This window comes from Aegilops tauschii, chromosome 7 (genome assembly GCF_002575655.3).
Source record: "Aegilops tauschii subsp. strangulata cultivar AL8/78 chromosome 7, Aet v6.0, whole genome shotgun sequence".
NCBI lineage: Eukaryota > Viridiplantae > Streptophyta > Magnoliopsida > Poales > Poaceae > Aegilops > Aegilops tauschii.
Window position 1 is genome coordinate 521844468 of NC_053041.3, and position 71651 is coordinate 521916118.

General features: G+C 45.5%; 4 protein-coding genes and 1 pseudogene across 4 annotated transcripts; 1 reads left to right on the forward strand and 4 right to left on the reverse strand.

Annotated features, from left to right (window-relative positions):
• The first annotated feature begins 21518 nt into the window (after positions 1-21518).
• On the forward strand, positions 21519-23775 carry LOC109774912 (uncharacterized). Its single transcript, XM_045231841.1, has 5 exons — positions 21519-21816; positions 21920-22299; positions 22384-22625; positions 22787-22819; positions 22923-23775. The coding sequence occupies exons 2-5, from the start codon at positions 22092-22094 to the stop codon at positions 23010-23012; spliced, it is 573 nt and encodes a 190-aa protein (XP_045087776.1). The 5' UTR covers positions 21519-21816; positions 21920-22091; the 3' UTR covers positions 23013-23775.
• A 346-nt stretch (positions 23776-24121) lies between these two features.
• LOC109774911 (uncharacterized methyltransferase At2g41040, chloroplastic) lies at positions 24122-27315 on the reverse strand. The gene is made up of 7 exons (XM_020333672.4): positions 27013-27315; positions 26296-26402; positions 25980-26202; positions 25587-25780; positions 25174-25285; positions 24703-24819; positions 24122-24608 (listed from the first exon to the last, which is right to left on the reverse strand). The coding sequence occupies exons 1-7, from the start codon at positions 27163-27165 to the stop codon at positions 24471-24473; spliced, it is 1044 nt and encodes a 347-aa protein (XP_020189261.1). The 5' UTR covers positions 27166-27315; the 3' UTR covers positions 24122-24470.
• A 761-nt stretch (positions 27316-28076) lies between these two features.
• LOC109774915 (uncharacterized) lies at positions 28077-28687 on the reverse strand (annotated as a pseudogene).
• A 4234-nt stretch (positions 28688-32921) lies between these two features.
• Positions 32922-37598, reverse strand: LOC109774913 (uncharacterized). Its single transcript, XM_040396089.2, has 3 exons — positions 37487-37598; positions 34351-35541; positions 32922-33281 (listed from the first exon to the last, which is right to left on the reverse strand). The coding sequence occupies exons 1-2, from the start codon at positions 37596-37598 to the stop codon at positions 34355-34357; spliced, it is 1299 nt and encodes a 432-aa protein (XP_040252023.1). The 3' UTR covers positions 32922-33281; positions 34351-34354.
• A 213-nt stretch (positions 37599-37811) lies between these two features.
• On the reverse strand, positions 37812-43205 carry LOC109774916 (uncharacterized). The gene is made up of 2 exons (XM_020333675.4): positions 41868-43205; positions 37812-38113 (listed from the first exon to the last, which is right to left on the reverse strand). Exon 1 carries the CDS (start codon positions 43054-43056, stop codon positions 41872-41874), a length of 1185 nt encoding a protein of 394 aa, XP_020189264.1. The 5' UTR covers positions 43057-43205; the 3' UTR covers positions 37812-38113; positions 41868-41871.
• Positions 43206-71651: the final 28446 nt, after the last annotated feature.

The window sequence follows — 71651 nt, forward strand, 5'->3', positions numbered from 1 at the left end:
GCGAAATGATGATACCATGCCAAGTTCCAACATTTTCAGAGTTCATTTTTTGTGATTTTCAATTTCACCTTCATTTAGCTCCCAAAACAAATCGGTAAATGACTGAAAAACAGCAAATGATGTCAGAACGTGTTGGAAATTGATGACATCGCTTTGAAAGATGCATACTGAACGCAAAAATAGGCTGGAGTTCAAATAAGTTTAAAAAACATTGAAGTGACCGTGTAACAGATGAGTTCTCGTCCGAAACCCTGATACTCCGAAAGAGATTGTCCAGTTTGTACACGAGGTGCGTCCAGTTTTCGCCATGACCCTCTCTATTCATTTGCACATGCTATGCGGGCGAAATGATGATACCATGCCAAGTTCCAACATTTTCAGAGTTCATTTTGTATTGATTTTCAATTTCACCGTCATTTAGCTCCCTAAACAAATCGGTAAATGACTGAAAAACAGCAAATGATGTCAGAACGTGTTGGAAATTGATGATGTCGCTTTGAAAGATGCATACTGAACGCAAAAATAGGCTGGAGTTCAAATTAGTTTAAAAAACATTGAAGTGCCTGTGTAACAGATGAGTTATCGTCCGAAACCCTGATACTCCGAAAGAGATTGTCCAGTTTGTACACGAGGTGCGTCCAGTTTTCGCCGTGACCCTCTCTACTCTTTTGCACATGCTACGCGGGCGAAATGATGATACCATGCCAAGTTCCAACATTTTCAGAGTTCATTTGGTAGTGATTTTCGATTTCACCGTCATTTAGCTCTCTAAACAAATCGGTAAATGACTGAAAAACAGCAAATGATGTCAGAACGTGTTGGAAATTGATGACGTCGCTTTGAATGATGCATACTGAACGCAAAAATAGGCTGGAGTTCAAATAAGTTTAAAAAACATTGAAGTGCCCGTGGAACAGATGAGTTCTCCTCCGAAACCCTGATACTCCGAAAGAGATCATCCAGTTTGTACACGAGGTGCGTCCAGTTTTCGCCGTGACCCTCTCTACTCTTTTGCACATGCTATGCGGGCGAAATGATGATACCATGCGAAGTTCCAACATTTTCAGAGTTCATTTGGTACAGATTTTCAATTTCACCGTCATTTAGCTCCCTAAACAAATCGGTAAATGACTGAAAAACAGCAAATGATGTCAGAACGTGTTGGCAATTGATGACGTCGCTTTGAAAGATGCATACTGAACGCAAAAATAGGCTGGAGTTCAAATAATTTTAAAAAACATTGAAGTGCCCGTGTAACAGATGAGTTCTCGTCCGAAACCCTGAGACTCCGAAAGAGATTGTCCGGTTTGTACACGAGGTGCGTCCAGTTTTCGCCGTGACCCTCTCTACTCTTTTGCACATGCTATGTGAGCGAAATGATGATACCATGCCAAGTTCCAACATTTTCATAGTTCATTTTGTACTGATTTTCAATTTCACCGTCATTTAGCTCTCTAAACAAATCGGTAAATGACTTAAAAACAGCAAATAATGTCAGAACGTGTTGGAAATTGATGACGTCGCTTTGAATGATGAGTTCTCGTCCGAAACCCTGATACTCCGAAAGAGATTGTCCAGTTTGTGCACGAGGTGCGTCCAGTTTTCGCCGTGACCCTCTCTATTCTTTTGCACATGCTATGCGGGCGAAATGATGATACCATGCCAAGTTCCAACATTTTCAGAGTTCATTTTGTATTGATTTTCAATTTCACCGTCATTTAGCTCCCTAAACAAATCGGTAAATGACTGAAAAACAGCAAATGATGTCAGAACGTGTTGGAAATTTATGATGTCGCTTTGAAAGATGCATACTGAACGCAAAAATAGACTGGAGTTCAAATAAGTTTAAAAAACATTGAAGTGACCGTGTAACAGATGAGTTCTCGTCCGAAACCCTGATACTCCGAAAGAGATTGTCCAGTTTGTACACGAGTTGCGTCCAGTTTTCGCCGTGACCCTCTCTACTCTTTTGCACATGCTATGTGGGCGAAATGATGATACCATGCCAAGTTCCAACATTTTCAGAGTTCATTTTGTAGTGATTTTCAATTTCACCGTCATTTAGCTCTTTAAACAAATCGGTAAATGACTGAAAAACAGCAAATGATGTCAGAACGTGTTGGAAATTGATGACGTCGCTTTGAATGATGCATACTGAATGCAAAAATAGGCTGGAGTTCAAATAAGTTTAAAAAACATTGAAGTGCCCGTGTAACAGATGAGTTCTCGTCCGAAACCCTGATACTCCGAAAGAGATTGTCCAGTTTGTACACGAGGTGCGTCCAGTTTTCGCCGTGACCCTCTCTACTCTTTTGCACATGCTATGCGGGCGAAATGATGATATCATGCCAAGTTCCAACATTTTCAGAGTTCATTTTGTAGTGATTTTCAATTTCACCATCATTTAGCTCCCTAAACAAATCGGTAAATGACTGAAAAACAGCAAATGATGTCAGAACGTGTTTGAAATTGATGACGTCGCTTTGAATGATGCATATTGAACGCAAAAATATGCTGGAGTTAAAATAAGTCTAAAAAAACATTGAAGTGCCCGTGTAACAGATGAGTTCTCCTCCGAAACCGTGATATTCCGAAAGAGATTGTCCGGTTTGTACACGAGGTGCGTCCAGTTTTGTCCGTGGCCCTCTCTACTCTTTTGCACATGCTATGCGGGCGAAATGATGATACCATGCCAAGTTCCAACATTTTCAGAGTTCATTTTGTAGTGATTTTCAATTTCACCGTCATTTAGCTCTCTAAACAAATCGGTAAATGACTGAAAAACAGCAAATGATGCCAAAACGTGTTGGAAATTGATGACGTCTCTTTGAATGATGCATACTGAACGCAAAAATAGGCTGGAGTTCAAATAAGTTTAAAAACATTGAAGTGCCCGTGGAACAGATGAGTTCTCGTCCGAAACCCTGATACTCCGAAAGAGATTGTCCAGTTTGTACACGAGGTGCGTCCAGTTTTCGCCGTGACCCTCTCTACTCTTTTGCACATGCTATGCGGGCGAAATGTTTACCATGCCAACTTCCAATATTTTCAGAGTTCATTTTTTGTGATTTTCAATTTCACCGTCATTTAGCTCCCTAAACAAATCGGTAAATGACTGAAAAACAGCAAATGATGTCAGAACGTGTTGGAAATTGATGACGTCACTTTGAATGATGCATACTGAATGCAAAAATAGGCTGGAGTTCAAATAAGTTTAAAAAACATTTAAGTCCCGTGTAACAGATGAGTTCTCGTCCGAAACCCTGATACTCCGAAAGAGATTGTCCAGTTTGTACACGAGTTAAGTCCAGTTTTCGCCGTGACCCTCTCTACACTTTTGCACATGCTATGTGGGCGAAATGATGATACCATGCCAAGTTCCAACATTTTCAGAGTTCATTTGGTAGTGATTTTCGATTTCACCGTCATTTAGCTCTCTAAACAAATCGGTAAATGACTGAAAAACAGCAAATGATGTCAGAACGTGTTGGAAATTGATGACGTCGCTTTGAATGATGCATACTGAACGCAAAAATAGGCTGGAGTTCAAATAAGTTTAAAAAACATTGAAGTGCCCGTGTAACAGATGAGTTCTCCTCTGAAACCCTGATACTCCGAAAGAGATCATCCAGTTTGTACACGAGGTGCGTCCAGTTTTCGCCATGACCCTCTCTACTCTTTTGCACATGCTATGCGGGCGAAATGATGATACCATGCCATGTTCCAACATTTTCAGAGTTCATTTGGTAGTGATTTTCAATTTCACCGTCATTTAGCTCCCTAAACAAATCGGTAAATGACTGAAAAACAGCAAATGATGTCAGAACGTGTTGGAAATTGATGACGTCACTTTGAATGATGCATACTGAATGCAAAAATAGGCTGGAGTTCAAATAAGTTTAAAAAACCTTGAAGTGCCCGTGTAACAGATGAGTTCTCGTCCGAAACCCTGATATTCCGAAAGAGATTGTCCGGTTTGTACACGAGGTGCGTCCAGTTTTGTCCGTGACCCTCTCTACTCTTTTGCACATGCTACGCGGGCGAAATGATTACCATGCCAAGTTCCAATATTTTCAGAGTTCATTTTGTAGTGATTTTCAATTTCACCGTCATTTAGCTCCCTAAACAAATCGGTAAATGACTGAAAAACAGCAAATGATGTCAGCACGTGTTGGAAATTGATGATGTCGCTTTGAAAGATGCATACTGAACGCAAAAATAGGCTGGAGTTCAAATAAGTTTAAAAAATATTGAAGTGCCCGTGTAACAGATGAGTTCTCGTCGAAACACTGATACTCCGAAAGAGATTGTCCAGTTTGTACACGAGGTGCGTCTAGTTTTCGCCGTGACCCTCTCTACTCTTTTGCACATGCTATGTGGGAGAAATGATGATACCGTGCCAAGTTCCAACATTTTCAGAGTTCATTTGGTAGTGATTTTCGATTTCACCGTCATTTAGCTCTCTAAACAAATCGGTAAATGACTGAAAAACAGCAAATGATGTCAGAACGTGTTGGAAATTGATGACGTCGCTTTGAATGATGCATACTGAACGCAAAAATAGGCTGGAGTTCAAATAAGTTTAAAAAACATTGAAGTGCCCGTGTAACAGATGAGTTCTCGTCCGAAACCCTGATACTCCGAAAGAGATTGTCCAGTTTGTACACGAGGTGCGTCCAGTTTTCGCCGTGGCCCTCTCTACTCTTTTGCACATGCTATGCGGGCGAAATGATGATACCATGCCAAGTTCCAACATTTTCAGAGTTCATTTTGTAGTGATTTTCAATTTCACCGTCATTTAGCTCTCTAAACAAATCGATAAATGACTGAAAAACAGCAAATGATGTCAGAACGTGTTGGAAATTGATGACGTCGCTTTGAATGATGCATACTGAACACAAAAATAGGATGGAGTTCAAATAAGTTTAAAAAACATTGAAGTGCCCGTGTAACAGATGAGTTCTCGTCCGAAACCCTGAGACTCCGAAAGAGATTGTCCAGTTTGTACACGAGGTGCGTCCAGTTTTCGCCGTGACCCTCTCTACTCTTTTGCACATGCTATGTGAGCGAAATGATGATACCATGCCAAGTTCCAACATTTTCATAGTTCATTTTGTAGTGATTTTCAATTTCACCGTCATTTAGCTCTCTAAACAAATCGATAAATGACTGAAAAACAGCAAATGATGTCAGAACGTGTTGGAAATTGATGACGTCGCTTTGAATGATGCATACTGAACGCAAAAATAGGTTGGAGTTCAAATAAGTTTAAAAAACATTGAAGTGCCCGTGGAACAGATGAGTTCTCGTCCGAAACCCTGATACTCCGAAAGAGATTGTCCAGTTTGTACACGAGGTGCGTCCAGTTTTCGCCGTGACCCTCTGTACTCTTTTGCACATGCTATGCAGGCTAAATGATGATACCATGCGAAGTTCCAACATTTTCAGAGTTCATTTGGTAGTGATTTTCAATTTCACCGTCATTTAGCTCCCTAAACAAATCGGTAAGTGACCGAAAAACAGCAAATGATGTCAGAACGTGTTGGAAATTGATGACGTCGCTTTGAAAGATGCATACTGAACGCAAAAATAGGCTGGAGTTCAAATAAGTTTAAAAAACATTGGAGTGCCCGTGTAACAGATGAGTTCTCGTCCGAAACCCTGATACTCCGAAAGAGATTGTCCAGTTTGTACACGAGTTGCGTCCAGTTTTCGCCGTGGCCCTCTCTACTCTTTTGCACATGCTATGCGGGCGAAATGATGATACCATGCCAAGTTCCAACATTTTCAGAGTTCATTTGGTAGTGATTTTCAATTTCACCGTCATTTAGCTCCCTAAACAAATCGGTAAATGACCGAAAAACAGCAAATGATGTCAGAACGTGTTGGAAATTGATGACGTCGTTTTGAAAGATGCATACTGAACGCAAAAATAGGCTGGAGTTCAAATAAGTTTAAAAAACATTGAAGTGCCCGTGTAACAGATGAGTTCTCGTCCGAAACCCTGATACTCCGAAAGAGATTGTCCAGTTTGTACACGAGGTGCGTCCAGTTTTCGCCGTGGCCCTCTCTACTCTTTTGCACATGCTATGTGGGCGAAATGATGATACCATGCCAAGTTCCAACATTTTCAGAGTTCATTTTGTAGTGATTTTCAATTTCACCGTCATTTAGCTCTCTAAACAAATCGATAAATGACTGAAAAACAGCAAATGATGTCAGAACGTGTTGGAAATTGATGACGTCGCTTTGAATGATGCATACTGAACGCAAAAATAGGATGGAGTTCAAATAAGTTTAAAAAACATTGAAGTGCCCGTGTAACAGATGAGTTCTCGTCCGAAACCCTGAGACTCCGAAAGGGATTGTCCAGTTTGTACACGAGGTGCGTCCAGTTTTCGCCGTGACCCTCTCTACTCTTTTGCACATGCTATGTGAGCGAAATGATGATACCATGCCAAGTTCCAACATTTTCATAGTTCATTTTGTAGTGATTTTCAATTTCACCGTCATTTAGCTCTCTAAACAAATCGGTAAATGACTGAAAAACAGCAAATGATGTCAGAACGTGTTGGAAATTGATGACGTCGCTTTGAATGATGCATACTGAACGCAAAAATAGGCTGGAGTTCAAATAAGTTTAAAAACATTGAAGTGCCCGTGGAACAGATGAGTTCTCGTCCGAAACCCTGATACTCCGAAAGAGATTGTCCAGTTTGTACACGAGGTGCGTCCAGTTTTCGCCGTGACCCTCTCTACTCTTTTGCACATGCTATGCGGGCGAAATGTTTACCATGCCAACTTCCAATATTTTCAGAGTTCATTTTGTTGTGATTTTCAATTTCACCGTCATTTAACTCCCTAAACAAATCGGTAAATGACTGAAAAACAGCAAATGATGTCAGAACGTGTTGGAAATTGATGACGTCACTTTGAATGATGCATACTGAATGCAAAAATAGGCTGGAGTTCAAATAAGTTTAAAAAACATTTAAGTCCCGTGTAACAGATGAGTTCTCGTCCGAAACCCTGATACTCCGAAAGAGATTGTCCAGTTTGTACACGAGTTGCGTCCAGTTTTCGCCGTGGCCCTCTCTACTCTTTTGCACATGCTATGCGGGCGAAATGATGATACCATGCCAAGTTCCAACATTTTCAGAGTTCATTTGGTAGTGATTTTCAATTTCACCGTCATTTAGCTCCCTAAACAAATCGGTAAATGACCGAGAAACAGCAAATGATGTCAGAACGTGTTGGAAATTGATGACGTCGTTTTGAAAGATGCATACTGAACGCAAAAATAGGCTGGAGTTCAAATAAGTTTAAAAAACATTGAAGTGCCCGTGTAACAGATGAGTTCTCGTCCGAAACCCTGATACTCCGAAAGAGATTGTCCAGTTTGTACACGAGGTGCGTCCAGTTTTCGCCGTGGCCCTCTCTACTCTTTTGCACATGCTATGTGGGCGAAATGATGATACCATGCCAAGTTCCAACATTTTCAGAGTTCATTTTGTAGTGATTTTCAATTTCACCGTCATTTAGCTCTCTAAACAAATCGATAAATGACTGAAAAACAGCAAATGATGTCAGAACGTGTTGGAAATTGATGACGTCGCTTTGAATGATGCATACTGAACGCAAAAATAGGATGGAGTTCAAATAAGTTTAAAAAACATTGAAGTGCCCGTGTAACAGATGAGTTCTCGTCCGAAACCCTGAGACTCCGAAAGGGATTGTCCAGTTTGTACACGAGGTGCGTCCAGTTTTCGCCGTGACCCTCTCTACTCTTTTGCACATGCTATGTGAGCGAAATGATGATACCATGCCAAGTTCCAACATTTTCATAGTTCATTTTGTAGTGATTTTCAATTTCACCGTCATTTAGCTCTCTAAACAAATCGGTAAATGACTGAAAAACAGCAAATGATGTCAGAACGTGTTGGAAATTGATGACGTCGCTTTGAATGATGCATACTGAACGCAAAAATAGGCTGGAGTTCAAATAAGTTTAAAAACATTGAAGTGCCCGTGGAACAGATGAGTTCTCGTCCAAAACCCTGATACTCCGAAAGAGATTGTCCAGTTTGTACACGAGGTGCGTCCAGTTTTCGCCGTGACCCTCTCTACTCTTTTGCACATGCTATGCGGGCGAAATGTTTACCATGCCAACTTCCAATATTTTCAGAGTTCATTTTGTTGTGATTTTCAATTTCACCGTCATTTAGCTCCCTAAACAAATCGGTAAATGACTGAAAAACAGCAAATGATGTCAGAACGTGTTGGAAATTGATGACGTCACTTTGAATGATGCATACTGAATGCAAAAATAGGCTGGAGTTCAAATAAGTTTAAAAAACATTTAAGTCCCGTGTAACAGATGAGTTCTCGTCCGAAACCCTGATACTCCGAAAGAGATTGTCCAGTTTGTACACGAGTTAAGTCCAGTTTTCGCCGTGACCCTCTCTACACTTTTGCACATGCTATGTGGGCGAAATGATGATACCATGCCAAGTTCCAACATTTTCAGAGTTTATTTGGTAGTGATTTTCGATTTCACCGTCATTTAGCTCTCTAAACAAATCGGTAAATGACTGAAAAACAGCAAATGATGTCAGAACGTGTTGGAAATTGATGACGTCGCTTTGAATGATGCATACTGAATGCAAAAATAGGCTGGAGTTCAAATAAGTTTAAAAAACCTTGAAGTGCCCGTGTAACAGATGAGTTCTCGTCCGAAACCCTGATATTCCGAAAGAGATTGTCCGGTTTGTACACGAGGTGCGTCCAGTTTTGTCCGTGACCCTCTCTACTCTTTTGCACATGCTACGCGGGCGAAATGATTACCATGCCAAGTTCCAATATTTTCAGAGTTCATTTTGTAGTGATTTTCAATTTCACCGTCATTTAGCTCCCTAAACAAATCGGTAAATGACTGAAAAACAGCAAATGATGTCAGCACGTGTTGGAAATTGATGATGTCGCTTTGAAAGATGCATACTGAACGCAAAAATAGGCTGGAGTTCAAATAAGTATAAAAAATATTGAAGTGCCCGTGTAACAGATGAGTTCTCGTCGAAACACTGATACTCCGAAAGAGATTGTCCAGTTTGTACACGAGGTGCGTCTAGTTTTCGCCGTGACCCTCTCTACTCTTTTGCACATGCTATGTGGGAGAAATGATGATACCGTGCCAAGTTCCAACATTTTCAGAGTTCATTTGGTAGTGATTTTCAATTTCACCGTCATTTAGCTCTCTAAACAAATCGGTAAGTGACTGAAAAACAGAAAATGATGTCAGAACGTGTTGGAAATTGATGACGTCGCTTTGAATGATGCATACTGAACGGAAAAATAGGCTGGAGTTCAAATAAGTTTAAAAAACATTGGAGTGCCCGTGTAACAGATGAGTTCTCGTCCGAAACCCTGATACTCCGAAAGAGATTGTCCAGTTTGTACACGAGGTGCGTCCAGTTTTTGCCGTGACCCTCTCTACTCTTCTGCGCATGCTATGCGGGCGAAATGATGATACCATGCCAAGTTCCCACATTTTCAGTGTTCATTTTTTGTGATTTTCAATTTCACCGTCATTTAGCTCCCTAAACAAATCGGTAAATGACTCAAAAACAGCAAATGATGTCAGAACGTGTTGGAAATTGATGACATCGCTTTGAAAGATGCATACTGAACGCAAAAATAGGCTGGAGTTCAAATAAGTTTAAAAAACATTGAAGTGCCCGTGTAACAGATGAGTTCTCGTCCGAAACCCTAATACTCCGAAAGAGATTGTCCAGTTTGTACACGAGTTGCGTCCAGTTTTCGCCGTGACCCTCTCTACTCTTTTGCACATGCTATGTGGGCGAAATGATGATACCATGCCAAGTTCCAACATTTTCAGAGTTCATTTGGTAGTGATTTTCGATTTCACCGTCATTTAGCTCTCTAAACAAATCGGTAAATGACTGAAAAACAGCAAATGATGTCAGAACATGTTGGAAATTGATGACGTCGCTTTGAATGATGCATACTGAACGCAAAAATAGGCTGGAGTTCAAATAAGTTTAAAAAACATTGAAGTGCCCGTGTAACAGATGAGTTCTCCTCCGAAACCCTGATACTCCGAAAGTGATCATCCAGTTTGTACACGAGGTGCGTCCAGTTTTCGCCGTGACCCTCTCTACTCTTTTGCACATGCTATGTGGGCGAAATGATGATACCATGCCAAGTTCCAACATTTTCAGAGTTCATTTGGTAGTGATTTTCAATTTCACCATCATTTAGCTCCCTAAACAAATCGGTAAATGACTGAAAAACAGCAAATGATGTCAGAACGTGTTGGCAATTGATGACGTCGCTTTGAATGATGCATACTGAATGCAAAAATAGGCTGGAGTTCAAATAAGTTTAAAAAACATTGAAGTGCCCGTGTAACAGATGAGTTCTCGTCCGAAACCCTGAGACTCCGAAAGAGATTGTCCGGTTTGTACACGAGGTGCGTCCAGTTTTCGCCGTGACCCTCTCTACTCTTTTGCACATGCTATGTGAGCGAAATGATGATACCATGCCAAGTTCCAACATTTTCATAGTTCATTTTGTAGTGATTTTCAATTTCACCGTCATTTAGCTCTCTAAACAAATCGGTAAATGACTTAAAAACAACAAATGATGTCAGAACGTGTTGGAAATTGATGACGTCGCTTTGAATGATGAGTTCTCGTCCGAAACCCTGATACTCCGAAAGAGATTGTCCAGTTTGTGCACGAGGTGCGTCCAGTTTTCGCCGTGACCCTCTCTATTCTTTTGCACATGCTATGCGGGCGAAATGATGATACCATGCCAAGTTCCAACATTTTCAGAGTTCATTTTGTATTGATTTTCAATTTCACCGTCATTTAGCTCCCTAAACAAATCGGTAAATGACTGAAAAACAGCAAATGATGTCAGAACGTGTTGGAAATTTATGATGTCGCTTTGAAAGATGCATACTGAACGCAAAAATAGACTGGAGTTCAAATAAGTTTAAAAAACATTGAAGTGACCGTGTAACAGATGAGTTCTCGTCCGAAACCCTGATACTCCGAAAGAGATTGTCCAGTTTGTACACGAGGTGCGTCCAGTTTTCGCCGTGACCCTCTCTACTCTTTTGCACATGCTATGTGGGCGAAATGATGATACCATGCCAAGTTCCAACATTTTCAGAGTTCATTTTGTAGTGATTTTCAATTTCACCGTCATTTAGCTCTTTAAACAAATCGGTAAATGACTGAAAAACAGCAAATGATGTCAGAACGTGTTGGAAATTGATGACGTCGCTTTGAATGATGCATACTGAATGCAAAAATAGGCTGGAGTTCAAATAAGTTTAAAAAACATTGAAGTGCCCGTGTAACAGATGAGTTCTCGTCCGAAACCCTGATACTCCGAAAGAGATTGTCCAGTTTGTACACGAGGTGCGTCCAGTTTTCGCCGTGACCCTCTCTACTCTTTTGCACATGCTATGCGGGCGAAATGATGATACCATGCCAGGTTCCAACATTTTCAGAGTACATTTTGTATTGATTTTCAATTTCACCATCATTTAGCTCCCTAAACAAATCGGTAAATGACTGAAAAACAGCAAATGATGTCAGAACGTGTTGGAAATTGATGACGTCGCTTTGAATGATGAGTTCTCGTCCGAAACCCTGATACTCCGAAAGAGATTGTCCAGTTTGTGCACGAGGTGCGTCCAGTTTTCGCCGTGACCCTCTCTATTCTTTTGCACATGCTATGCGGGCGAAATGATGATACCATGCCAAGTTCCAACATTTTCAGAGTTCATTTTGTATTGATTTTCAATTTCACCGTCATTTAGCTCCCTAAACAAATCGGTAAATGACTGAAAAACAGCAAATGATGTCAGAACGTGTTGGAAATTGATGATGTCGCTTTGAAAGATGCATACTGAACGCAAAAATAGACTGGAGTTCAAATAAGTTTAAAAAACATTGAAGTGACCGTGTAACAGATGAGTTCTCGTCCGAAACCCTGATACTCCGAAAGAGATTGTCCAGTTTGTACACGAGGTGCGTCCAGTTTTCGCCGTGACCCTCTCTACTCTTTTGCACATGCTATGTGGGCGAAATGATGATACCATGCCAAGTTCCAACATTTTCAGAGTTCATTTTGTAGTGATTTTCAATTTCACCGTCATTTAGCTCTTTAAACAAATCGGTAAATGACTGAAAAACAGCAAATGATGTCAGAACGTGTTGGAAATTGATGACGTCGCTTTGAATGATGCATACTGAATGCAAAAATAGGCTGGAGTTCAAATAAGTTTAAAAAACATTGAAGTGCCCGTGTAACAGATGAGTTCTCGTCCGAAACCCTGATACTCCGAAAGAGATTGTCCAGTTTGTACACGAGGTGCGTCTAGTTTTTCGCCGTGACCCTCTCTACTCTTTTGCACATGCTATGCGGGCGAAATGATGATATCATGCCAAGTTCCAACATTTTCAGAGTTCATTTTGTAGTGATTTTCAATTTCACCATCATTTAGCTCCCTAAACAAATCGGTAAATGACTGAAAAACAGCAAATGATGTCAGAACGTGTTTGAAATTGATGACGTCGCTTTGAATGATGCATATTGAACGCAAAAATAGGCTGGAGTTAAAATAAGTCTAAAAAAACATTGAAGTGCCCGTGTAACAGATGAGTTCTCCTCCGAAACCGTGATATTCCGAAAGAGATTGTCCGGTTTGTACACGAGGTGCGTCCAGTTTTGTCCGTGGCCCTCTCTACTCTTTTGCACATGCTATGCGGGCGAAATGATGATACCATGCCAACTTCCAACATTTTCAGAGTTCATTTTGTAGTGATTTTCAATTTCACCGTCATTTAGCTCTCTAAACAAATCGGTAAATGACTGAAAAACAGCAAATGATGCCAAAACGTGTTGGAAATTGATGACGTCTCTTTGAATGATGCATACTGAACACAAAAATAGGCTGGAGTTCAAATAAGTTTAAAAAACATTGAAGTGCCCGTGGAACAGATGAGTTCTCGTCCGAAACCCTGATACTCCGAAAAAGATTGTCCAGTTTGTACACGAGGTGCGTCCAGTTTTTGCCGTGACCCTCTCTACTCTTTTGCACATGCTATGCGGGCGAAATGATGATACCATGCCAAGTTCCAACATTTTCAGAGTTCATTTTGTAGTGATTTTCAATTTCACCGTCATTTAGCACTCTAAACAAATTGGTAAATGACTGAAAAACAGCAAATGATGTCAGAACATGTTGGAAATTGATGACGTCGCTTTGAATGATGCATACTGAACGCAAAAATAGGCTGGAGTTCAAATAAATTTAAAAAACATTGAAGTGCCCGTGTAACAGATGAGTTCTCGTCCGAAACCCTGATACTCCGAAAGAGATTGTCCAGTTTGTACACGAGGTGCGTCCAGTTTTCGCCGTGACCCTCTCTACTCTTTTGCACATGCTATGCGGGCGAAATGATGATACCATGCCAGGTTCCAACATTTTCAGAGTTCATTTTGTATTGATTTTCAATTTCACCATCATTTAGCTCCCTAAACAAATCGGTAAATGACTGAAAAACAGCAAATGATGTCAGAACGTGTTGGAAATTGATGACGTCGCTTTGAATGATGAGTTCTCGTCCGAAACCCTGATACTCCGAAAGAGATTGTCCAGTTTGTGCACGAGGTGCGTCCAGTTTTCGCCGTGACCCTCTCTATTCTTTTGCACATGCTATGCGGGCGAAATGATGATACCATGCCAAGTTCCAACATTTTCAGAGTTCATTTTGTATTGATTTTCAATTTCACCGTCATTTAGCTCCCTAAACAAATCGGTAAATGACTGAAAAACAGCACATGATGTCAGAACGTGTTGGAAATTGATGATGTCGCTTTGAAAGATGCATACTGAACGCAAAAATAGACTGGAGTTCAAATAAGTTTAAAAAACATTGAAGTGCCTGTGTAACAGATGAGTTCTCGTCCGAAACCCTGATACTCCGAAAGAGATTGTCCAGTTTGTACACGAGGTGCGTCCAGTTTTCGCCGTGACCCTCTCTACTCTTTTGCACATGCTATGTGGGCGAAATGATGATACCATGCCAAGTTCCAACATTTTCAGAGTTCATTTTTTGTGATTTTCAATTTCACCGTCATTTAGCTCTCTAAACAAATCGGTAAATGACTGAAAAACAGCAAATGATGTCAGAACGTGTTGGAAATTGATGACGTCGCTTCGAATGATGCATACTGAATGCAAAAATAGGCTGGAGTTCAAATAAGTTTAAAAAACATTGAAGTGCCCGTGTAACAGATGAGTTCTCGTCCGAAACCCTGATATTCCGAAAAAGATTGTCCAGTTTGTACACGAGGTGCGTCCAGTTTTTGCCGTGACCCTCTCTACTCTTCTGCGCATGCTATGCGGGCGAAATGATGATACCATGCCAAGTCCCAACATTTTCAGAGTTCATTTTTTGTGATTTTCAATTTCACCGTCATTTAGCTCCCTAAACAAATCGGTAAATGACTGAAAAACAGCAAATGATGTCAGAACGTGTTGGAAATTGATGACGTCACTTTGAATGATGCATACTGAATGCAAAAATAGGCTGGAGTTCAAATAAGTTTAAAAAACATTTAAGTCCCGTGTAACAGATGAGTTCTCGTCCGAAACCCTGATACTCCGAAAGAGATTGTCCAGTTTGTACACGAGTTAAGTCCAGTTTTCGCCGTGACCCTCTCTACACTTTTGCACATGCTATGCGGGCGAAATGATGATACCATGCCAAGTTCCAACATTTTCAGAGTTCATTTTGTAGTGATTTTCAATTTCACCGTCATTTAGCTCTCTAAACAAATCGGTAAATGACTGAAAAACAGCAAATGATGCCAAAACGTGTTGGAAATTGATGACGTCTCTTTGAATGATGCATACTGAACGCAAAAATAGGCTGGAGTTCAAATAAGTTTAAAAAACATTGAAGTGCCCGTGGAACAGATGAGTTCTCGTCCGAAACCCTGATACTCCGAAAGAGATTGTCCAGTTTGTACACGAGGTGTGTCCAATTTTTGCCGTGACCCTCTCTACTCTTTTGCACATGCTATGCGGGCGAAATGATGATACCATGCCAAGTTCCAACATTTTCAGAGTTCATTTTGTAGTGATTTTCAATTTCACCGTCATTTAGCACTCTAAACAAATTGGTAAATGACTGAAAAACAGCAAATGATGTCAGAACGTGTTGGAAATTGATGACGTCGCTTTGAATGATGCATACTGAACGCAAAAATAGGCTGGAGTTCAAATAAGTTTAAAAAACATTGAAGTGCCCGTGTAACAGATGAGTTCTCGTCCGAAACCCTGATACTCCGAAAGAGATTGTCCAGTTTGTACACGAGGTGCGTCCAGTTTTCGCCGTGACCCTCTCTACTCTTTTGCACATGCTATGCGGGCGAAATGATGATACCATGCCAGGTTCCAACATTTTCAGAGTTCATTTTGTATTGATTTTCAATTTCACCGTCATTTAGCTCCCTAAACAAATCGGTAAATGACTGAAAAACAGCAAATGATGTCAGAACGTGTTGGAAATTGATGACGTCGTTTTGAATGATGCATACTGAACGCAAAAATAGGCTGGAGTTCAAATAAGTTTAAAAAACATTGAAGTGCCCGTGTAACAGATGAGTTCTCGTCCGAAATCCTGATACTCCGAAAGAGATTGTCCAGTTTGTACACGAGGTGCGTCAAGTTTTCGCCGTGACCCTCTCTACTCTTTTGCACATGCTGTGCGGGCGAAATGATGATACCATGCCAAGTTCCAACATTTTCAGACTTCATTTTGTAGTGATTTTCAATTTCACCGTCATTTAGCTCTCTAAACAAATCGGTAAATGACTGAAAAACAGCAAATGATGTCAGAACGTGTTGGAAATTGATGACGTTGCTTTGAATGATGCATACTGAATGCAAAAATAGGCTGGAGTTCAAATGACTGAAAAACAACAAATGATGTCAGAACGTGTTGGAAATTGATGACGTCGCTTTGAATGGTGTGTACGGAACGAAAAAAGTCTGGAGTTGTAATAAGTTTAAAAAAATGAGGTGCCATGTAACAGATGAGTTCTCGTCAGAAACCCTGATACTTCGAAAGAGATTGTCTAGTTTGTACACGAAGTGCGTCTAGTTTTTGCCGTAACACAAGAAGTCCGGAGTTGTAATAAGTTATTAAAGATAAAAAAAGTGGCACAATGCTCGTTAATTAGCTTCAAGCCTTTCGGAATAGTGCAAACTGCACTGCACATAGCTCCGTGCAGTCTACACTATTCTCAAGGCTTAAAGCTAAGCAACGTGCAGATGAGCATTGCGCCTCTCCTTCATCGTCTCTGCACTCAGGGCTTATAAACCGCTCCTAGTGCCTCTCTCTTCGCGAGGTGGGACTAAAAACAGCTTACTAAGAAACTATAGTACCGGTTAATGGCACGAACCGGTACTAAAGGTGCCCGTGGGGCCCCAGCCTGACCACAGCCTGACGCAGCATCATTAGTACCGGTTCGTGACACGAACCGGTACAAAAGGTTGCTCACGAACCGGTACTAATGATCTCCGCCCGCCTAGCCGTTGGAACCGGCACTAATGGACACATTAGTGCCGCCTCAAAATCAAAGGCACTAATGTGCTTCACATTTGACCCTTTTTCTACTAGTGAAATGACCCACTTGGCCGTCTTCTTCGCCAGCATCAACCTCCTTCCCCAACTCCCATCCCCGTGGACAAACCCAAGCTTTCACCAAGAACTACACCTACCCACCCACCAAACCTCGGGGAAGGGTCTGTGATAGCACTATGGGTATCCCAATCTTTCGATGAGAAACACTCAATAGATTTAGGTGCAGATGAATTTGATGATCCGACTACAACATGTAATAATGCACTTTGTAACCTCAAACCCTATTCTTTCAACTTTGGAAAATGGAATATAAATTCGCCATTGGGAACATAGCATGCCCCACTACTAAGAATTTGTTTGTGATCATGTCATGTGACCCATATCTGCACCCGTCTTTCTACTTCGTGCGGAAGCCTGAAAAATGTTATGTTTTGTAACAACATTTCTGCACTCTTGCAGTAAATTCTCTATCTACCACACCGGCCAAAAGTTGAAACGAATTCTAGAACATTGCCGCCCAATTTTCGCTGCAAATCAGTGGGCATGACTAGCTAGTCTTGCGCTGCTTCACGTCACATGGGTTAGGTTCCTTGGGATAGCAAACAGAAACATAAATAGACGATGGACGTACATTTAAGCTAAAGGCCCAGCTACGAGTATTTGCCCTTGTTCGGGCGAAAGCGATCCATCATCGGTTAAAGCATCTCCAGTCGGCCTCCAGGAAGCCCCCCCAAGCACGTCTTTACGCGCCGACGGATAAAAATCTTCCCACTCGTGCCCCCAAAGTCTCCTTTTTCACCGGATAAAGCAAAAATCGGCGCCGGCCGCCCCAACCCAAACCCAGGAACCCGGGGGGCACGGGGGGGGGGGGGGGCTAATTTTGCCTTTTTGTCTCTCTCTCCCTACCTTTTCGTCTCTCTCTCTCTCCCTACCTTTTCCTCCTCCCGTCGCGCGCATGCCTCCTCTCCAGCTCGCCCTGTCGGCCGCCGCGGCGCCTCCAGTCCTCGTCGACGCCGCACGGACGGCATCCCCGGCCACCGGCGTCGAGGGAGGAAGCGGTCGCCCGGCCACGCCCAAGATCTCCACCTCCTCCCGCAAGAAGCCGGCACCAGCACCGTCGCAGAACGCCGTCCCTGTCCCGTCGGCGGCGCGGCCGCAGACGCCGACGCCGGGGCGGCGGCCCTCGGGCCAGTGCTCGCCCGCCCGAGCTCCGGGGGCAAGGGCGGCGGCAGCTCCTTCGCGCGCTCCACGGGCGGCCCCAGCCACAACGAGCCACGGGCGGCCCCGGCTCCTTCGCGCGCTCCACGAGCGGCCAGGGCGGGAGGCCGGGCTGGTCGGGGCGTGGCCGGCACGCCCCCCCCCCCCCTCCCCCTCCTTCTCCTCCTCCTCTCCGTCCTCGTCAGCGGCGGTCAGGGAGGGCGCACGCGGGCGCGGCCACGGGCGCGAGCGGGCGGCGCGGCCACGGACGCGAGCGGGCGCGGGGGCGCGAGCAGCGGGGGCCATAGCGGGCGGGGGGGGGGGGGGGGGGGGGGGCAGCGGCCAGCAGAGACGGCGAGGACGCGCTGCTGGAAGGACGGGGCGGCTTGGGGTGGACACGGCTGGGAAGATTTTCATCCCCGGGCCAAAATCTTCGCCGGCAGCCCCCAGACGGCGAAAAAAATGCCTCCTGAAAGCTCAACGGCTGGAGATGCTCTAAGCTTCCCAGTAACCATTTTAAGCCAAAGGCACAGCCATGAGCCTGCACTACTCGTTTGCACAAACTAGTGAAAAAGGACGGTCCATCATCACTTCACGCCTGCCATGGCTGTGAGCCCGTGACCTGTACCCGCACCAATGGCGCGTAACTAGCTAGAGTAGTGCTAGAATTGAACAGGGGATTGTGCCATGCCGGTTTATATTTGGGGAGGAGGAAGCTTCGTGGAAGTTGCAGCCTCAAGATCACATCGCATCATGTCATCTATCCATGCAGGTAATAAAAAGATGGTTTAGTTTCTGTGGAACGTACTAGCTCGAACGTAGTAGCTTCCCGGAAGTTGCTAGCTTGGCAATGCATATAAGCGCCGCCACCGCCCGGCCGGCCACTCTCTCACACCGTAGCTAGCATCCAGGAGAGGTCGAGGAACGAGGGTCCGTCGCCGCGAGTGTGTCTCCAAGCAGAGGCCGCCGGCCGGCTCTGCTCCGGTCATCTGCAACTACGATCTTGGACGGCGGCATACTAGTCCGACGGTGCACCGGGGCCCGGGGGCCCTGCGCGCGCGGCTGCACACATCACACAGGTATGTTAATCATCCGGCCACTGTCCAGAGTGAATTAGCAATGTACGTGTCCAGAGTGAATTAGCAATGTACGTGTCCAGAGTGAATTAGCACTGTACGTACTAGCTACTCCCTTCGTCTACGTGTTCAGAGTGTTTTTCATACTAGTGTGAGTACTTAGATCATCTCCAGCCGCGCTCCCAACAAGGTCCTCCGGCGATTTTTTGGCCGTCGGCGTTGAAAAACCGGCCCAGTCACGTCCCCAAAGGCCCTTTTTTCGCCGGCTCGGGCCGAAATTGGCGCCGGCGGACCCAGGCCGAACCCGGCGGGCTGGGGGGCGCTTGGGGACGCCGGCCGAGTCGTTTTTGGCGCGAAAATCGGCGGGCCCTCCTTGGCAGCGACTCGGCTCTTCTTGTCGCTTCGTCGTCCTCGTCGCCTCGGTTCCCGCGGGGAAATCAATGCCAAAGCTGCCGCGCCGGTCAGCCTCCTTCATTGATGCCTCACGGGCGGCGCAGTGAAGACGGGCCGACGCGCGTCACTCGCCCGCCACGCGTACGCACGGCGGCCACGCGAGCGCCGCCTATATAAGCCGCCCCCTACCGCACCGGTGAGCCACGCACACACCTCGCTCTCCACCGCTGACGCCCCCCGTTCCTCCCTCTCTTCTCGCCCTTTCCAGTTCACCCCAATGGCCGAGCGCTTCCTAGGCGATGGCGCGGCGGCGAACGGCTTCGGCCGCCGCCACCTTCACGAGGACGAAACCCGGCTTCTCTATGAGGCCGAGTACCCGGTCCCGCCGGACATGCGGGTACCCGGGGCGTGGAGGATAAGCGCCGGCGGGGTCCCGGTGCCACCGCCGTCCACCGGGGCGGCGCGTCGCGCGGAGATCGCCCGTATACGTGCTTCTCTGCCGCAGGCGGCGAGTGAAGGGCCGAGGTACACCCCCGACAGGACGTTGTGGGAGCCGTACTTCCGTCGCCGCCACGCCGAGCAGCTCGAGGCCACCAACGGCATCGTGCCCTCCGAGAGGCTCAACACAAACGGCCGCCGCCGATGGTGGGGCGTGCCCGGCCGCACGCTGGAGGCCATCCTCGAGTAAATCGAGGGCGGCAACACGCCCAGGCTTGAGTACCCCCCCCCCTCCCCCACCTTCTCCCGCCGGCGTGGGAGCTCGTGGACGCCGAGACGCATGGACCCGGCGTCCTCCTCCTCATTCGGTCGCTCGTCCGGCTCTCCCTCCTTCCTCCCCGTCAAGCCGGAGCCCCAGGACGCGCAGATCAGCCAGCGCACCCGCAGCTCCGGCGTCCGCATCGCCGAGTCCTCCCCCACCTCTGCCCAGCTCATCAGGCCGAAGGTGGAGCCCGGCCTCCCAGCGGAGTACGAGGCCATAGTCCGGCGCGGCTTCTCCGACGAGGTCGCCCTAAAGTGGGCGCGGGACGACTACCTCCACAACGAGATGGTCCGGCAGCGCCGAGCCCTGCAGGAGATAGCCGCCCGCCAGCGTGGGCGCGAAAACGAGAACGGCGTGGTGATCCTCGACAGCGACGAGGACGAGGACGCCCCGGGACCGTCCAACCCGCCGCTCCAACCTGGGGAGGGGTGCAGTAGGGACGGCGGCCGCGGAGGAGGCGACGACGACGGCGGCGGCAGCGGCGACTACACGCAGTTCTACAGGCTCCTCGGCATGTAGAGCTTCAAGGGCGGCGGGCGGCGAGGAACGACGAGGGCGACGGCGGGTCTAGTAGTGTTTTTTTTTTTCTTCTTTTGTAAAATATTTGTCTTATGTTATGAACTCACCGAAGTTTGGTTGAATTTGCGCCTTATTTGTGCGAATGTGGGGTCGGATTTTGTTTTTCAAAAAAACATGGGCGCGGCGACTGGGGAGCATCACGTCCCCAGCACGTGGTTAGCGCCGGTACGTCCCCAGGCAGCGATTTTTAGCGCCTCCTGAGGGGCCAACGGCGGGAGATGCTCTAAGTATGGATATACGTAGCTGCAGATCAGAGAGGAACTTCTTCATTTACCTTGTACTCTTGCTAGTTTATCTGATTGCTAGCTAGCTGGACTGTCATTTATGTAAATTAATTTGTGCAGTGGCGGAGGAGCGTGACGAGCAACTAATAGGGGCAAATATTTTGGTCAGCGATACAGAAAAAAAAAAATAAGTATAAACAATTAAATATACACATGAACTATATATCTGGATTTATCATGCATGCATGTAAAGTACTTGATGGAACAAGTACTTTTTCTTCATCAATCCATTTACAGTATGTAGTATTAAATAAACAAATCAACTCTAGCCGTGATTTCAGTTTCCTACATTGGACAAGTGAAGTGCGGTAGCTGCTCACTGACACAATGGAACTAGTTGACATTGGGCGCCCATCTTGGCCGATCCTCTTCCAAGGCAACAGGTATTCACTTTGTTGATCAGATCACATATCAATGTTAGAGACGAGGATTAGTTGGATGCTTGGTTTTATTTCAATATAAAAGTGGAGCCAGCCTATATGTCTAAACTAAAAAATCGTAAGTTATCTGAAAGAAGAGTATAAGCACAACCAAAATGGTCAATAAAAAGTATTGAAGCATACTCCATGGTTTATTCAAGCTTCATTTTGACTGGATGTAATATATGTCAACAAGCATAGTTCATATACGATTCCCACTCTTTAAATCTTATCAAATCTGACTTGGATACAGAGTTCGCAACAGGCTCGTCGAAATCCCGACACAATAACAACATATATTTCATTGTTCTTCATGACAGGCGGAGATTAAAGTTCACTCAACATATGTAGATTATGGCACCATAGACTTTCAAGCACTCTTAGAAGGACCCCATGATTTGGATAGATGGCTGAAAGGTACGGTGCTTAATTGTTGCGGTCTATTCCAAACTTCGTTACAAAAGCAAGCAATTTATCTATGGTTCGACTTTGAAACCAAATAATGTATGATTCCTTGCAGGTGCATTCATTCCGACTTATATAAAGGAGGTGGATTTAACTCATGAGGCAAGATTTTCGCACATCCAAAACTAAAAACTTGCAAAACAAATGAATGTGTCAAATGGCATTGAAAATCTGTTTCATCATTGCAGATTGAATGTAACATTTATTCACAAACTAGTGATCATGGCATGACAATACAAACACCTATGCCTGCTCCACCGGAGGCGTTGCCTAAGAAAGAGGAGGCCCCTGCCACCACGACTCTCAACGGCGGAGGAGAAGAGGAGGAGACGAAAGAGGCAGGAGGGGCCATGTACCCGCCGCCTTGTCACCGAAGAAGTAGGAGGCTTGCGGCCACCGCCACACTGCCGGAGGAGGGGACCTGCGATCTACTAGGTATGAATTATGAAGCCTTCGTTTGTTGCAATGTACCATTTGTCATTGTCTCAGGTAGTTAAACACATATACTATGTGCTTCAGATTACGTACCAAAAAGTGGTTGGAGGCATGGAAGTCGTGTGAGAAGTGCACGGGAGAGAGGAAGATGGTCGATAAACATGGAACCATGCCAAAAACGTGGGCGCGGAAGAAACAATGACCATTGGACATCTGAAGAGGTGAAAAAACTAGTGGATGGCATATCTGCATATGGGGCTAGCCAATGGGCTAAGTTGAAGAACGAAAGGTTTCCAATATCAGTTCGAACGGCAGAGCATCTTAAGGTATAGTTAATTGGTGATTAATTGCACTGAAGAGCATGCATTACATACTCTTTCTGCTCATTGTTTTGTTGTATTTCACACTTTTTCTCAGTTCATTTTTTATTTATCTACATATATCTTATCGTAAAAGATGTTAAATTTTTATGTGTTTAATCTTTCAGGATAATTGGAGAAACCTAGTGAAAGCCTTCACGGTCAGGCCCACATCTAAAAATAATGAGATTTTATATCATAACTTTATCAAACTCATCATGGAGCACCACTGATTTTTCATCTCTTACATTTCTTGAATTCCAGGGAAATGTGAAAAGAAGGATATCACCTCGTCTAGATGGGGATTGTGTTGAAAAGATCAAGAGGCTAGCAGCTGATTACCCTCGAAAATGAAGCTGCACACGCGAATGCTACAAGAAACGGCATATGGTACTTCTGGTGTAGCAATGGCCCAGCAACAATAGTTCTGTTGTTTTTCAAGAACTGCTAAGCATAGGCTGTCATATTAAGTGTGTCGAGACTAGAGAGTAGATTGGACCATCTGGATGGAGCAGTATCTCCTGCCTAACTGCCCTGTGAATGGGAATAGCACTCGCTCCTCCGACCTGCTGGCTTGCCGGTTTTGCTACAGTGCTGTAATTAGCTTGACCTTTCATTTAACACCATGGCACAGTGTGCTGTGATTTTACACACACTGCTTCAAGCAGTCTCACTCAGTCCGCTCGAGGAATAATGCAGTTGATAGCTCGAATCGAGCACCTGTGACACGCCTCGACCTGAAGAAGTTTGGTGCCGCTGCCAAGCAGCAGGTTTCTTCACCACTCTGCTTGTACCTTCAGGCCAGCCAGCAGGCTGAGTACGTAGTAGCTAGGATAGTTTCTTTCTTGCTGCTGTATGGTGTTGTTTGTTGTGGATCCTGGGAATAATTTTGGTTGATGACAATATCCTGTCACTCACTCAACCGGTCTGATTGTTTGCACTGATACTCTCTTGCGTTTCATTCATTCTGTAAAAATTGGAGCCAGGATTCGGCCCTCTTGATCTTCTCTAGAAAGGAATTCAGTCTGCACCCTTGAAGATTTTAATAGACGTTCAGGTCATTATCGAGCTTAATTAGAAACTGATACCATAAAAGGTTTATAGTTCAGCAGTTACTTTAAAGTTTTATTTATGGTGCAGAAACAACACATTTGTTCAGGTGTAAAACTTTTGCTCAATGCCTGAACCTGAAGAAATGCTACTATTGTTCATCAGAGTCAGAGACCATGCATTTTGGTTCAGTTGCCTAATGTGCGTGTGAGTTACATTCTCACCACCTGATTTAAATATATATATATATATATATATATATAGGGAAAATCCATCCTACCACCCGGTGGTAGTTACCCCACATGTCTCATATACTACCATGTGGTACTATATATACTATTTTATTATTTTAAATATGTTCATATACTATATCTAAGATATTTAAAAACAAGTTACATGAAAAAATTGCATATGAGCCCATAGTTTTTGTTATATTTGTGAAATACGTACATATTTGTACGTAAAAAAGAGCATACTCAAAACATGGTACATACTACCTAAAAGTTAGTATATATACTACCTAATCATTGTTATATACTACATACTACACGTACATACTCTCGATTTCGACAGATACTACATACAACATACAAAACGCAAGTGATGGTAACTACCACTGCTTGTAGGAAACATTTGTGTATATATATATATATATATATATATATATATATATATATATATATATATATACCCGTAAAAAAAAGCACAGCTATATATACACCGTGACTGGCTATACAAAGAAAGTCTGGATGTGAAACTCAGCTACGGCTTTTGCCCGGAGAACATGATGAATGACCTCTGCACCTTGCTGCTGTAGTTGACCAGACCACAGGATATGCACAGGTCTTTCAACTCTCCTTCGGTGAAGAAGTTGTAGCTGCTGTTCACCGGCCCAACAATCTGTAACGCATAGCAGAGAAGATGCATCAAGCTAGGTAACCTCTGCCACGCAGAAAACAAGTAGTAGTGCTAGACGATCGTTGACTTATTTTACCTGTCTCAGTGGCCTTAGTGCGTCAATAGAGAACGGGCCGCTGTTTGTGGGGGTGGATAAGAAGGTTGTTGCTACAAATACACCACCGGGCTTCAGCACACGGCTGATTTCAGCTATCTGTTTTTTCAAACAGCAGTGGGAAATGTCATGGTGGTGAATAAGTTCATATGACAAAAAGATAGGTGCACAGGTCAGATGCCCTGTTCCTGCACAAACCTGTTCAAAGCAAACTAACTAAGCACTAAACTATCGTGGTTGACTTTATAGACGCATTCAGTGGTCAATAATTAACAGAAATACAGAACATTATTTCTCATGTAATGCCCAAAGTGGTTTAAGCTTTTTGGATTGGCTAATTGTTCGGTGGACTGGCGAATAAAATAGCAATTCTGAAGACACCAGTTTTAATATGTTAAGTTATGAACCACGTACAATATTGAATCAAAAGTGCAAACGAGACAGGTACTATACCGCATTTGAAGGGGATGGCCAACAGTGGATAGCCGCTCCAGCATGAATGGCATCAATTGAACATGAAGCAAAAGGGAGCCTCGAAATATCAGCCCTTACAAGTGCGAGGTTCCTGAAGAACCAGAAGAAGAAAACAGTAAGTATTTGGTGTACTGTACTTAGAACAAAAGGAACATTCTGAGGTAGTAACAGATTGAAGCAAGGGAGCAGATTATCACATATCGTTCAATTACATGCTGAACACATAGATTGTAGTCTTTTATGTTATTAAACTAAAATAAAGCACCAGTTTCCACACAAAAATTTGTGATGGCCCAAGTTGTCTACTTGACGGTTTGTTAGAGTTGGATGCTGTAAGACATATTTTCAAGCCTCACAGGAAACGCTCAAAATAAGCACTAAGAAAAGCTCACGTGTTCATAGGGGTTTCTTCTTGTCTGATGTAGTCATAGCATTGGCGGAGCATATTCTCAGAAAAGTCCAAAGCAATCACAGCTGAGTATGCCCCAGAGCTTGCAAACTTCCTTGAAAACAATCCACTGCCACAGCTGACATCAACGAGTATACCACCAGCGACTGGTTTGAAATAATCTTGAGCCATTTGGAACTGATAAATCCAACGGTACATCAGAATTATACGCATATTAATATGGATATTTTCTTGGCATGAAAACTGGAGACAGCATTTTGTTGCAGCACCAAATACTTGGCATTGACAGATGTACGACTTAACATAAATAGTTTCTCACTGAGCAGTAACAGCTTAAGGCTATGGAATTGAAGAATGAGGCAGCCAAGAAATGTACCTCTTCATCGCGGCCAGGGAAGCCACTGCGATTGAAGTTCTGACGCCACCCCCTCTCGTAAAGAAAGGAGACGAGCGGGCTCCTGAACAGTTCGGTTCTAGCGGGCTTGAGTTCACTGTATTCTTTCATTCCTGAGGTGACAGTGAGATCCAAGAAGACATCTTTGCTGGTGAATGACTTGTTGCATTTTGAACACTTGAATCCGGACCTATAAATCGCCGGCCTGGGACACACGTAGACGCCAAAACAACATAAATCCTAATCCACAACCAAATATGCACGAGAGATGAAGATAATTCATGGACTTTAGACGTACAGGTTCATGCCTGGCGGCCCTTTCCTTATCAGCGGTTCATAGCAAACAGGGCATGCGAACACCTCGGTTTTTGGGGTGTCATTCAGCTCGGTTTTGATCTCCTGAAACTGTTCGCATAGTAAGTGTCAGTTTCACACGGTATGATTAAAGTCCTATCTTGGCATAACATCAAACACCTTGTATGCAAAACATTCACCTTGGCTTATCCTTAACGTGACTGTACACTATGCTATTAGACAGGCTGCTTATTTCTGAACCATACACGACCACTGTTAGCAAGATTAGCTCTCTAGTACTTACTAAATAGTACAAGCTAGATTGCAGATACCAGGCATCATATACATATAAGGCAACAGGAATCCAGATATCAGCAGGTATATAACCATTTAGTTGAGTCTTTCTCTCTCGTTGCCACGTGAGGTTCAGTCTTTCCCTATCGTTGCCAAATACCAGCAGTGCACGCCATGACTCACATCATCTCACCTCCCAAACTGAAAAGCTTTGCTAAACGTAGGACTATCTCGACACAATTGATTACTCTTGGAGCAAATACAAAGCTTGGTTCCTGCGAAAGCCCGGCCTAGGCATAACACCAAACATTTGGTGTGCGACAATCGTTCCCACGTTTTTTTAGCGCGCCCACAGTCACACACAACGCGTTCCCTTGGCTTCCCTGAGATGAGAATCAATCAGCTAGTGGTGTAGGTAGGTACGTACCGGGTCGAGGGCGATGGCCGCCGCGGCGACGGCCACGTGGCGAGCCGGCAGCGGCAGGGCTGGGTTGCGGCCAAGGCGGCAGGGGAAGCGCGGGGGATGGAGCGACGGGGAGGAGGAGCAGGAAGCCGCCGCGGCTCTCACCGCGAGCTCCATGGGCGACGCAGAGCAATTGCAGTCGCGCTGGCTGCAGCCTGGAGACGCGCCGGGAAGGGAAGGGAAGGGAAGGAAAGAAATGCTGCTTGGCAGAGGAGCAGGGGTGTGGTGGTGGTGGTGGGCTCTGGCGTGGCGCCAGCTGCGTCCGTTCGCGCCTTCGGCCGTTGCATCACGATATTGCAGAGGGGCAGCACTCTTGCGCCCGGTCGACCGGCCGGATTCTAGATCGGTCACCTCCCGAGCCCTCGGATTTGCGCAACTAGAGTCGTTGGATCAAGTCAACCCCTTCACACGCACGACTCGTGCTCTCTGCTGCACGCGCACTCCACACTGGGAAAAGAAAAGGGGGACACCGCCCCGCATCGCAACCGAGCGTTGGTCTTCTACCTCAGCAACGCCGGCTGCACCGGGAGCCGGCACAGAGAACCCGCTCGCTGCTCGCATCACCACTAGATCCTTCTCGCAGAACTCGTCGTCGCCCCTCGTAGCACCGGGCGTCCCCGCTTCCGGCGATCGAGCGCGAGGTCGTTGCCATTGCAGTGCAGCCCACCGCAGCATTCCCTCTCCGACGGTCGTAGCATCTGTCGTGGCCGGTCCCAACATCCTCGATCGACACCCCTAGGTGGTCGCCGGGACGATGAGGGTGTACTCATTCGACTGCACTTGACGTAGCTGTCAACAAGCGGGTAGCTTCAGACTTCATGGGAGTATCAGAAGTACAACTCAGCCAAAAAAAAACGTTCCCTAGTAGCCGCCAAATTGCAAAACCGGGAATTTCTTTCCAGTTTGCACTGCCCCCCTCCACCCATCCTTCCAACCGCGCAGCGGACGCTACCAAACAAACTTTCAAAGAGAAAAGGGGGAGGAGAGCCACATTTCGTTCACAGTTCATCTAGCACAAGACAAACCCATTGTTCAAATGCTTCTTCTTCTTCTTGTACATGTACTTCGGTTACAATGGCGAACAACCGGGACATTGACTTGTAAACTGAAAAAATAAATCCTATACGCACGTATGCTAGCTGCTACAGCTGTAGTATGGTACCTCCTGAATGGCTTACAAAATCAGAGAGACAAAACCTACAGAAGTAAAAAACGACGGTTGCTACTATGATTCAGTTCAGGCGATGGTGACCGTGGTGAGACGCTGGGCCGCTGGCACCGGCGAGGGCGGCAGGCGCGAGTTGAAGTTCCGGTACAGAAAGGCGGCGTCCTCGGTGTCACGCTCGCCGTCGTCCAAGTTGAGCGCGTAGCTGAGCGGGTCGTACCTGAACTCCCCCGTGGCCGCCACGCGTCGCCTCCACCTGGCCGGCCCTGACGCTGCCGGTGTGTGGCCTCTCCGCGCCGCTGCCCGGCAACGACGGTGAGCCAAAGCAGCCGCACACAGTGGTCCTAAGCTTGTGGCGCAACGAGGGCGGCGAGTACGGGGACGACGACGACTCCACCGCGTCCATGATGTGCTTGGTCGAGTTCTGAGGTGTGTGAACTGACTGACTGAGAGTGTGCTCTGCTGCTGGGCTGGGTGTGGTGTGGGTGTGGGTGGAGAAGGCAGGCCGGGGTAGGCGGGCTAAATAGGTAGGGATGGCGGGAAAAGACGGATAAGGAGTGACAGGGGCCGGCGACAGAGCGAAGGGCGTATAAGAGACGCGCACACGACGCGACGGCGGGGAAGCAAAGCAAGCAGCCAGTATCGCCGTAGCGCACGCGGACGTACCGCCTTCTCATCAGACAGAACATGGTAGAAGAAGACACACGGCCGAAAGGAATGGAGTGGAGAAAAGGAACTCCATGTTTTCTTTTTTTTTGACGAAATACAGCCAGATGCTGTTTTTCATTCATTAAGAGGAATAATCCATCCGGGAAATACATGAGAGCAAGGTGTACCAGAGTTGTTGGCACCCTCAACCAGGAACTTTACATATGTAGAAAAGAGAACTCCATGTTTTCTGTATGGGAGAAATGCGTGCAGAAGGAACCGACGGAGTGAACGCCGGCCGAATCGGATGCTACGACGGCTCACCACGGCCAAGGCGAAAAAGGTCTCGTGTCTGTACGGCCCGCGGCGACCAACGGACGGGCAAGATCGTTCGGTGGAGGCGACGATCCACGGCAGGCCTCTTTCCGTTAACGTGATGGCGTCCGCGACTCCTGTTCAAGTGAGCGCTTGGTCAAAACGTGCAGCTCGACGGAGTAGACCAAGTTTGGTGTGGCTTGGCATTGGCGCAAAACTGCTTCCTTGTTGCTCCATGCGTTGCACATCTCCTATTCCTAGCGGGTTGGTTTCAGCTCATGTGGAGTGGTGGCGTCATGCCAGTAATTGATTAGTTTACGTACGTAGAGTGATCTTATCTGATCTGATCTGATAAGCCCAGGAAAAAGGAGTCGATATATTAAGCTCAGCTGGAGCGTTAGTGCTACTATGCCCAGTTGCCCGCGATCAATCTATCCATTCGTCACACTCACACCATCAACAAAGCGCATGTACCTCCGTTAAGCTAAATCCAGCGCGAGTATCAGTGCTACGCCTTTTGTCCATGATCAATTTATTAGTTAGTACTATTAAGCTCAGCTTGAGGGCTGTGATAAGGATCGATTCGTCTGACTCTGACAATGTACGCTTCCGTTTACGAGGCCGATCTCTCTGCGCACGTCGATCGCCTAGCTGTCAGATATGTGTTTAATCAGACGGTTTAGGAGCAACCTCTAGGTTTGCAACTGGGCCACTATTCCAATTTTTCCAATCCAACAACTGGTATGTTGCAAACTGGCGAAGCACGTTCTGGCAGAGATGACCGAGAGACACGCGTCGGCACCGCCGCCGGCCAGCAATCTCTCTGCCTTCCCGCAAAAAAAAAAGAAAAAAAAAGCAATCTCTCTGCCACCATGCCTCCCCCGGTCTGCGAGCTCACGTAATTTTGTTGCAGCCGCAACAGAGTTTGTGTTCCATAACGAAAATAAAGGGAAATAAAGGCCTTAATTTGGACTGAGCACAACACTTGGCTTGTTGCAGATTACCGTGCTTGCGTGAAGGGACATTGGACGGTTCTTCTATCTACATCCAAATGCCGGGAAGGCGGTCTATCTATTTAGATCATCACTCGGCCGACGCGTAGCGCGGCCCATAAATAAACAAACGGTCCATGGCAATACCACACGCGAATGGAGTGGTATCCACCCACCCATTGACCTATCATATGCTAAATCTTTCTTTAATTGATGTACTTAAGCACTGATCACTCATCGGTTTTGGCACAAGCTCTGTAGTCAGAGCTTGTTGTGATGGCCTGTTGGTCTTTATGGTGGGGGAGGAGGCGCATTAGTCATAATATTCAGGTGCAAACCCTTGAAATTCTGCAGTGGCAATTCACGTGTTGTGCTCAAATTTCAGGTCTGCTCCGGTTCCTAATGCAAGAGTGACAATGGAGATTTGGACTCCACCAAAAGGTGATTGCGTTAAGATAAACATTGGTGCTTCATTCGATCCACATTATTTGAGGAGAACTACTGACGCCGTCATTTGAGAAAAAATAATGAAAGTTTATCGCCACAAGTAATGTACAGTTGGATTTGGTTCAAGATGTTCTTTCGGCTGAGGCTTCGGCTCTCAAGAATGGATTGCTCTTAGCAGAATCCATGGGTTGTAATAGAGCTGTTGTGAGCTCTGACAATATAGAATTAATAGAAGTTATGAAGAATGAGAGGCCACCTATGGATATTGCTGCAGCAATCTTTCATGATTGTTTTTCCATGGAGCATGAATTTGTTAAGGTTAAGCATGAGCATGCCATTAGGGGAAACAAATTATGTAGCTCATGAACTAGGCCAGTTGGCTAAGTTTCAAGTATGTAGGGTCTGGCTTGATGATCCTTCCCCCCACTATTGTACCTCTCATGGTGAATTATCTAACATTATTATCTAATGAATAAAGAGGTTATTTTGAGGTAAAAACAATCCTGCTTTAATTCCTCCACCTTGGGAGTACTATCTAGCTAAACTAATCACATTGGTTAACCTGCACGTTCTCGGTGCCCCACGTCAAGTCGTCAGCACCATGTCCATGTGTATAACAATGCTACACAGGAAATACAGAACAGAGATAAGGCCGGCTAACCATGCACCAGCGACCCCTGTCACAACTCACAACCCTCTAACTGTCATTTCTTTTCTTTCTTTTTTGATAAAAGGAGCATCGCTCTCAAATCCATTTCTGAAACAAACAAACCGAATCTATGATCCTGGGTAAGGATGGCAATTTTATCCACGGACATGGATACCCGCGGATACCCGACCCGAATGGGTAGGGTTTGGGTACATTTGTACGTCCATGGGTAGCATCCGAACCTGACCCGATTATTCATGGGTAGGGCATGGATATAATTATGTATCCGTGGATATACCCGAACCCGACCCGATAGTATGACATGGGGCAAAATTCAATGATCCACAATATCCCACCTTCTAATTTTTTTTATAGAAATGATAAATGAATTGCATAATCCCTCCCAACCGTAATTTACCCCAGCGCCGCTTCACATTCTTTTTCTTAACTGGCTCATTCCTGTATCTCCTCGTTAAACAACCAGCCGTCGTTAAGCAGCGCCCCCCGTCTCCTCGACTTGCTCCTCCCGTAGCCATAGGAATAGCCGTCGGCGCCGCCAGCCCTCACCACTACTTAGAGCAAGTATAATAGAGCTGAGTCAGCGGGCTATACATGCCGTCGTTCCCGTGCGTGCGTGGAGAAGCAGAGAGACTCTATTTTTTCGCATGTATAGACCAATAGCTTCTCAAGGCCCTGTTGTGGTTAGCACTTTTCAAAGTAATTTTGTTAGAATCTAATAGATGATTTGATGTTGTGCACTTGTGTTATGTTGTTTTGTCAAAATTTGAGTGCTTATGTGTATCTTGTGCAATTGTGCTATGTATTTTCTATATCTGTTGAGAAAACCCGATGGATATCCATACCCGATGGATTTTCATCGGGTTTGGACATGGACATTGTTTTTCGCCCATGGATTTTTTCATGGATGGGCACATAATGTCTTCATGGACTTGGATATGGATTTAATATTGTTCAACCCGAGCCGAACCCGACCCATTGCCGTCCTTAATCCTGGGCAACTGGGCCAGGGTGTTAGATAATAACGAAATAAAACGAGACACGAGAGACACGGATTTTCACGTGGAAACCCTTGCGGAAGAAAACCACGGAACGCACGGCGGCGTATCACTATAATTGGGAGGAGTATTACATTACACGAGAGGACAAACCCTCTACGTGGTAATCTGGTGGATCTCTCTCTCATCTATTCTATGACTAGTTGGTACTATATAAAGGGACAAACAACTCTCTTTCTTGGTGGACACGAAACAGAGTTGTAGTCATGCTACGTCTAGCACGGTTGGCATGCTGTGGTCCGATAGGACTCCATCCGTAGTGCAACATTTGTATGGGATTCGGAACACAATAAAATAACACAGGGTTTGGCTGTAGCATGACCCGTGGGCAACCCCAGAACTGAACTACAACAACCAAACTACCAAAAGAAAAGCAGAAACAGCCACGGAAACAAAATAAAGAAAATAGAAACCCCTCTCACTGTGGTTGCGACAAAAGCTTCTTAAACTGAACTGAACTACGACAACCAAACTACAAACAGACAGTAAACCAGCCAACACCACCATCATCTCATTTTTGTGAGTCACGCTGGCAGGAGGGGAGAACAGAAAAGTAGAAACAGCCAGGGAAACAAAAGAAAGAAAATAGAAACCTCTCTCACTGTCATTGCGAAAAATGCCTCTTAAACTGTAATAAGCCATATTGGCACCCTGACCTCGCAAACGCTGCCCACACTGCTGTTGATTGAATGCCAGTGTCACGTTCTTAGTTTCAGCAGGGAGTAACCACATGATCCATGTAACATACTACACAGGAACAACAACATATATAACAATGAGCCATAAGCACTGGGGATAGTGAGTCCACTGAGATTAAATCATGTCTTTTTCCAGGCAAGGCCATCACATCTACGCGGGGTCCATGCTGCCGAAATTGCAACCGCTCGGAGTTCTGAGGACGAGGATGCTAATCTGACTGACTATGCCTCCATTGATCGACTCTGTGCAAGCAAGACAAGAATCAATCAGCAGATAAAGATACACTTTCAGTTCAGATTTTACAGATTCAATAGTTTATATATGAGCAAAGTGGAACAGATCATAAGGGGCTATAGTATACATAGTATCACATGGGCAGAAGCAGAACAACATTGGCAATATTGTTCTCAACTGAATTTGAAGCATGCGACTATGAACTGCAAACACTCGTTTCTGTCCCACTAGCAATATTGTTCTCAACTGAATTTGATATATGTAACTGACTGCAAAAAGGGAGCTACAGCATATAGTATTACAGGCAGAAGCAGAATATCGTTCTGTCCCATTGGAAATATTGTCCTCAACTGAATTTGATATATGTAACTGACTGCAAACACTCACTTTTATGCGTTTAGGGCCGTAACATGCAACCCAAGCTGGAATAATAGTCTGGCAGATGCAACTAAACATAAATAAACAGGCTTAACGAACTTCTATCTTGCTTAAAACAAGGTCAGCGTTCCAACTATCTTTTAAAGGAAAGAAAAGAAATAGCACCCCGTCTGTAACGGATCTTATGAGACTGATTCAAATCAAACAACTTGTGAGAACAAGCTATATAGAGCAGTGAGTTAATCATATTAACTTTGAAACAACGTCGAAGATAAAACCGTAGATGTGAACATGACTCTCCTGCCTCATTGCTTACTTATTTATTAGCCGTTCTTGAATGGAATGAATTTTCCTTAGGTTACTGAAATACTCAATAGGTAAATTGGATCTATATCAATCCTTCTACACCTTGACCATACAATATTCCTTCAAAATAATTGTTGATTTCATGAGGACTAACATAATAGTGGATGCATAAGCGATATGAAAGATCCTTTCTCCTGCCTGGTTCATTCTCTAAAAACGGCATTTTGCACAAACAGAACAAACAAACAAACAAACAAACAAACAAGACAACGAATCACAATTAGTACATTTGCTTGATTAGCTTTTCCACAAGCACAAGATAAATAACTACTACTAAATCATGCAAACAAGAACAACCAACTGCAATAGAAAAGGATACAATAGAAAGTTTACCTCTTCATACTGTCGGTGAAGACAACAGCGATGGTGGGAAGTCGGCATATAGGCACACTTTAGAACCGGAAAACCCGGAAGATTCCGCACACATCCTCTCAACCTGCATTGTCCGGACATCCAGTTTGCAAAATTCCATGATTGGTGGGCTAAGCGATAAGTACTTCGGGGTTTCTATCCTTAGTAGGATCAAGTACTTCTCTGTTCCACCTACAATACGATACCGATACCAAGAACCTAGTGAGATTTTCTCCATCTGCCACTCGCCGAAGCTCTCGCCTTTGTTTTGCCTAATGGTATAACAGAGATAAGATTCACCATTTGCATTTCCATAACCTGTACTAAGCATCCCAAGCCTGCCTTCCCCTGCATCCACAATAGCTATATCTTGCCGGTTCCATTGTCCAGGTGGGAGGTCAGCAATGGAAAACTCCATAGTTCTGGTGTCAAGCACAAGCAAATCCGTATTGTTCATCGGCAAGACCCAGTAGACGCAGCCGCCCACCAAATGGCGCCTGATAAAATACAAAGGCTGCCTGTCAATAACCAGATCACTCCAGGTCTGGGATGCAGTAGCTCGCCATTGCCCAGTGGTCGAAGAGAAGACAAACACGGCCATATTGGTTTTGCAAGATGCCGACCAGATCACTCTGAACGTCGTCTCTTCCACCAGGGCAGCCTCCTCATCGCTGAGTGGAATGAGGCTGGGCTCGCAAGACCACCCTAAAAATTCGTCATCTTGCCTCTCCACCGATGCCACTAGGCCATCGGGCAGTGGGGGAAGCAGGATGTACCGCCGGTGCAAGGGGTCGCACACCACGAGCTCCGGGAACATCGAGATCGAGGGCCCTTCAGCCATCATGTTTTGCTTGCCGACGAGGAGGACGCGGCCGTCGCGGATGTCCTGGACGGCCCATCGGCGGCGCGAAGGCAAGAACGAAAAGGAGAAGTCAGCGGCCAGGGCGAGCGCGCGGGCGGCGGGCGCGGAGGTGTGAGGCGGCTGAGCGGGGTGGAACCCGCCGAGGCAGAGAAAGCCGAGGACTGGTGGTGGGTGGAGGCGGCGGAATCGGCGGAGGAACGAGCCGTCGGTGACGACGCGGCGAAAGGTAACGCAGGCGGCGGAGGCGCGGGCGAGGTCTTCTGGGTCGAGCAGCCGGATGAAAATCTCCGCCAAGAGGTGGCCGGGGAGGACTGAGATCCAGTGAAGGCACGCTGCAACTTTACCCTTCTAATCTCCATCCAATCCACATCCTACGGTCCAGATCACACAAGGGGAAAGGCTCTCAACACTTAGCGCTTTTGTGTAGATGATTACTCAACATTGACACTTATTGCTGTAGCATTCGGACATTATGCGCTGCAGCCTTTTAATATCAAGTTCTACTGGATTTAGTGTCAACTGCAATTGATTTATTCCACTTTGATTGCATAATACACTAATGTATAACCAAACCAAATTTTGTTTTATAGTCTGCTCATGAGTATCTGCAGTTCTTTATTTTTTGGGTTTCAATCTGTTCAAATAAAACTGAGTTCAAGTGCCATTGCATCGTTGTTTGCAGCTTATTAATGTTTGCTGCTATCCTGAAAACTGCTAAGTGTTAAGAGCCTTTTCTCTTGTGTGATCTGAACCGTAGGATGTGAATTGGATGAAGATTAGCAGGGTAAAATTGCAGCGTGACTTCACTTGATAAAGGCACTGGATCTTAGTCCGGCCGGGGATCTCAGGCAGAGGTGAGTGGATTTTCTTGCGGGTCGTCATTGGCGTGGACTGTGGAAAGGGAAGCGCCGGCCGCCGGAAATCCTCGATGCGAGTCTTGTGTGCGCTTTTTTTTCTTTGAGGCAGAGTGTTGTGTGCTGCTCTCAGCTGCTGGAGTTGAGCGATCTTTTTGGGCTGCCACCACAGGCCTTGAACGACCAGAATGTGTAACGGGCCAGCTTTCGGGCCCATACTCGGCCGACCGTCGTGCCAATTCTTTTTGTTCACTTTAGCAAAAAAAATCAAAGAACTGCTAGAGCTTTTGCTAAAAAAAACACACACACAAACTACTAGAGCGCCAATTTCTTAAAAAAAACTGTTAGAACGCCAGTTTGAAAAGTGTATTTTCCCTTCCAAAAAAACCTGTATGTTCCATGCTTACAAAATTCATTTTTATGTGATATTTAAGTTTTACAGTGTTATACATGAAAACTGTATTTTCCATGCTCACAAAAATTCATTTTTATGTGATAGTTATGTGATGAAGTTCATAGTAATGTTAATATACTCAGAATGACAGCAGGGGCCTTTCCTACGTCTTTCACGGTATAGGGAAACACTTATCCTCAACCGGCAGATAACTGGGCCGCGTCCGTCACCTTCCCTGCATGACACACGTCCCGCATACCATCCTTCAAGAAACTCGCTTTTGCAACAGGAGCTATGCTTTCAAAACATATGCAGTGTTGCAATACTCTATGACGGGTCTACGTTTTACAACAAAACTTCTCTTGCAAATTATTTCTACAACAAGACCTCAGTTGTAAAAAAAATTACAATAAAACCTCAGCTGCAAAAAAATACAAAAAACCGATGTTGCAAAAAAATCTGCAACAAGACCTATGTTGCAAAAATAATTCCGCAACAAGACATGCAGGAGGGGAATTACAGAGTTCGCCTCTCGACATCTTGTTTGGTAAGCGGAATTTTGACCCAGGCGCCCTAGTGTTGCCTAACCGTTCGGTCATCGAAAAGATCTCGGGCGACTCACCAAAGCACGAAAGCCAGTTAGCAGAAATAATTCCGCAACAAAACCTGTGTTGCAGGACGAAGGCACGTTCGGCAGTGTGATGCGGTAAATCCGACGGCTCGTGACCCGGCTGATCTTAGCGGACGCGTAGCACACCCCATATATATACAGATCCCACAAATAAAAACTTGGAATGGGCACGCTCTCTGAAGTTCCCTTCCATACAATGGTTTACCACTTTCACATTGGATTCTGTAATCATCGAGACATACTAGTTAAAAAGAAGTATGCGCTTGTAACATATTCGATTTAAGGTAAATCAAGAGTGTGTTCGGGGGAGGGATGTGCTGGTAAATCAAGAGCTGGTAGATGCATTTACGGCGGGGATGTCTGGTGGCCGTTTGTACAGCTGTCGGCGTTAGACGGCTCAGGTGGGCTCAGAAGGGAGGCTGAGCCGTGCGGCGTGCTTCTGGTCCGGACGCACAGTGCTTCGCCCGTTACAATCAATGCGTCGTCCATCGATCCTATTTCTGGGAGAATACCGTGAAGAAATACAGCAAAGGGCGCACATCCCCAAGCAATCTGGCGGCTAAGATATCGGGATCAGCTGAGCCCGAGCTCAGAAACTGATTTCCGTGTAGACAGGGTTTACATAGGATTTTTCACTCATCCATTGGCTGCAGCAGCCGGCAGGGATATACGGATCAATTCCATGATCCAACAAACCGGGCGTCAAGAAATTCTATATCAAATGGAGTACAATAAACAGTACTATAATGAATTCATAACGAACGGTCCATGGCAAAGTCACATGCCATAAGGTATCAATCCATCAGGTCCATGGCAAAGTCACACGCCATAAGGTATCAATCCATCAACATATCAATCGGTATTCATGCCTCCACAGCGATAAAGCTTCTTAATTTGTAGCCATGCTAGCACCCTGACCTTGCAACTGTCAAATCACAGCGCCACATTCAGCTTGGGGTTCCGAGGACGAAATGCTCGTCTAACTATGACTTCGTCGATTGGCTCTGCACAAACAGGACGAGAATCAATCAGACGACACAGAAGAAAAACATTCAGCTCAGGTTGCACAAATTAAGTAGCACTTCAGAGCAGAATCGAACAGACTAATCACAGGCCCGTGCTTCGCTTCGCTCCTAGATGCTCATTTTGATCGAAGGCTTTATGAATTAATTACCGCAAGTATCTAGCAGGGTATACTTTTTCTACCTGGATGGCCGGCCAGCTAGTTTTAGCGGTACAACGAAAGAAATCTCTCCTCGAGGTGGCCTTACAACACTAATTTCACGGATGCTATATTTATAAAGGGTGGTGGTTTGTGGCTTTGTGTTAGTGAAACACGCATTAAGAGCTGGGTTTACGTAAGCGCCATGTGCAGCAGGTTCAATTGTCGTAAATTTTGCCCATTGTCTGCAAATAATTAGTGCTAAATAAGCATAGGCAAATTCAATACAGAATTTGCAAATTACTCTGGAAGCTCTGACACACGTATTTGTCGTATTCCAATGTTGCTGCAGATTCGTGGAGATGAAGTACAGCAGTGGATTAATTTGACAGTGTGAATCAACTGAACTAACAGATGCTTTCCTGATTAGTAAACAAAACATAACTTATTACCACACAATGTAAAATGAAAGAAACTGGGAGGAAATAACAGAAATAAAAACCTGCATCTCTTCTGGGAAATATTACTTAAAACTACCTCTGTTTCTAGAAAAGCTTGCTATTAATGCTTGGCTGAATGCTAGTTGCGCATGAATTTTTGGTTAGTAAATTTAATGTTATTTCGTAGGAAATCGGGATATTTAGTTAGCTGTAGATGCACTTGTCATAAATAACTCAGTAGGCAAAAATCATGCAATAGCTTGCCCTATTTCAAACTGAACCTGCTGCTTTTCTGTGTCTGTTTTTCTACTGGTCATTTGGTTGGGCAAGACACTTATTTCTATTTAACTGAAGATGAATTTCCACATTGACAAACTCAATTTTCTAAACATAAATTTCTTTTGCTTCAAGAATTTTTTGTAGGCTTTCGCATTGGACTTTATATATTACTCCCTCCGTTCTAGAATAAGTGTCGCTGATTTAGTCTAAATCAGCTAAATCAGCGACACTTATTTTGGGACGGAGGGAGTAGTTCATAGAGATAAGAAATTTGACATGAGCATAAGAAAGGGACAGTAAACATTGACCGACATGCCCCATAAAAATGGATTCCATATGACTGAGTGCTTGATTTTACTTTGTAAAATGGGATATTTTATTCTTCATTGCATATATGTGGAAGCATTTAAAATTTGGAAACTTATAAAGCTGCTGTGATTAGATGTAGAATTGAATAGTTGGTCGAATAAAGAAGTTACGTTTTCTTGTATGCTTCCACAACAGATTTCATATGTTAGTTCATGAAGACAAGTTTGACATGAACATAAGGCTGCAAGGCAATAACCATAGCCTGGCATGCCCACCAAAATGGATTCTGTTTGAGTCAATTGCTTGATATTTTTATAAAATGGATTAATTATTCTTCATTGCATAGATGTGGAAGCATTTGGAATCTGGAAACTAATTGCCTAATAATTCTTTGAGAGTACAAACCACTGCTAAAGCTGGTGTGACTAAAAGTAGAATTGAATAGTTTGTCTATTTCAGAAGTACTGATCTAATCTATCACTTGGCTTAAACAATTTTTTGTAGGCTTTCAAAAATGACTGCATATATTAGTTCCTAAAAGATTGGAATCTTGACATGAACATAAGCAATGAGGCTGCATGCCAGAGACCACATCTTGATATGCCCACAAAAAATGGACTCTGAGTAGCTTTGTTATTGGTGCTTTTTAGATAAACTGAATTAATTCTTCTTCACTTTATAGATGTGGGTTAGGCTTATATCAGAATTTTGATTTCATTGATTGAGATTTCACAACTTGCAGCATCCAGTCATGCATGATTCAAACTTCGTGGCATCATTGCAAGTACCTAATATGGAAATCTAGTATTGGCTTTTGATCAGGGACCGCGCCAAGACTGGGTGCACAGGAAGGCATCATTAGTATCTTACCACTTCATGCTGGCTGCTTGTCGGTTTGTTGTTCAGTGGTAGTGACACTGCGTGTGTTTGTCGGGGATGGAAGAGTGGCTTGTTGTGTTCTCTACTGGCAGAGAATCAAAATATTTATAGTATTTGTAGAGTTGTCTATTTAAGTAGTCATGTCACCCGCCAAAAAAAAAAAACACATGTTAATTACTCATCGGATTCAGAACTGCCATTTGTGTGCGCAACTTCCACAAATTAGCAACTGCCAGCTATTTGTTTCTGTGTGTAGTACCACCACGCCAAATGGCATGTCAACTTGCTGCTTAAGCCCATGTATAAGTAAATTGCCTCGGTTCACATGTTATAGCCTTATAGGCTTAATAAATATTTTTAATAGCCTCTGTTTACATGTTTAAGGGAGCCCTGCATAAGAAGTTCCGCTGCATAACTTATTAATGATGTTGTGGTCTAACGTGGATTAGGAGGAAGAAACTGATGCGTAACTTATTAATGCTGATTACATGGTTTAACATGGATTCAAGATTAGGCGGCAGTTTTAGAATAAGGAGGCATTACATAGACAGAAGCAGAACATCATTTGTGTCCCATTGGTAATATTGATCTCAACTGAATTTGAAAGATGTAACTGTAAACACTCACTTTTATGTGTTTAGCACAGTGGTTTGCAATGCAAGTTAGAATATATAGCCAGGCAGAGGCATATAAGCATAAATATATGAGTTCGGGAGAACTTCGATCATGCAAAAGAGATAGATTTATTTTTCAGCCTTACACGACTCTCCATATTACCTAGTAGTCTAACAAACTTCTAACTTCAGTCACTTAAAAAAAACTTCTAACTTATCTTTGAAGTTAAAAAAATCAAGGTCTCTTGGCAGCTGCAATCGACAAACTGTGTGTCTGTGGTGTGCCCTCTAGCTTGCTACACAAATTGATGCTTATATTTGGCATGCCTGTGAGACTTGGAAAGAGGCAAATAATATTGTTCTAACTATCTTAGAAGGAAATAGAAAGAAAAACTGGGAACCCCACATATAACCAATCTTATGAGGCAGATTCAAATCAAACAGTTTGTGCGCTTGAATTGTTACTGCTATGTCAGATTTATTTCGAAACAACATTGAAGATAAAATCATAGACGTGAATATGACCAAGAGTAAGCTTTTCTATCTCCTTATATACTTACAAAGGATAAAAAGCAGACAAGATGAGCTGCGGTTGAATGAAATGATTTTCGTGAGGTAGGTGAAATACACAAAAGGTAAACTGGGTTAATACTAGTATTCCTTCTACACCTCGAGTCCCTGAAAAGCGTTCCTCGAAAGTAATTGTTGTGATCTAGCATGTTCATGATTTCATGAGGCCTACAGGCTACAATACTCCCTCCGATCCGAATTAATTGACGCATTTTACATTGTATAGAGGCTGCGTGAATTAATTGGATCGGAGGGAGTAACAGTTTTATTTCTTCAAATGTTGAAAATAACAGTGGATGCATAACTATGTGAAACTTCTTTTCTCTTGTCAGATTCTCTCCAGAAGGCGATTGGAACAAACAAAACAACAATCACAATTCTGTTCTTGTGCTTGATTAGATTTCCCACAAGCACAAGATAAATGAACTATTGAGCATTAGACAAATTGTGTGGTACTGGTAACTATGAAGGGAAGGACATAACCAGAATGCAATAGAAAGTTTACCACTTCATATTGTTGGTGCAGACAGCAACGATGGTGGGAAGTTGGTATATATGTGCATTCCGTACCTACCAAACCCGAAAGATCTGACACAAACCCTCTCAAGCTGCAGCGTCTTGATATCTATTGAAATGCATTCCTCGCCTGGCATATCCAGAGGTGGCAAAATGCTAGTAGAATCACTCACCGATGGTGATACATTCCGCCGGACTACATACTTTCCGAGGAGCAAGTACCTCTTGGATGCAGCTTTGATATAATGCCGGTGCCCAGAACCTATTGAGATTGTCTTGTCGATCTGCCACTGAGAACTCTCACCTTTGTTTCCCTTGACGTAATAACAGAGATCACCTGCAGTTTCATGAAAGATACCAAACATGCCCAGCCTGCCTTCTGCCTCCACAATGGCTATATTCAAAGCCCATTCTCCAGGTGGGAGGTCAGCAAAGGAGAACTCCATGGTCCCGGTGTCGAGCATGAGCAACTTGTTAATTGGGTTGAGTTCCCAGTAGAAGCAGTGGTAAGCGTAATGGCGCCTGAGAAGCGTATACCCAGTCGCTGAGATCAATCTGGTCAAATCGCCCGCGGTTTGCCACTGTCCAGTGCTCGAAGAGAAGACAATGGCGGCGGCCATAGTTTCACAATGTACCACCCAGATCACTCGGAATGTGGTCGCGGCGTCCTCATCGAGGGGGACCAGGAAAGGCTGGCACCAGGGGTTGAATACCACGTATGGGTGCGCCACCAAAGCGGCCAAGTCTTCAGGTAATGGGGGAAGCAGGATGTATCGCCGGTGTAAGGGGTCGCACACAGCGAGGTCCGCGAAGGGGGTGTGGCGGAGGAGGACGCGGCCGTCGCGGATGTCCTGAACGGCCCAACGGCCGGCCCGGCGGCAGTGGGGTGATGGGACGAAAGAGAAAGAGAAGTCGGCGGCGAGGGCGAGCGCCCGTGCGGCGGGCGCGGAGGGGTGGGGCGGAAGGGCGGGATGGAGCCTGTGGGAGTCGAAAAAGGCGAGGAATGGCGGGGGGTGGAGGCGGCGGAAGCGGCGGAGGAAGTGTCGGTCGGTGACGAGGCGGCGGAAGGTGACGCAGGTGGCGGAGGCGCGGGCGAGGTCCTCCGCAGCGGGCAGCCGGAGGAAGATCTCCTCCAGGAGGTGCTGGGGGAAATCCACCAGCGGCGAGGGCGAGGCCATTTCCCTGCCGGACGCGAGCAAGGTGGAGGAGGGAGAGTGGTTGGGGCCTTGGGGGTACGGGAGATCTAGGCTGTCGAGGCGGTGCCGGAGCGCGGAGGAGCCGGCCGCCGGAAACCCTTGACGCAGTGTGGAGGGAGCCAGTGATTTTCTCGTGTGCCGTCCAAATGGGCCTTGGCCAGTATGTTTCGTGTACCGGTCATCTTTGGGCCCAGACAGGGCATCTACGTGGCCACTTTTCAGGCCCAGCCTCTCACTTAGGAAAACTTGGGGAACATGGCCCCCCTCTAAAAAAAGTTAGGGCTCCTAAAAAAAGGTAGGGAACACGGCAAGTTCAAATAGTGAAAGTTGAAACCATCCAAATTTGGAAGTAGGAATTGCAGCTTTACGCTAGAAACTAAATGGAAATTTTCTCGAAAACCAACTAACTGAAAAAGAATATGAGCATCCAGTTACGCACTCAATGTGACAATGGAAGCGGCCCTTGTCGTAGAGACATGTATTTTCTAATAAAACCCATGGATGATCCTAGACACTTGGGAAGCAATATTTATGTACGAGCACGACGACGCCATGTCCGTTGGTGACAAGTTGTGCGTGCTGCAAAACCGCCGCCTGAGGCGTCCAAAGTTAGATGACGGAGATGCATATTAAGCTCAAATTGTACATATTCAAGATCTTACAAGCATCCGGGATAGATACAGAGGGTCCACCACACACATGAGTCTCGGAAGAGGGCGATTGCACGAAGATCGGTAGGCAATGCCAAGTCTAGGATTTCTGCACTGGGGGTGGTTGTTCTTCTAACAGCGGCAGTGACTATGGTGGTGTGGTCCCCATTGACATCCGGATCTGGTAAGTGTCTCCCCTACGGATTCATGTGCACACGTAGGAGGAGCAAGGATTATGGCGTCTCCATTCCAGAAACATGTGATAGATGGGACCTCATCCATGAGTTTTTGTCAAGATCTCCTGCGGATGGAAAACCAACAGAGGAGACGACTAACCTCTCAACATGGTTGGGAGGACTGGTTCAGACAGAAAAGCCGGCAACAATGTTCATTTCCATTGATCTAGGGAAGGGCTTCCCAAAACCCTCCAAGTGGACGGTGGCATGCATGGTTTGCTCGTCGAGGCAACTCAATATCAACGCTCTTGGGATAGCCATGCATAGAGCTTGGGGGCTTCATCACGAGGTGCAATTCAAGGACATTGGGGACAACATCTTTGTCTTGGCAAAGCCTCCTAGGCCTCCCCTGGACACTCCGTTGTTGTCCGGCCGACGGCTTCTTCTCTCCCGAGGTTCGTCCAAGGGCAGCGGCATTGCAATGTTTCTAGAGAATCGTCTAAGTCAAGCCGGGTGTGCTCTGCTCCTACCACTTCGTTGCCTTCCGGTGGTATTCGTCCATGTTCTAGGGTGAACATCTCCATATGTCGACGGTACGACGCCTTTCAAGACAGATAAGGAGGCAGGGGCCTTTTTGACAGTGGTAATGGATGATGATGTAGTTCCAGAGCCTTGGTGGTTTGGTGTAGGCATGCTCTATTCAACGACCGGCTCTTCCCCCGGAGCCCCATTTGCTTCTCCCTTCGTGATCGTTGCGCGGACGAGGACCTCTGCGTGCTCAAGCTATCCCTTTTCATGGTTTATCTTCCTAGCTTGTAATATGTGAGGTTTCGAGAGCTGCCAACCAGCGTCAATGTATCTTGTCGTGTTTCTTTTCTTTGTGTTTTTCGAGGTTGTAACGATGTGGATGTAATCCTGGCTGGTTGATGGCTTTGTTAATTCAGAGTCGGGCTCTCCTTGGGCCTTCGTTCTAATTTTTTTACTGAACTCAACTGAGTTTGGAACATGTAACTGCAGACCCTCACTTTTATGTGTTTGTCATAGTGATTTGCAAATTGAAATATTCGTAAGTTCAAATATATAGTCAGAAAAAGGCATGTAAACATAGCGAGATGAGTCTTGGAAAACATAGGTCATGCAAATGTGATGCCTTCGTGTCAAAGGAACATCGTAATTACCTAGTGGTATAATAAACTTTTAATTTAGGTCATCAAAGTTTAAAAAAAAGGAAAGAAAAGAAACAGGGGATCTTGGCAGACACACTCAACAATCTATTATGCCTATAACAGAATGTTAAAAAACAAACTGGGTGCTCTGCCTATAACCGATCTTAGGAGGCCGATTTAGATCACACAACTTGTGAGCACAATCCCTCTTTCTATTCAGAGCAGCGACGGAGCTCTTATCCGTGACCATACCAGTTGTGCAGAATCATTCAGAAAAACTGCACGACAGAAATTCATAGATGTAGAGGACATAAGCAGTAATTAACTAGAATGGATTTTCCCAAGGTGAGCGGAACAATTCAAAGATAAACTGGGTCTATATTTTTGTTGTCTCACATCAACCATAAAATAATTTTTGGGTTCTAGTATTTTGTGCCACACACATTATTTCTCTTGTCCGATTCTCTCTTGAAAAACAGTTTACAAACAAGATAACAAGTAACAGTTTACAAACAAGACAACAGGTAACAATTATGTTCGGAAGCTTTCTCACAAGCACAAGAAAAGCAGTCACTACTAAACCATGTGAACAACAATGGAAAAATGACCAAGCGTAGCACCGTAGATTCTCATCTTGTAGGCAAGGTGACCACCTGGCTTCTGCGAGAAACCCACGCTACTGAAAACATACTGACTTTGACCTTTGAGGACCATCGGATCTGAACAAAATCGTCAAGAAAAAATAAAGAGGTCAGATAGTTGTGGGTTTTAAGCTCAAATTGTACATATTTAAGAGCTTATAAGAAAAATGGGAAAAATCATTGGTCCAACTGGTAATACTGATCTCAACAGAAATTGGAACATGCAACTGGCCAACTGCAAACACTCGCTTTTATGTGATTATCATTATAATTTGTTGTACCCGCAAGTCGGAATATAAAGCTAGACAAAGGCATAATAAGCAAACTATGTGTTAGAAAATTTATAGCTTTGTGTATATAGTACAACAAACTTATAAAGGCATAACCAACAAACTATGTGTGTCATCTCTCATCTGTCATCCAACTGCCAGCACTGTAAAGACCTAGATGTGTTGTAATTGTGCACCTTAGCCATTCATTCCATATTGTATGGCTACGATCGCAACGTTTTCGTATGTGTATCCACTTTCCAGTACTAGCAGGAAATACCAGGTATAAACGGACTCCTTGGAAAGTTCTTTACTAGATTTTGTGGATGAATGGATTTTTAGAAAAAGGAGCAAGTACACCTGAGCAACACCTTGTTCCTATCATCTTGCCTTATCCCTCCCATATATCTCACTCTATCTGCATCGACATTCTATTCATCGTGGCTGGCCATAATTTGCTCCCTAAGCTACGTGAATTGCTTCCCGAAGTGTATCTGGTATCTGGTCCCTGGTGCAGCAACACGAAGGAGCACCATACATCAGGGAGAGCGTGGGCAGTGAGAAGCTTCGGCGTTACCCGGTGAGCATGGAAAGCAAGAAGCTTTGGCTTTGGAGAGCAAGCACAGGAAGCGGCAAACAGAGAATGATCAGGTGCAAACGGGTGCAAGGGTGGCAGCTGTTAGATAAACAGCAACTAGTATTCATTGAGGGCCAAAGGCCATTACATATACATGTGTGGTAAAGTGCAGGAAACCCCTTATACAATGGGGATATACCGAAAAGGGACTATACACATCTAACACCCCCCCTCAAACTCATGGCGGATCAACAACACTGAGTTTGGAGAGGAAAAAACCATGCTGCGCTCAAGTCTGTGCCTTCGTGAAGAAATCCGCCAACTGTAACTCAGAGGGCACATAGTGAAGAGCAAGAGTATGATCCTGCACAGCAGCACGCACAAAGTGGGCATCCACACCGATGTGCTTGGTACTGTTAGACAGTAAGGGAGTCGAGGTAGTAGCAGACACACCAAAATCCTCAAGTAACCACCGTAACTAGATCACCTCAGCCGTCAACATAGCCATGGCTCGCAACTCAGCTTCTGTACTCGAGTGAGAAACTGCAGTCTGTTTCTTTGTCTTCCAGGCAATAAGAGAGCCACCAAGAAAGACACAATAAGAAGACAACGAGCGTCGATCAGAGGGATCACTAGCCCAGGTAGCATCAGAGTAGGCCCGGAGCTCAAGAGAGCTGGAGCAAGGAAAGAAAAGGCGCTGAGAGATCGTGCCACGAAGATATCGTAGAACACAGAGGAGATGACTATAGTGGGCAGAGGTGGGGGCTAAAACAAACTGACTCAGGATGTGGACAGGATAGTAGGTGTCAGTGAAGGAAATATGCCCTAGAGGCAATAATAAAGTTATTATTTATTTCCTTATATCATGGTAAATGTTTATTATTCATGCTAGAATTGTATTAACCGGAAACATGATACATGTGTGAATACATAGACAAAAAGAGTTTCACTAGTATGCCTCTACTTGACTAGCTCGTTGATCAAAGATGGTTATGTTTCCTAGCCATAGACAAAGAGTTGTCATTTGATTAACGGGATCACATCATTAGGAGAATGATGTGATTGACTTGACCCATTCCGTTAGCTTAGCACTTGATCGTTTAGTATGTTGCTATTGCTTTCTTCATGACTTATACATGTTCCTATGACTATGAGATTATGCAACTCCCGTTTACCGGAGGAACACTTTGTGTGCTACCAAACGTCACAACGTAACTGGGTGATTATAAAGGTGCTCTACATGTGTCTCCGAAGGTACTTGTTGGGTTGGCATATTTCGAGATTAGGATTTGTCACTCCGATTGTCGGAGAGGTATCTCTGGGCCCACTCGGTAATGCACATCACTATAAGCCTTGCAAGCATTGCAACTAATGAGTTAGTTGCGGGGTGATGTATTATGGAACGAGTAAAGAGACTTGCCGGTAGCGAGATTGAACTAGGTATTGAGATACCGACGATCGAATCTCGGGCAAGTAACATACCGGTGACAAAGGGAACAACGTATGTTGTTATGCGGTTTGACCGATAAAGATCTTCGTAGAATATGTGGGAGCCAATATGAGTATCCAGGTTCCACTATTGGTTATTGACTGGAGACGTGTTTCGGTCATGTCTACGTAGTTCTCGAACCCGTAGGGTCCGCACGCTTAAAGTTCGATGACGGTTATATTATGAGTTTATGTGTTTTGATGTACCGAAGGTAGTTCGGAGTCCCGGATGTGATCACAGACATGACGAGGAGTCTCAAAATGGTCGAGACATAAAGATCGATATATTGGACGACTATGTTCGGACACCAGAATGGTTTCGGGAGTTTCGGGCATATACCGGAGTACCGGGGGGTTACCGGAACCCCCCGGGGAGACTAATGGGCCTATTGGGCCCTAGTGGAGAAGAGGAGGGGCGGCCAAGGGCAGGCACACGCCCCCTCGCCCCAGTCCGAATTGGACAAGGAGGGGGCGGCGCCCCCCTTTCCTTCCCCCCCCTCTCTCCTTCCCTCTCCTCTCCTACTCCCACATGGAAGGGGGGAGTCCTACTCCCGGTGGGAGTAGGACTCCTCATGGGGCGCGCCTAGGGTGGCCGGCCCCCTCCCCCTCCTCCACTCCTTTATATACGGGGAGGGAGGCACCCCTTGGAGACACAACAATTGATCTCTTGGATCTCTTAGCCGTGTGCGGTGCCCCCCTCCACCATAATCCACCTCGATAATATCGTAGCGGTGCTTAGGCGAAGCCGTGCGTCGGTAGAACATCATCATCGTCTCCATGCCGTCGTGCTGACGGAACTCTCCCTCAAAGCTCGGCTGGATCGGAGTTCGAGGGACGTCATCGAGTTGAACGTGTGCAGAACTCAGAGGTGTCGTGCGTTCGGTACTTGATCGGTCGGATCGTGAAGACGTACGACTACATCAACCGCGTTGTGCTGACGCTTCCGCTTTCGGTCTACAAGGGTATGTGGACACACTCTCCCCTCTCGTTGCTATGCATCACCATGATCTTGCGTGTGCGTAGGAATTTTTTTGAAATTACTACGTTCCCCAACAGTGGCATCCGAGCCTGGTTTTATGCGTTGGTGTTATATGCACGAGTAGAACACAAGTGTCGTGGGCGATACAAGTCATACTGCTTACCAGCATGTCACACTTTGGTTCGGCGGTATTGTTGGATGAAGCGGCCCGGACCGACATTACGCGTACGCTTACGCGAGAGTAGTTCTACCGGCGTGCTTTGCACACAGGTGGCCGACAGGTGTCAGTTTCTCCAACTTTAGTTGAACCGAGTGTGGCTACGCCCGGTCCTTGAGAAGGTTAAAACAACACTAACTTGACGAACTATCGTTGTGGTTTTTATGCATAGGTAAGAACGGTTCTTGCTCAGCCCGTAGCAGCCACGTAAAACATGCAACAACAAAGTAGAGGACGTCTAACTTGTTTTTGCAGGGCATGTTGTGATGTGATATGGTCAAGGCATGATGCTATATTTTATTGTATGAGATGATCATGTTTTGTAACCGAGTTATCGGCAACTGGCAGGAGCCGTATGGTTGTCGCCTTATTGTATGCAATGAAATCGCCCTGTAATTGCTTTACTTTATCACTAAGCGGTAGCAATAGTCGTAGAAGCAATAGTTGGCGAGACGACAACGATGCTACGATGGAGATCAAGGTGTCGCGCCGGTGACGATGGTGATCATGACGGTGCTTCGGAGATGGAGATCACAAGCACAAGATGATGATGGCCATATCGTATCACTTATATTGATTGCATGTGATGTTTATCTTTTATGCATCTTATTTGCTTTGATTGACGGTAGCATTATAAGATGATCTCTCACTAAATTTCAAGATAAAAGTGTTCTCCCTGAGTATGCACCGTTGCCAAAGTTCGTCGTGCCGAGACACCACGTGATGATCGGGTGTGATAAGCTCTACGTCCATCTACAACGGGTGCAAGCCAGTTCTGCACACGCAGAATACTCGAGTTAAACTTGACTAGCCTAGCATATGCAGATATGGCCTCGGAACACTGAGACCGAAAGGTCGAGCGTGAATCATATAGTAGATATGATCAACATAGTGATGTTCACCATTGAAAACTACTCCATTTCACGTGATGATCGGTTATGGTTTAGTTGATTTGGATCACGTGATCACTTAGATGATTAGAGGGATGTCTATCTAAGTGGGAGTTCTTTAGTAATATGATTAATTGAACTTAAATTTATCATGAACTTAGTACCTGATAGTATTTTGCATGTCTATGTTGTTGTAGATAGATGGCTCGTGCTGTTGTTGCGTTGAATTTTAATGCGTTCCTTAAGAAAGCAAAGTTGAAAGATGATGGTAGCAACTACACGGACTGGGTCCGTAACTTGAGGATTATCCTCATTGCTGCATAGAAGAATTACGTCCTGGAAGCACCGCTAGATGCCAAACCTACTGCAGGAGCAACACTAGATGTTATGAACGTCTGGCAGAGCAAAGCTGATGACTACTCGATAGTTCAGTGTGCCATGCTTTACGGCTTAGAACCGGGACTTCAATGACGTTTTGAACGTCATGGAGCATATGAGATGTTCCAGGAGTTGAAGTTAATATTTCAAGCAAATGCCCGGATTGAGAGATATGAAGTCTCCAATAAGTTCTATAGCTGCAAGATGGAGGAGAATAGTTCTGTCAGTGAACATATACTCAGAATGTTTGGGTATAACAATCACTTGATTCAACTAGGAGTTAATCTTCCGGATGATAGCGTCATTGACAGAATTCTTCAATCACTGCCACCAAGCTACAAGAGCTTCGTGATGAACTATAACATGCAAGGGATGGATAAGACGATTCCCGAGCTCTTCGCAATGCTAAAGGCTGCGGAGGTAAAAATCAAGAAAGAGCATCAAGTGTTGATGGTCAATAAGACCACCCGTTTCAAGAAAAAGGGCAAAGGGAAGAAGAAGGGGAACTTCAAAAAGAACAACAAACAAGTTGCTACTCAAGAGAAGAAACCCAAGTCTGGACCTAAGCCTAAGACTGAGTGCTTCTACTGCAAGCAGACTGGTCACTGGAAGCGGAACTGCCCCAAGTATTTGGCGGATAAGAAGGATGGCAAGGTGAACAAAGGTATATGTGATATACATGTTATTGATGTGTACCTTACCAGAGCTTGCAGTAGCACCTGGGTATTTGATACTGGTTCTGTTGCTAATATTTGCAACTCGAAACAGGGACCACGGATTAAGTGAAGACTGGCTAAGGACGAGGTGACGATGTGCGTGGGAAATGGTTCCAAAGTCGATGTGATCGCCGTCGGCATGCTACCTCTACATCTACCTTCGGGATTAGTTTTAGACCTAAATAATTGTTATTTGGTGCCAGCGTTGAGCATGAACATTATATCTGGATCTTGTTTGATGCGAGACGGTTATTCATTTAAATCTGAGAATAATGGTTGTTCTATTTATATGAGTAATATCTTTTATGGTCATGCACCCTTGAAAAGTGGTCTATTTTTGTTGAATCTCGATAGTAGTGATACACATATTCATAATGTTGAAGCCAAAAGATGCTGAGTTGATAATGATAGTGCAACTTATTTGTGGCACTGCCGTTTGGGTCATATTGGTGTAAAGCGCATGAAGAAACTCCATACTGATGGACTTTTGGAATCACTTGATTATGAATCACTTGGTACTTGCGAACCATGCCTCATGGGAAAGATGACTAAAACACCGTTCTCCGGAACTATGGAGCGAGCAACTGATTTGTTGGAAATCATACATACTGATGTATGTGGTCCAATGAATGTTGAGGCTCGCTGCGGGTATCGTTATTTCCTCACCTTCACAGATGATTTAAGCAGATATGGGTATATCTACTTAATGAAACATAAGTCTGAAACATTTGAAAAGTTCAAAGAATTTCAGAGTGAAGTTGAAAATCATCATAACAAGAAAATAAAGTTTCTACGATCTGATCGTGGAGGAGAATATTTGAGTTACGAGTTTGGTCTACATTTGAAACAATGCGGAATAGTTTCGCAAGTCACGCCACCCGGAACACCACAGCGTAATGGTGTGTCCTAACGTCGTAATCGTACTTTACTAGATATGGTGCGATCTATGATGTCTCTTACTGATTTACCGCTATCATTTTGGGGTTATGCTTTAGAGACGGCCGCATTCACGTTAAATAGGGCACCATCAAAATCCGTTGAGACAACGCCTTATGAACTGTGGTTTGGCAAGAAACCAAAGTTGTCATTTCTTAAAGTTTGGGGCTGCGATGCTTATGTGAAAAAGCTTCAACCTGGTAAGCTTGAACCCAAATCGGAGAAATGTGTCTTCATAGGATACCCACAGGAAACTGTTGGGTACACCTTCTATCACAGATCCGAAGGCAAGACATTCGTTGCCAAGAATGGATCCTTTCTAGAGAAGGAGTTTCTCTTGAAAGAAGTGAGTGGGAGGAAAGTATAACTTGATGAGGTAAATGTACCTGCTCCCTTATTGGAAAGTAGTTCATCACAGAAACCGGTTCGTGTGACACCTACACCAATTAGTGAGGAAGCTAATGATGACGATCATGAAGCTTCAGATCAAGTTACTACCGAACCTCGTAGGTCAACCAGAGTGAGATCCGCACCAGAGTGGTACGGTAATCCTGTTCTGGAGGTTATGTTACTAGACCATGACAAACCTACGAACTATGAAGAAGCGATGGTGAGCCCAGATTCCGCAAAATGGCTTGAGGCCATGAAATCTGAGATAGGATCCATGTATGAGAACAAAGTATGGACTTTGGTTGACTTGCCCGATGATCGGCAAGCAATTGAGAATAAATGGATCTTCAAGAAGAAGACTGACGCTGAGGGTAATGTTACTGTTTATAAAGCTCGACTTGTTGCGAAAGGTTTTCGACAAGTTCAAGGGATTGACTACGATGAGACCTTCTCACCAGTAGCGATGTTTAAGTCCGTCCGAATCATGTTAGCAATTGCCGCATTTTATGATTATGAAATTTGGCAAATGGATGTAAAGACTGTATTCCTGAATGGATTTCTGGAAGAAGAGTTGTATATGATGCAACCTGAAGGTTTTATCGATCCAAAGGGAGCTAACAAAGTGTGCAAGCTCCAGCGATCCATTTATGGACTGGTGCAAGCCTCTCGGAGTTGGAATAAACGCTTTGATAGTGTGATCAAAGCATATGGTTTTATACAGACTTTTGGAGAAGCCTGTATTTACAAGAAAGTGAGTGGGAGCTCTGTAGCATTTCGGATATTATATGTGGATGACATATTGTTGATTGGAAATGATATAGAATTTCTGGGTAGCATAAAGGGATATTTGAATAAGAGTTTTTCAATGAAGGACCTCGGTGAAGCTGCTTATATATTGGGCATCAAGATCTATAGAGATATATCAAGACGCTTAATTGGACTTTCACAAAGCACATACCTTGACAAAGTTTTGAAGAAGTTCAAAATGGATCAAGCAAAGAAAGGGTTCTTGCCTGTGTTACAAGGTGTGAAGTTGAGTAAGACTCAATGCCCAACCACTGCAGAAGATAGAGAGAAAATGAAAGATGTTCCCTATGCTTCAGCCATAGGCTCTATCATGTATGCAATGCTGTGTACCAGACCTGATGTGTGCCTTGCTATTAGTTTAGCAGGGAGGCACCAAAGTAATCCAGGAGTGGATCACTGGACAGCGGTCAAGAACATCCTGAAATACCTGAAAAGGACTAAGGATATGTTTCTTGTTTATGGAGGTGACAAAGAGCTCATCGTAAATGGTTACGTTGATGCAAGCTTTGACACTGATCCGGACGATTCTAAATCGCAAACCGGATACGTGTTTATATTGAACGGTGGAGCTGTCAGTTGGTGCAGTTCTAAACAAAGCGTCGTGGCAGGATCTACGTGTGAAGCGGAGTACATTGCTGCTTCGAAGCAGCAAATGAAGGAGTCTGGATGAAGGAGTTCATATCCGATCTAGGTGTCATACCTAGTGCATAGGGTCCAATGAAAATTTTCTGTAACAATACTGGTGCAATTGCCTTGGCAAAGGAATCCAGTTTTCACAAGAGGACCAAGCACATCAAGAGACGCTTCAATTCCATCCAGGACCAAGTCCAAGTGGGAGACATAGAGATTTGCAAGATACATATGGATCTGAATGTTGCAGACCCGTTGACTAAGCCTCTTCCACGAGCAAAACATGATCAGCACCAAGGCTCCATGGGTGTTAGAATCATTACCGTGTAATCTAGATTATTGACTCTAGTGCAAGTGGGAGACTCAAGGAAATATGCCCTAGAGGCAATAATAAAGTTATTATTTATTTCCTTATATCATGATAAATGTTTATTATTCATGCTAGAATTGTATTAACCGGAAACATGATACATGTGTGAATACATAGACAAACAGATTGTCACTAGTATGCCTCTACTTGACTAGCTCGTTGATCAAAGATGGTTATGTTTCCTAGCCATAGACAAAGAGTTGTCATTTGATTAACGGGATCACATCATTAGGAGAATGATGTGATTGACTTGACCCATTCCGTTAGCTTAGCACTTGATCGTTTAGTATGTTGCTATTGCTTTCTTCATGACTTATACATGTTCCTACGACTATGAGATTATGCAACTCCCGTTTACCGGAGGAACACTTTGTGTGCTACCAAACATCACAACGTAACTGGGTGATTATAAAGGTGCTCTACAGGTGTCTCCGAAGGTACTTGTTGGGTTGGCATATTTCGAGATTAGGATTTGTCACTCCGATTGTCGGAGAGGTATCTCTGGGCCCACTCGGTAATGCACATCACTATAAACCTTGCAAGCATTGCAACTAATAAGTTAGTTGCAGGATGATGTATTACGGAACGAGTAAAGAGACTTGCCGGTAACGAGATTGAACTAGGTATTGAGATACCGACGATCGAATCTCGAGCAAGTAACATACCGATGACAAAGGGAACAACATATGTTGTTATGCGGTTTGACCGATAAAGATCTTCGTAGAATATGTGGGAGCCAATATGAGCATCCAGGTTCCACTATTGGTTATTGACCGGAGACGTGTCTCGGTCATGTCTACGTAGTTCTCGAACCCGTAGGGTCCGCACGCTTAAAGTTCGATGACAGTTATATTATGAGTTTATGTGTTTTGATGTACCGAAGGTAGTTCAGAGTCCCGGATGTGATCACGGACATGACGAGGAGTCTCGAAATGGTCGAGACATAAAGATCGATATATTGGACGACTATGTTCGGACACCGGAATGGTTTTGGGAGTTTCGGGCATATACCGGAGTACCGGGGGGTTACCAGAACCCCCCGGGGAGACTAATGGGCCTATTGGGCCCTAGTGGAGAAGAGGAGGGGCGGCCAAGGGCAGCCGCACGCCCCCTCCCCCCCAGTCCGAATTGGACAAGGGGTGGGGGCGCCCCCCTTTCCTTTCCCCCTCTCTCTCCTTCCTTCTCCTCTCCTACTCCCACATGGAAGGGGGGAGTCCTACTCCCGGTGGGAGTAGGACTCCTCATGGGGTGCGCCTAGGGTGGCCGACCCCCTCCCCCTCCTCCACTCCTTTATATACGGGGAGGGAGGCACCCCTTGGAGACACAACAATTGATCTCTTGGATCTCTTAGCCGTGTGCGGTGCCCCCCTCCACCATAATCCACCTCGATAATATCGTAGCGGTGCTTAGGCGAAGCCCTGCGTCGTTAGAACATCATCATCGTCACCATGCCGTCGTGCTGACGGAACTCTCCCTCAAAGCTCGGCTGGATCGGAGTTCGAGGGACGTCATCGACTTGAACGTGTGCAGAACTCGGAGGTGCCGTGCGTTCGGTACTTGATCGGTTGGATCGTGAAGACGTACGACTACATCAACCGCGTTGTGCTAACGCTTCCGCTTTCGGTCTACAAGGGTACGTGGACACACTCTCCCCTCTCGTTGCTATGCATCACCATGATCTTGCGTGTGCGTATGGATTTTTTTGAAATTACTACGTTCCCCAATAGTCAGGACGCGTAACAGCAAGATAGACAAGACTGCCAACAAGGTGACGATAGCGAGTGGGATTAGGAAGAGGGTCACCATCAGAGGCACGAAGCTGAACGTTGAGCTCCATAGGGGTCACAACTGTGCGCTCATCACCGAGAGCAGCGCGAGCAAGAAGATCCTGAATATATTTTTCTTGGGAGATGTAGAAACCATCAGAGGTCGAGGAGATCTCAATCGCAAGAAAATAGCAAAGTAGACCAAGATCAGTCATGAGGAACTGGTCGCGAAGGCGAGCCTTAACAAAGGCAATGTAGTCAGAGTCGTCACCAGTGATGATCATGTCATCAACATAGAGAAGGAGAAGAGTCCGACCACGAGGAGATGTGTGAACAAACAACGCGGGATCATGATCACTGGGCAAGAAACCAGCAGCAGTCACCACAGAGGCGAAGCGCTCAAACCAGGCGCGAGGGCCTGTTTAAGACCATAGAGGGAGCGGCGAAGTCTACAGACCATACCATCAGGAGCATAGTACCCCGATGGTGGCTGCATATAAACCTCTTCACGCAACTCGCCATTGAGAAAAGCGTTCTGAACATCAAGTTGAGAGATAGACCAATGACGAACAGAAGCCACATCAAGAAGAGTGCGGACAGTGGTCATGTGGGCCACATGAGCGAATGTCTCATCATAATCGCGTCCCTGCTCCTGCTGAAAATCACGGGCCACAAGACGCGCTTTGTAGCTCTCAAGAGAACCATCAGAGCGAGTCTTAATCTTGTAGACCCACTTGCAGGTGATGGGACGAACACCGGAAGGGAGAGAAACCAGATCCCATGTGCCAGAGCGCTCAAGGGCAGCAAGCTCTTCGGCCATCGCAAGCTGCCATTCAGGCTGAGTCATGGCAGTCCGATAGGAAGTGGGCTCAGGAATAACAGAGAGACCGTACCGATCAGGCGGGGGGCAAGGCCGAGCACGGAGGTTATGAACCGGGGGAGGCGTGAAGGGAGGTGCACCAGAGGTGGAAGGCGCGTCAGGAGAAGCATCCTCAGAATGAGGGCGACGAGTATAGTGGAGAGGAAACGGTGAGAGAGGGCGACGGACTGGAGATGATGGTGGAGAGGTGGAGGAGGAGGATGGGGAGGATGGTGTCAGTGGTGAAGGAGAAGGAATGAGAGGTGCGGGAGGAGGTGAAACATGAGGCACATAGCAGGGTGTATCGGGGAGAAGAAGAAAAGAAATATCGTCCACATAGAAGCTCAAGGAAGAAGGATGTAGGTAGTAAGAGCGAGACTCATCAAAGGTCACATCACGCGAGATGCGCAAACGACAAGCAACAGGATCCCAACAGCGATAGCCCTTGTGCTCATCACTGTAGCCAAGGAAAACACACTCAACCGACTGAGCAGTCAGTTTGGTGTGTTCTCGCGGGGCAAGAAGGACATAGCACACACATCCAAACATGCGAAGAGTTGACTAGTCAGGAGAACGACCAGTGAGACACTCCATAGGAATACCACCCTGCAGAGCAGTCGATGGCCGAATGTTGATGAGGTAGGTGGATGCAGAAACAGTCTCAGCCCAAAAGTAGGGTGGAAGGGAAGCGGCAATCATTGGCGCACGAGCCGTCTCAAGTAGATGACGATGCTTACATTCGGTAACGCCATTCTGAGCATGAGCACCAGGACATGAGAACTGGGCAAGAGTACCCTGTTCTGCAAGGAAACGACACAACAGCTGGGAGATAAACTCACCAGCGGAGTCAGCATGAAAAGTACGAATGGGCATGGAAAACTGGATGTGAACCATGGCAGCAAAACGTTTGTATATAGAGAGAACATCGCTACGAGATTTCATGAAGTAGAGCCAAGTGTAGCGAGAGAAATCATCAATAAACAAGATGTAGTAGCGATGACCACCTTTCGAATCAAAGGGAGCAGGACCCCAGACATCAGAATGAACTAAGTCAAAGGACACTGAGATACCGACTCACTGGTAGGATAAGGTAACTGGGTCTGTTTGCCAAGTCTGCAACCATTACAATGTAAAGAAACATCTCCAAATACAGACCCTCACTAGTAGAAAAAGGGTCAAATGTTCAGCTCATTAGTCCCAGTTTGAATTTGAGCCGGCACTAATGTGACCATTAGTGCCGGTTCCAACGGCTAGGCGGGCGTCCCTCATTAGTACCGGTTCGTGCCAAACTTTTAGCACCGGTTCGTGCCACGAGCCGGTACTAAAGAGAGTGGTGGCAGGATGTTGTCAAACTGGGGCCCCTCCAGCACCTTTAGTACCGGCTCGAGGCACGAACCGGTACTAAAGGTCGTCCTATATAAACCCTTCGTCCACCCGCACTCTGTTCTTCCCCCTTTCCCCTCTCCCTCTCCTCTGTTCTTCCCCCTTTCCCCTCTCCCTCTCCTCTGTTCTTCCCTTCTTCCTCTCGAGCTCATCACAAATTTTGCCCAAAATTTGTCAAGATTTGCGGGCCCCCATCCATTCAAATGATCACAAAGGTTAGCAACTTTGTCCTTTCATCTCTCATTGCTAGATTAGCCCTTGCATTGGTTTATATAGTGATTAATTGTGGGTTTTAGTAATTTGGGAGGAATTATATGTGGTAGTATTTGATTTATATGCAATTTGAGGTCAAAATAACACTTAGTTTGCATATGTAGGTGTGGTTTACTTAGTGCCTTCTAAATCTCCGTCGTAACCACCGTTGATCGCCCGCACCGTCCCGTTGCCGGCACCACCTTGTGGTGAGCCTATTGTTCTTATCTTTTTTATATAAAAAATTCATGTTTGTGTGATTTGGATATATAGTTACTCGTATAATTATCTTACCCGTACGTTGTTTGTTATACATAGTGTCATGGTTTTGATATCTGTCCCCGTCGGCCCTCGTCCGTGTTATGATTCGGATGTGGTATATTCTCTTTTAAAGCTATTTGTTGCATTTCGTGTTTATGAAAAATTATGCCCATCAAGTTGACATAGATATTTTTATCTAGGAGGTATGTGAACCGGAAATTCCAGCCGACCCTATTGTCGAGAGGTTAAATTTAGTTGAAAGTGAAAACGAGTATTTGAAAGAAAAATTGAAAAGAATTGAGGGGGAGAAGACGGAATTGGAGTTGCATGTTGCCGATGTTGTCGATGATCACAAGATCAAGATGGAGAAAATGCGCTTGAAGATTAGAAAGATTAGAAAATATGCCATTGATAGTGAGGCTTGGTATCATTATGCTGTTGGATCAATTGTTACCTTAGTTGCCATCTTGATCGCATTTGTTGTGGCATTTAAATGCTTTAGCTAGAGAGTTATTGTTTGTTGCATTTAAGTGTTGTATGAACTTTATGTATGAACTTGTATTAATTTGGTCTTTTCGGTGTTGTGTAATGAAGATGAGCCGACAATGGATGTACGATGACCGATGCTCTCCCGAGTTCATTAATGGTGTGCAAACTTTTCTGCTTGCGGCTGAGGCAAACAAGCGGGCGGATGGTTTTATGCCTTGTCCATGTGTTGGCTAGCTGTAAGAATGATCACAATTACTCTAAGTCAAGAACCATTCACGTCCACCTGTTTGAGTCCGGTTTCATGCCCCACTATAATGTTTGGACCAAGCACGGAGAAAGAGGGGTTATGATGGAAGACAATGAAGAAGGAGAGGACGACGACATCTATCCTGGCCATGGGTTCCCTGAATATGATGATACAACAATGGGGGAAGAAGCTGAGCCGGCAATGCGGGAAGAAGCTGAAGAAGAGGCATCAGATGAGCCCGCTGATGATCTAGGTCAGGCCATTGCCGATGCAAAGATAAACTGCGCAAGTGATTTAGAGAAGAAGAAGTTGCATTGCATGTTAGAGGATCACAAGAAATTGTTTTACCCGGATTGCGAAGCTGACAAGAAAAAGTTCGGCACCACACTGGAATTGCTGCAAAGGAAGGCAGAGAATGGTGTATCTGACAAGGGATTTGGAAAGTTGCTGGTAATGATAAAGAATATGCTTCCAAAGGACAAGGAATTGCCCGAGAGTACGTACGAAGCAAAGAAGGCTGTCTGCCCTCTAGGGTTAGAGGTGCAGAGGATACATGCATGCCCTAATGACTGCATCCTCTACCGCGGTGAGTACGAGGATTTGAACGCTTGCCCGGTATGCGATGCATTGTGCTATAAGATCAGACGCGATGACCCTGGTGATGTCGAGGGCGAGCGCCCCAGGAAGAAGATTCCTGCCAAGGTGATGTGGTATGCTCCTATAATACCATGGTTGAAACGTTTGTTCCAAAACAAAGAGCATGACAAGGCGATGCGATGGCATAGAGAAGACCCTAAGAAAGACGGAAAGTTGAGAGTACCCGCTGACGGGTCGCAGTGGAGAAAAATCGAGAGAAAGTACAGGGAGGAGTTTGCAGGTGACGCAAGGAACGTAGGGTTTGGTCTAAGCGCAGATGGCATTAATCCTTTTGGGGAGCAGAGCAGCAACCATAGCACCTAGCCTGTGACTCTATGTTTGTATAACCTTCCTCCTTGGTTGTGCATGAAGCGGAAGTTCATTATGATGCCAGTGCTCATCCAAGGCCCTAAGCAACCCGGCAACGACACTGATGTGTACCTAAGGCCATTAGTTGAAGAACTCTTACAGCTGTGGAATGGAACAGGTGTACATGCGTGGGATGAGCACGCACAAGAAGAATTTGACCTAAAGGTGTTGCTATTCGTGACCATCAATGATTAGCCTGCTCTCAGTAACCTTTCAGGATAGACAAACAAGGGATACCGCGCATGCACGCACTGTTGGATGATACCGACAGTATATATTTGGATAATTGTAGGAAGAATGTGTACCTGGTACATCGTCGATTTCTTCCGAGCAGGCATCCCGTAAGAAAGAAAGGCAAGCATTTCAAAGGTGAGGCGGATCATCGGACGAAGCCTCACCACCGTATTGGTGTTGATGTACATGATATGGTCAAGGATTTGAAGGTAGTCTTTGGAAAGGGTCCTGGGGGACAACCTGTTCCGAATGACGCTAACGGATGCGCACCCATGTGGAAGAAGAAATCTATATTTTGGGACCTTCCCTATTGGAAAGACCTAGAGGTCCGCTCCACAATCAACGTGATGCACGTGACGAAGAATCTTTGTGTGACCCTGATTGGCTTCTTGGGCGTGTATGGGAAGACAAAAGATACCCCTGAGGCACGGGAGGACCAACAACGTATGCACAGAAAAGACGGCATACATCAGGGTCATGCCAGCTACGCTCCAACCAAAGAAGAGAAGGAAATCTTCTTTGAATGCCTGCTCAGTATTAAGGTACCGTCTGGCTTCTCGTCGAATATAAAGGGAATAGTAAATATGGCAGAGAAAAAGTTCCAGAACCTAAAGTCTCATGACTGCCACGTGATTATGACGCAACTGCTTCCGGTTGCATTGAGGGGGCTTCTACCGGAAAACATTCGATTAGCCATTGTGAAGCTATGTGCATTCCTCAATATAATCTCTCAGAACGTAATCAATCCAGAAATCATACCAAGGTTAGAGAATGATTTGGTGCAATGTCTTGTCAGTTTCGAGTTGGTGTTTCCACCATCCTTCTTCAACATCATGACGCACGTCCTAGTTCACCTATGCGAAGAGATTAACGTTTTGGGTCCTGTATTTCTACACAACATGTTCCCCTTTCAGAGGTTCATGGGAGTCTTAAAGAAATATGTTCATAACCGTGCTAGGCCAGAAGGAAGCATCTCCAAGGGCCATGAAAATGAGGAGGTCATTGAGTTTTGTATTGACTTTATTGCTGACCTTAAGCCGATTGGTGTTCCTGAATCGCGGCATAAGGGCAGACTGGATGGAAAAGGCACGCTAGGAGGGGATCAAATAATATGTATGGACGGACATTCTCTCACTCAAGCACACTACACAGTTTTACAGAATTCCGCCTTGGTGGCTCCGTATATGGACGAACACAAGAATTTTCTACGCTCCAAACACCCGGAGCGGTCTGATGACTGGATTACACGTGAACAAACGGGGACTTTCGCCGGCTAGTTGCAGACACGTGCCATGCATGACGCCGCTATTGAAGATGAACTGTAATCACTATCCCAGTTACCATCTTCGAATATAATGACTTTCAAAGGGTACGAGATAAATGGAAATACATTTTACACGATCGCCCAAGATAAGAAGAGCACCAACTAAAACAGTGGTGTCCGCTTTGATGCAGCGACCAAGACGGGAAAGGAAACATATTATGGTTACATAGAGGACATATGGGAACTTGACTATGGACGTGGTTTGAAGGTCCCTTTGTTTCGGTGCAAATGGGTCAATATGACACGAGGCGGGGTAACGGAAGCCCCGCAGTACGGAATGACAACAATGGATCTCAACAATCTTGCGTATGCAGACGAACCTTTCGTCCTAGCCAATGATGTGGCACAGGTTTTCTATATGAAGGACATGTTTACCAAGCCGAGAAAAAGAAAAGATAAGGAAGGGAATGCATCATACGATGAGCCAAAGCGCCACATAGTTCTTTCTGGGAAAAGAAACACCGTGGGAGTGGATGACAAGACAGACATGTCAGAAGATTATGAAAAGTTTGATGAAATTGCTCCATTCACAGTGAATATTGACCCGAGCATCCAGTTAAATGATGAAGATTTTCCATGGCTACGACGCAAAGGGACACACGCGAAGAAAAAGTTTCACACCCAAAGATCTGGGATGTGATCGGCTTCACTATTATCACTTTCTTCCGTGTTTCACACCTAGGAGGGAATCTCTGTAATAGTTAGGGTAGTTATGTGTTTTGGCATTTGAAACGCAAAGAAATTTTATGTGCAAACAAATTATTTCATGCATTTACGGGTATTTTCAGCTAAATGACCCTGAAATTGAAAAGCACTTCAAATGAACTCCGAAAAGGTTGAAAGTTGGCATGGTATCATAATTTCACCCACATAGCATGTGCAAAAAAGTAGAGAGGGTTACGGCAAAAACTGGATGCACTTCGTGTATAAAATGAACAATCTCTTTTGAAGTATCAGGGTTTCGGACGAAAACTCATCTGTTACAAAGGCATTTCATTTTTTAAATAACCTAAGCATTACCAAATTGAATATAATGATAAAACACATTAACATTAAACATAAGAAAAAAGAATCACTGAAAAATGTATTTTTAAAGTTAAGTTATTCACAAACTAGTAATTCACACAAATTTCAAATAATTCAAAATTTAAACTATTCAAATTTGAAAAGTTTAAGCACTAACAGAAAGTTTGTAATTTTTTGTACCTAAAGGAAAAATATTCACAAAGAAACTCTAAATACAGCAAAAAACAACTCAGAAATAAATAAAGCAAAAAAAATTAAGAAAATAAAAAGCCCGCCTACTTGGCCACAGCGGCCGGCGTACGACTAAAAACGCAACCTGTTGTTGGGCCAGGACGCAGGCCCGCAAAGGACCAGTAGGCCCACAGGGCAGCACAGAACATTTAGGCCCAGTAGGCCTGCTTTGGAGGGGAGCTCGAAGGAGCAGCCGCGGCTGGGTTTATAAACTAGTGCGGCTGCCCTTCGCTAGTCGAGGTGGGACTAAACTTTTCGCCCCTCGCCTGGCAGCGCACACCCTTTAGTACCGGGTCGTAGCTACAACGGTACTAAAGGTGGGTTCTTTAGTACCTGTTGGAGCTACCACCCGGTAGTAAAGGCCTGCCCTTTCCCGCCGCTTGGCCTGGCCAAAATTGACCTTTAGTACCGGTTGGTGGCTCCAACTGGTAAAGGCCCATCCTATATAAGCAGCACTTACAAATTTCGTCAGTTTTCATCTGCTTCTTCTCCACTGCCCCGCCCGCTGCCCCCCGTCGCCGCCCCCATCGCCACCCCTCGTCGACGCCCCTGTCGCCGTCCCGTCCCCGTCGTCGCCGCCCCGCATCCCCGTCGACGCCGCCCCGTCCCCTTCCCCGTCGTCGCCATCTGCGTCGTCGCCGCCCGTCGCCGCCCCCCGTCGCCTCGCCTCGCCGGTGAGCTCCTGCCCCAGCCGCCATGTCCACACACACACATTGTTAATTAGTTGTAAAATTGTTAGTATTTTTTATGTTTTTAGTTATAGAAATATTTATAGAAATTTTAGAAATTTTTCTGTTTTTTAGTTATAGAAATATTTATAGAAATGTTAGAAATTTTTCTGTTTTTTAGTTATAGAAATATTTATAGAAATGTTAGAATTTTTTTCTGTTTTTTAGTTATAGATAGAAATGTTAGAAATTTTTCTGTTTTTAGTTATAGAAATATTAGAAATGTTATAGAAATGTTAGTTATATAGAAATGTTAGAAATTTTAGAATTTTAGTTATCACAATCCAATAATTTAAAATATGTTACTTTTTGCGGGCATATAGTATTTGTTTTCGACGATGCCCGGCCCACGCGTTCGCGACGACGTCCTGCTTCAGAGGACCCATGTCCGGGACTGGGCTCCGCCAGGCTGGCACTGGGAGGTGCTACCTTCAGGGACGCGCCGCTTGGTGAGGAACCCGGCCCCGGGTCCCGTCGTCGACCCTGATCTCCTTTGGTGGCATTTGCGTGGGCCACATTCGGTGCAGAGGGAGCCGGCCCCGCCGGAGGTGGTGCGTCATCATGTCAGGGAGGAGGACGAGCACGTCAGTCGCTACATGGTTGCTATGGACGTCAGGTTCTCCAATACCTGGAAGGTTCTTTGGGCAGATGACCGGAGATATGATCATGTGATGGTTCCTTCTCTTTGGGTGTCCACCGCCCGCGCCTCAGGAACTGTGAGTGGCCTAGATTCTTTTGTAGTATTCGATCTTTATTAGCTAGCTAGCTAGTGATGTATTTGATATATAATATTCGAGACGATGCATATTATGTACTATGATTCAGTTTTTCCTTATTTATTGCATCCATGCATTGTAATTTGAATACTAAATTGTTTTATATTTCTTCTAGATTAGTTAAATAAAAGCTATGGCGGACAATACCGGTAGAGAGGGAGAAGAGACCTTGTTCGAGATCATACGCAGCCCTCGCGGGCCAGATGATCAGAATGAAGACTATGACGGCTCCGAATATCTGAACAATACCGGGGAGGGTGATGATATGATATTCGATCGCGACGACCGAACTGATGAAGTCATGAACTATTATTATGATTATGATGACGCCGACAATGTTGATCTTGAAATAACAGAGACCGGCGAGGTATATTTATATAAGCAGGCATCTGGTGATCATCGCATGTTTTTTTGATTTGAAGATATATTAACGAATCGATCTTTCTTCTTTCAGCCCTCTGGATCGAGCAAATCTGCTTCTACAGACAGCCGGACAAAGCGAGGCCCGGGCAAAAAGTTGAAGGATGGTGTAAAGTACAACATCGATGCCATCAAAGCTAATGGCGAACCAAGCACGCCTAAGAACATTGCGAACAAGTTCATTCGTCAGTGCGGAGTTCTTGTGAGGGACCAACTCCCGATCTCCATTCAAGAATGGAAAGAGCCAAAAAATAAATGTCCAGATGTTACTTGGGTCGACGACAGAGCAAAAAACGCTTTGGGAATCTCTCATGGAACATTTAACCCTACCAGATCATTTAACTGATGCATATGTGCAGAAAGTCAAGGACGCTGCTCTTAGGAAGATGGCAATTGCATTCAACACCCACAAGAAAACTGTATGGGCCAACTACGTCGAAGGAGGAAGGAAGACTCCAGAATTCAAGGGAACACTGGAGAAGCAAAGAGAACACTGGCCCGCTTTCGTGAAATTCAAGGAATCAAAATTATCTAAGGAACGGTCGAGAAAAAACAAGGCCAATGCTGCAAAAAAGACGCAGTTCCATAGGCTGGGGCCAGGTGCCTACGCAGTGGCAATGCCTAAGTGGGATAAGTCTGAGCAAGAGATGGTGGATGCAGGGGTCACTCCAGTTACTAGGAGCTGGCCCACCAGGTGCAGAACTTGGTTCTATGCACATGGGGGGCGTTGGACCCGAAGACTGGCCTGGTTTCGAAGAAGGCAAGTCCAAAAGGAGCCGAAATTACTTGAAGCAATAGAAGATGCTCGAAAGGGGGTGTTCACGCCCAACAGAGAGAACAACGAGCTTACGCGTGCCCTGGGAAATCCTGAACACCCGGGAAGAACACGAGGCAAGGGCGTTGTTCCGTGGTATGAGGGCTTTTCGGACTGGAACGCCGACTACATAAGTCGTGCAAGAAGGAAGATGGAGGAGGGAGGAAGCTGGAGCAGGAGCAGAGGAAGCAGGAAGCAGAACGCCTTCTAGGCCTAGAATCAGCGCATGCGGACTTGGCACTCAAATTCTAGCGGCAGCAATAGCATATCGACTCACTTAGCCAGGAAAGGGGGTCTCAGCAGCGGCAGCAGCTAGCGGATGATCCAGCACTGGATAGCACCGTCCCATCCATGCCGAGAAGCAGCGTTGGTTTCGCCCCGGGCGACGCACTGCTGGATAGATACCCTGTGGATGACATCATGGAGAGCACTAACTGTGAGCTACACTTCAAAATGAAGAACATATCCATGAAGGTGGCAGACGCCATTGCTTATACAAATCCCCCGATGCAACCTTCCATTGCAACCCGATTCCAGCGGGCTATGCTCGTGTCGTGGTTGATGAGATGGTGGACCAATATTCAGGGCTAGAGCTTGACATTCCTGGAGGTGACGAGGAGCACACACTGGGAGAGGCCATACATCGCATCATCCTATGGAGAAAGGATTGCATCATCTTTCGAAGGCCACCGACACCGCGTCGTCATCCGACTCCTCCTCGATGTGAGGCCACTCCTCCTCCTCCAAGTCCGGCACAACAGCAGGTGTGACACCCAAAAATTTTATTTGGTTTTATCAAATTCTTTATTTGATTTGAAGGAGGTTATTTAATTTTTTTTAAAGGACTCTCCTTCTCAAAAAATTTCTCTGATGACAAGTATTTTTCTTTGGGTTCATCCAAGACTTGATCTTTGGTCTTGGGGGTTTTTCATCTTGGGTTGGCTCAACACAAATGTTTTTCTTTGGGAAAGTATTTGAAAATCTTTTCTTTTAAAAATAGCCCTATGGCTTATGGGGTGATCCTCCCCCTTTCAAAAATTATCTCTTGCCATGACCTAAGTTAAAATCCCCTCCCAAAAGCCATCTTCCCACTTTGTGTCAAGTCAAGCTTCAAATCCAGCAAGTTTAACTCCCCCTTGAATTTATTTCCAGTTATTTATAATCAAAAATCTTTTTTGTCTCCTATTTTGGCCCTTAGAGATTTACAAAGGAACCACTAGAATTCCTTTAAGTTTTGATTTCAAACAAGTTTCCCTGGCTAGTCCTTAGAACCCTCAACCAAGATCCACTAGTCCACAGTTCAAAATTTTCAAAATGTGCTTGCTGCAAGTTTGGACCATATCTGCCAATTTTAGTGAAATTCATTTGTTTTCTGCTCCTAAAAATCTGAGAAAAATCAGGCAGCCTCTAGATGCATCAAGAGGTCACCTCACCAAGTCCCAGCTCCAGAAAATTTTTCCTCGTGCCCAAAACATACCGTCGAACACCTGACATGCACTGTTCCTGTCAAAGTTCAGAGTTTCAGAGAACAGTTTCAGGTGTCAGTGTCGTTTTCTTCAGAACCTCACGTCGATCTCGCCAGTAACTGCAGTGGCGCCTTGCTCCCCGTTCCTCCTTCTTATCCACCGCGCCGCACGGTCACCTGGAAGGTTGCGGGCGTCGGCGGCGAGCTGGCAGAGGTGCATCGCCCCGTGAGCGGCGGCAGCAGCACTCGCTGCGGCTGCCAGAGAGGCGCAGTGAGGGACGGCGCCATCCAGCACCGCCCAAACCACAAGAGGCCACCGCGTGGCCGTCCCCTTCCCTGTGCGCGCTGCAGAGCCATCGTCGTGAACTGGAAGGCACAGAGCGCGCTGCCTGTCGCCGACGTGCCCGTACGGCCGTTCCGTCGAGGGCCGGAGTGTCACCCAAGTCCGACTGAGATTTTAACTAAGAAACGGAACCAGTGGACCGTCACGTTGATGCCCAATCACCTAAACCCCCAGCCCGATCGCTGCCTCGCCGTAATTGCCCGCCGGAGTTATCCGTTCACGGCAAGCACCTCGGGTCGACTATAAAAGGAGGCCCCGAGCCCGATCTCGACCACGCACCATCACTCCACCCCACCAGAACCACGCCCAGCCACTGGAGAGACCTCGGGGAGGCCTTCTTCCCCGACTCCGGCCGCCCCGACCCGCTTCGGGATCCGGCAAGATTCGCTCAAGTGCGTGCACCCCCGCCTCTCAACTCATGCCAGTAGCCTCCTAGTGCATCCACCTCTCTAACCCGCGCCCTAATTTGAAGTTTGTAGCTCCCGCCGGAGAGTTTCATCCTCGCCCGAACCACCGTCCGCCGAAGATAAGGCCGCCGTCGACGTGGTGCTCGCCGACGGCCAAGTCCACCACCCACCGACGCGGAAGGACACAGTGAACCCGTAGGTACCCTCCGATCCCCCTACCTCGCCGTGGATCAACGCCGGCGACCACCGCAGCCCACGGGCGCCGGCGAGCTCTGTTCGAAGTTTGAACCTGACGGGTGGGACCCCCCGTCAGTCTCTCTCTCTTATTCGAACCGTTTTCTGAAGGCGCTTTCGGGCAGAGTGCGTTTTCCTCCTGGGCTGGCATATGTCCTACCGAAATGTTTTCTGCTTTTTCAAACTAGCCCTTGGGTCTTTTCTGTTTCATCACAGATTAGTCCTTGGACTAAAACCCTTATATCTTTTAAACAAAAGATGCTTTTTGATTGATTCTTTTTCTGTCAGCCTTATATTTTTGTCTAGTTTTTTATAGTATTTATTTGGAAAATTTTTGAAATAATTTTTATACACACACGTTATTTACGTTAGTATGCGGTTTCTTTATACCGTAGATACCGGAGGAGGTGACGGAACCGCGAACTTCGCCGAGCTAGACTCCGACTACTCCGAACCAGGCAAGCATGTTTGAGCCTTTGATATGATGAGTGTTTTGCATGGTTGCTTGAACAGTTTGTGCATGGCATGTTTATGTGGGCATCAGTGGTGTTATATTGCATGCAAGGCAACTACTAGTATGCTTCGAAACTTGAAGTGATCTTTTGATGGGAGATAACCTGATCATGTGGTGACATGAGAGGTGGTAAGACGGTATTGTTGAAGCATGCCAGTCTTATGTCAACCATTAAACTCCGGCGTTAACGTGGACCGAGCCACGTTACCGTCTGTCCCCTTTTCGTGCTGCCACATGTTTTCTGCAAAGAATACGGTTTAGTAAGTTGCAAACCTCTTCCTTGTACACACCATATAGAGAGGCCGTGATGAGGGTTCCATGGCCCTGGATTAAAGCCAGTCATCCGGTCAGGGGGCATGGGTGTTTTCGGTTGGGATCGAGAGGGGGGCACCCCTTAGAGCGCGCAATATAAATTTGATCCCATGCTACGCGAGGTTGTAGCCTCCCCGTCTCAAGGTTTTTCTGGAACGTTGCCTAGGGTGATGCCTAGCAGCGGAATGTGGAATGGGTGTGTACTGGTTAGATGTGTTTCTCCTAAAATACCGTAAACGGAACTAGTCCTTTGTGACTACTGAAATCCGTTGGCTGTGGTTAAGAGTACAAACTCTGCAGAGTCAAAACCTTGGGAGCAATCGTGTCCATGGTCAAGGACCTTGGTCAACATACCAATATCAGTATCCATATCAGTCTCAGCGTCAGTCCCTGTGTCAGTCTCAGTGAAAATCCCCGGTGAACAAGCTTGAGTGGTAAACCAGGTTGAATGTTATTCCTGTGGATGGACTAACCATTTTATTATTACATACCTGAGTATTTCCTTGAGATGATTTAAATTCATGAGCTACTTGAATTTCGAGTAATGAAATATAAGCCCTTTACGTGATGTTGCTCAGGCGTCCGACTGTGGCACTCTTGTTATTTACTTCCAGACGTCCGACTGTGGCACTCTTGTTATTTACTTTGGATATAAGCCCTTTATGTGATGTCGCTCAGACGTCCGACTGTGGCACTCTTGTTATTTACTTTTGATATAAGCCCTTTATGTGATGTCGCTCAGACGTCCGACTGTGGCACGTACTGTCGTTTATATTCCAATATAAGCCCTTTATGTGGTGTCGCCCTGACGCCCGACTGCGGCATTGTTAATTTATTTTTACCCTTTCGAGGCGTCATTTCAGACACTCGATTGGCCTTCAGTATTTCATTGGGATTTCGGGAGGACTACCGCCTGACTTCCGTTTTACTTGTCATGCAGTGCAAATTTTATTATCGGAGTGCGCATTACTAATCTGCTCATGTGCATCATGTTTGCATTTGTTATATCTTATGTCCAAACTGTCTTGCGAGTACTTTCATAGTACTCACCTGGCTTGTTGATTTGGCCAGATGTTGACGAAGGCGATCTTATGGATGAAGAGTTCGATAGCGAGTCCGACGCCTAGAGGAGTCCCAGTCAGTCCCGTGCGATCCGGGAATTGGTCACTTGTATTATACGCTTCCGCTACCCAGAATAAGAACCCTCGAGCCTCGCTCCGACGCTCGATGAGTTGTAAGATTTAGGAGACATGTCACCCACTTCTCTGTGACATTCCACCACTTTTATTATGAGTCAGTAGTTATGCCACCATATCCCTTGTGTCATATCCGCCTTTATGTATAATATCGGCGTGCTTGTAGTAAATTGTTGAGCCACCTCAGCTCAACCCTGTATTATATTTAGTACTTCTGGATTTCTGTATCAAGGATTTGTCTACCAGTAAGAAGGATTCTTCTATACTGGTCCGTTAAAGGGGTCGGTTTATCAATAAATGTTTTATTGGAAAACCGGTCATGACAGCAGGCCACTCCTCCTGCTTCAAGTTCGGCACAGCGTGAGGCCATTCCTCCTGCTTCAAGTCCGACACCGCGTGAGGCCAGTCCTCCTGCTTCAAGTCCGGCACAACGTGAGGCCACTCTTCCTGCTTCAAGTCTGACACCGCGTGAGGCCACTCCTCCTGCTTCAAGTCCGGCACAGCGTCAGGCCACTCCTCCTGCTCCAACTAAGCCACGTCAGTCGTCTCCGCTGCCTCAGCAATCGCGGAAGAGAGCCGACGCAGCTATGGTGCGTAGCGGTACGAGTCGAGGTAGTACAGAAGGTACAGGCGGAGGCAAGCGATATAAATATGGTCCAAGCCTCGAGATCAAGCCCATGTCTCCCCTCAGGAAGGCACATCGAGCACGAGTACAGAAGGAGTCGAGCTCGAGCCAAGCAGCTGACAAAAAATGCGGGAAAACCGTTCCCTAGTTGGGAGAACAGGCGGCGCAATCGATCCCCCCGCTTGTTGTGCCAACAACACATAAGAGTACCGGCGCCCTATATATATGTGGGCAAACCGTTAACGTTCCCCAGCTGGGCAATCTGGTAATAACCAAGGAGCATATAATGCAGGCTAAAATGCTCAAGATCACTATTGGACAACTCCTCGAGATCGAGCCCATATCCCCCCTTAGAGAGGAGGAAATAAAACATAAATATGTCTGCG

Excerpts from the sequence above, each read along its gene's own strand:
- LOC109774912 (XM_045231841.1), top strand. The coding sequence starts at position 22,092 with ATGACAATACAAACACCTATGCCTGCTCCACCGGAGGCGTTGCCTAAG. Across the intron at positions 22,300-22,383 it reads GGGGACCTGCGATCTACTAG|ATTACGTACCAAAAAGTGGT; the intron begins GTATGAATTATG and ends TATGTGCTTCAG. Across the intron at positions 22,626-22,786 it reads GAACGGCAGAGCATCTTAAG|GATAATTGGAGAAACCTAGT; the intron begins GTATAGTTAATT and ends TTAATCTTTCAG.
- LOC109774911 (XM_020333672.4), bottom strand. The coding sequence starts at position 27,165 with ATGGAGCTCGCGGTGAGAGCCGCGGCGGCTTCCTGCTCCTCCTCCCCG. Across the intron at positions 25,781-25,979 it reads TCCCTGGCCGCGATGAAGAG|TTCCAAATGGCTCAAGATTA; the intron begins GTACATTTCTTG and ends TGGATTTATCAG. Across the intron at positions 25,286-25,586 it reads GAAGAAACCCCTATGAACAC|GAACCTCGCACTTGTAAGGG; the intron begins GTGAGCTTTTCT and ends CTGGTTCTTCAG.
- LOC109774913 (XM_040396089.2), bottom strand. The coding sequence starts at position 37,598 with ATGGACGACGCATTGATTGTAACGGGCGAAGCACTGTGCGTCCGGACC. Across the intron at positions 35,542-37,486 it reads GCCGTCTAACGCCGACAGCT|TCCTCCCCGGCCACCTCTTG; the intron begins GTACAAACGGCC and ends ACTGGATCTCAG.
- LOC109774916 (XM_020333675.4), bottom strand. The coding sequence starts at position 43,056 with ATGGCCTCGCCCTCGCCGCTGGTGGATTTCCCCCAGCACCTCCTGGAG.